Genomic DNA, 72,089 nt, shown 5'->3' with positions numbered 1-72,089 from the left:
GTTTGCTCCATGTGTGGTGCTGGGACCAGCTGTGTGGTCACCTCAGAAACCCACTAAACATTCCCAATGCCACCCTCAGTTTCTCACTAGTCTTAAAATAGAACCAGGACCTTTAAAACACATTTTTAGCAAGTCTCCCTGTGATCTTAATGCACACAAGAATTTGAGCACCACTAGAGGAAGAGTCCGGCATGAGGAGGAGAGGCTGGGCCACAGCAGGGTCTGGCCATAGGCACTGACTGGGCATAGTGCCCTCTCTCCTTGGCTTTGTTCCATTCTTTCTCAGATGGGAATATTCTGTATCTGGTTAGATCTAGCCTAGAAAAAGACACACACACACACACACACATACACACACACAGAGAGAGAGAGAGAGAGAGAGAGAGAGAGAGAGAGAGACTCACACGGAAAGGTAGTTGAGAATGGCTTAAAAAAATTCAAGACTTCAGGGGCACCTAGGTGGCTCAGTTGGTTAAGCGTCTGACTTTAGCTCAGGTCATGTTCTCAGGGTCCTGGGATGGAGCCCCACACTCAGCAGGGAGTCTGCTTCTTCCTCTGCCCCTCCCCCAGCTCGGGTTTTCTCGTTCTCTCTCTCTCTCTCTCAAATAAGTAAATAAAATCTGAAAAAAATAAATCATGACTTTGTAACTAAGAAGAGGTGTAGCACTTAGTCGTTACTCTTAATAATTGCACCATGCCAAGCATCAAGCCTGGTCTTGACCCTCTCTCTGGCTTGGATTTTCCACCATAGGTGGGAAATGAAAACTTTGATTGACCTGTGAACTAGGAGGATAGCTGCTCACACATGATCTGCACACCTTGTGGCAGGTTGATGAGAACTATTTAGCTTGACTTGATTTATCCAGTTCAACCTCTTAGGAATATTTCAGATTTCAGTAAACTCACAATGATGCTAAAGCAAAGATTATGTTTTACTGTGAGAAAGCCAGCTGGATTTCCGTGGTCCTCTGAGATAGAGTTCATTGTTTTAGTCATGTAGTGATTATGGTCACTGGTCATGATGCAGTGAATAACTAGTCATTAAAGTGTGCAAGTCCTAATGACAGGTACCTACCTGAGCAAGACGGAAGAGTACCATCAGTATTTGGTATCTGTGCCTTCCATTCCCGCTGGCCACAATCAGCTGTACGGAAAATTCTGGAAGGAGTAATACTGATACTAAAGGTCTTAAGGATCTTAAGAAGCCCAATGTATAGCCTTAGAAAATGTGGATGAGACTTGTAGTCACCTCCTGATTGTTTTCTGACCACACTAGATGTTACACAGAGGTCCACTTGAGTGAAGAGAAAAGTTTCATACAAAGAAAGAGTGGGGATCTACTTTGAGCATTCTTTTTTTTTTTTTTTTAAGATTTTATTTATTTATTTGACAGAGAGAAATCACAAGTAGGCAGAGAGGCAGGTAGAGAGAGAGGGGGAAGCAGGCTCCCTGCTGAGCAGAGAGCCTGATGTGGGGCTCGGTCCCAGGACCCCGAGATCATGACCTGAGCCAAAGGCAGAGGTTTAACCCACTGAGCCACCCAGGTGCCCCACACTTTGAGCTTTCTTATGGGTCGAATATCTGACAAGCCATTTTGCTGAAGTACACATAGGTCCTAAACAACAAATACACTTTTAAAAAATGGCTGAGTTTGCAAGAAAGTAAGGAAAATTCCCAAGAACCGAAAGAAACAGCTGTTAGTTGACATCCGGGCAGCAAGTGAACGTAGAAGCCTGACTCCCCCAGAACAAAGTGATACCAGAAATCCAGAGCGCTGGGATTTATAATTGCTAAGGAAAGGAAAGGATCAGATTTGTGTCCGTGAAAACAAAGGAAACAGAACTTGAAATGCTATATATGAAGTCATAACCTGTTGAAGGGGTTATATGACCTCCAGGAAATAGTGTGCAAGAGGAACATCCGACAGTCAGCAAAGAGCAGCTAAGAGGAAATTTGCCTGGGTTGTAGCACTGGGCTAAAAACAAACACATCATCTCTTGTGAGAATTTTTAACTCTATCCATTTGTGATTTGGGGCTTTTTATTTATACTCTGCATTGAATTTATACTACCCACAAGCCGGAAAATTGCAAACTGAAAAATAAGGTAGTCGGGGATTGGAATTGCTCCCTGGTGCCTGGCATACGCAAATACTAATCCTAGAGAAAGTCCCTCCTACTTGAGGCTTCAGAATTTCTATGTATTTGATTAAGACAAATAAAAATTCCCAGTGCAAAATTATCAAACACAAGAAAACCAAGCTCTAGTGAGAGAAAACCAGCAAACATGACAAACAATAGGTCTAAATCATAAGGAATTCAGAAAGTGGAATTATCTAATATTGACTATAAAATAGCTATTTAAAGAAATGAAAGATAAAAAATGCAAAAATGAATTATTAGCAAAGAGAATTCAATACCACATTAAAAAACTAATATTTGTGATGATATGAGATTTATTTTAGCAATGTTGGTTTAATATTAGGAAATTTAATAATTTTGTATGCCATACTAATAGTTGGGGGTGGATATATACTTTTTAAATAGCTTTATGGTAGGGCGCCTGGGTGGCTCAGTGGGTTAAGCCGCTGCCTTCGGCTCGGGTCGTGAGGATCGAGCCCCGCATCAGGCTCTCTGCTCGGCGGGGAGCCTGCTTCCCTTCCTCTCTCTCTGCCTGCCTCTCTGCCTACTTGTGATTTCTGTCTGTCAAATAAATAAATAAAATCTTTAAAAAAAATAGCTTTATGGTAATAAAATTAACCTACAATAAATAGTACATATTTAAACTGGATACTTGGGTAAGTTTTGACACATGCACCCCTATGAAACCAACACCACAGTCAAAATAATAAGACTATCCATCACTTCCAAAAGTTTCCTTGTGCTACTTTGTGATCCTTTCCTTTCTTCCTTTTCTTTCTCATGGTTCCTCCACAACTTCCTGTGACAACTTTCTATACCATAGGTTAGTTTGCTTGTTCTAGAATTTTATGTAAGTGGAATAATACAGTATATACTCTTATTTTGTCTGCCTTCCACTCGGCGTAATTATATCAAGATTCATCAGTGTTGGTGCATGTTATCAGTAATTCATTTCTTTTTATTGCTGAATGTTCCATTGGTTGGCTCATCTGAGAAAATCAGTGGTAGGTTCTCTTCCGTTGAGTGAGCTCTAGCAATTTTGCTGCTAAAGAGTAATGGAAGAGAGGGAAAGACCTCTCTTCGCCTCTTGAGATTTGGCTCAACAACCATAAGTCAGTGCGGATTCAGAAGCATCGATAATCCTTACGTTTGGATCATTCCACAGAAGTGAGTAAAGCTCTTACTAGAAGTGGGACTGTGGATCTAACTTATTTTAGTTTGTGACTTCAGGGAGGCAGAAAACCTGGCCAGTGGGCTGCGCTCCCTGGTGGTCACACTGGTGTGCATGTTGGGGAATTGAGTCATACTGAGGGGCTTTTCTTCTTGATTCATTTTGAAAAACTTGGTCAATTCATTCCGGCCAGGGTGGGATCCCTCTTCATCATGGGAGCAAAGAAAGAGAATAACTCAGCTCTTCAGTAAAGATTCTATTATATGGGGAGAGACAGGGGGAGGAAACTGCTTTGAAATAGGTAACAATAATTCACGACTACCAGCAAGTATGCTCGTCATCCCTTGCATTTTTTTAATATAAAAAGCTCAAGTAGGGGAAGAAGATCCAGGACAGGAAGCAAGAGAAGAGTTCAGGAGGACTTCCAGCTTATCAAAGATACAGAAACCTGTGGGGCCACAGCAATTTCCTCAGCTCTCTTTCCTGCTAGGGTGTAGCCAGCAACAGACAGAATTGTAGAGACAGGAGAGCAGGACTGGAGCAACTGCCGCAGGTTCTGAATAAAGAATATGGAATCAAGGGAGAGGGTTGAGCAGTTCAGAGATAAAATCCAGTGGTCATCCTGACCTGATAGTCCAGGAAACACTGAAGGAGGCAGGACAAACTCAGAGTGGGCACAGGGAAAAACCACAGGGGAGGGAAAGGAGACCAAAAACTAGCATATGACCATGTTAGAAAGGTAAGAATGACTGATAATGGAAAAAGTAAATAAAGGATTTTCAGACTTGCAAGATGTATTAGCCAAGGGCGTTTGCCATCTCTGCTCTTACAACGTACTCCCTTCTAACCCACACTCAAACTGTCCTCAAGCAGCTGTCACGGAGGCAAAGGGAAAGGACTCCTAGAGGAATGTAGTGACAGGAGGGAAATTTACTTTCTTAAGGGCACCTTCAGCATTCTTGACAAAGCAGGTCTGTGCATAAAGAAGTCTTTTGAATAGTGGCTCTTCTAGTCCCTTAAAAATTGTTTGATTTATATATAGAATTTCTGCTTCATAATCAATGTGATCTACCCAAAATAATAAATCTAATTCCCACATAGCTGTTGTCCCCACCCTGAGATCTGAAACGCAGATAAACATGACCCATGTTTGTAAGTGGTCACAACATTCATAGCAGCCAATGCTACTTGGGCTTGCTATGTGTCAGAGGCTGTTCTGAGTGCTTTCCAAACATTAATTTAATTCTCACAGCAGTCTTATGAGGCAAGCATTATTATTCCCATTTTTATAGAATAACCTGTTTGTGTATCACTGGGCTAACAATGCATTCATTAGACCAACAGTATGTATTTTTTAAGATCATGTAATGAGTATGCTAAGAGTATTTGGGAAAATTTTAAAACCTGTTCAACTAGTGATAGAAAATCAGTTATGCTTATAGTCACATTCATTCAATGAACTTTATTTCCTAGAGATTTTTAGGTGGTCGTATACCAACAAGAGGGTCTTAAACAAGGTGTCTATAATCTCTATCTTTGGAAAAGAAATAATTTCTCTTGATTATGAAAGAAATGTTTAATTATTGTAGACACAGCAGAAGGTTCTATGGTTTGTTTTTTTTTTAAATGTAACTTTCAATGACTTTTGGTTGCTCCATTTTGGTGATGGTTTAGATTGATTACCTAGGACAGTTTATATTCAAATAAGCGCCTTGTCCAAGAAAATGACATTGAGACTTGGATAGAATAAATAAATTACATTTTTGAATTAATTGTTATAAAAGATAAGTAATTTTTGGTGCATCTGGTTCTCGATTTTGGCTCTGGTCATGATCTCAGGGTCATGAGATTGAGCCCTGTATCAGGTTCTGTGCTAGACATGGAGCCTGCTTAAGGTTCTCTCTCTCTCTCCATCTCCCCCTCCTCTTGTGCTCTCTCTCTCTCTCAAAAAAAGTAATTCTAAAAATGAAACTGGTTCTAAACTGGTTTTGACCAGTTTGGTTTTGAAAAGTTTTGCATCTTTAACAATGGACATGCTATGAAAAGTTGTTATTTTATTAAATATTTTATTAAGGAGAAATTATATGTAAAGTGCATACATTCAGGCCCTTTTGATCAGTAAAATATCAAAGATGCTGATGACACTCATCTTCATGTAAACAGAACAACACAAAATGTCTAAAGGCAGTGTTTTCTTCCCCCACAGTGAATTTAGTTGATGATATGTCAAATGTATGTAGGAGATCGCCGAACCTCTTACTGCTCTGGGTGCATAAGAAGAGGGAGAAATAGGAGAGAGGACTTCTTTCGGAAGAACTAGAAGAAGGAAAGACTTTCATGCAGATAGGTAGAGAAAGCAGCTGAGTTAATAAAGGACATAGAAATGTCTTTCTGGCTAAAAGTATATCCTATTGGCCTAAATCGCGACCAGATAGTTGGAAATGTTAAAGCATTAAATCTCTATCTTCCATGACAATCCAGCCATATGTCCATGTTGCATTTTAGAACTAATCATTTTCCTAATGTCTTCCCACCCACTTCTCCTGAAAGAAGAAGTAGGGAGAGAGGAATAATAACACAGGAAAAGGGCTTAGTATTCTTGGAGGACATGCCAAAGCTGAAAGCACATGGGAGACACTGGGCCTTAACACTGTCAGGACCCCTTCTGAGCATAGACTACGTGGGGTCTCACTCTCCTCACATTGGAGGGAGTGATTACTGAATGCTTTCACAAGCACAGGATGCTGCAAAAAGCTGTTAGCAAGTTAGCTGGACACCACATTTGATCTTGCCTTTCCCACTCTTCCAGTTTGGCATTCTCCTGGCTCCTGAGAGCATCTTGCTGACTCCCACATTTCAAATGCCAACCTAAACCTCTCTTCTGGGCTACAGATCCGTATAATTAATCTGCCTGTTGAACATCTCCACTTGAATGTCTCCTGAGGCACTGGGATGTAGCAGTGAATAAAATAGGCAAAAACACCTGTCTTTGCGGAATTCACATTCTAGCCCATACTCAGTATGTCCCAAACCGAAGCCATATACCCTAAACCTATCCACACTATTCAGTTGCTCTGGCTAAAAACCACAGCTTACTAGCTTTACCTCTAAGGTATTTTTCCTCTTCGGTGCCAACACATTGATCCAAGAAATCTGTCCTTCTCCCTGAGCTTCTGTAAGAGTTTCCTCACTGGCTTCCCTTTATGTTTGTTTCCTCCTCCATTCTAAGCTAGAATGGTTACTTTATTTCATTTTCTAAGAGTGCTCCATTTATTTATTTGCTTATTTATTTATTTATTTATAGAAAGTGATCGTTTTAAATGGCACATCTGATCACAACAATCCCCTGCTTATTTTTTTTTCAAATACAGATCTAATAATATAGAGCCCGCCAGACCCAGCAGGGTCTTGCTTCTATTCTCTTCCCCAACTTTGTCCTCTTGACTCTGAGTTCCAGGCCCAGTCACTTTCAGTGCATTCTAACCTATGCCTATCTTTTTCACTCAAGTGACGGTCGTCCTCTTCCATTTGACTCAATTCATGCTCAAATATCAGGAAGAACATCATTTTTTTTTCTAGTCTACAATTCCTGCCACATCACCATGAGTCCCTTGAAGTATACATTTCTAGTGTTTTTTTTCCTTATACTTGCTATTAATGTAGTTAATTACCTGTGTGATGATCTGCTTACTGTCTGTTTCTACCACTAGACTGTAAGCTCCATTGAGGCAGGAACTGTATCCAGCTTTCTCACCACAGACTTTGCTGAGAGATCACAGTGGAAATGATAACCACTCAGTATGTGTTACATTGGTTAAATATAAGGAAAAGCTCTAACTCCTTCAATTAAGCCACTATTATAACACATTAATGAGAAATAAAATTTCGCCATGAAGGGTGTAATTATGGAAAAGGAAGGAGTACTAGTGGGCTATCTAGAAAAAATAATGTAACTAAAACTTTCATTGTTTAGGTGACAATAGTGAATTAATACAAATGTTACCGGGGAGAATTAATGTCGATAATGAATGAAAGTGATAGGAACAGAGAAAAACACTGTAGCAGCTCCAACCTGGAAAGACTGGTAGTGGAAATGTCATTAAGGATGGGAAGTAATCTTTCTATAGGAGGATCCAGCAAACCTCACAGTGATTGTTAATAGGATTTCCAGGGACCTGTCCTCCACGAAAGGACTTTGAAGCTATGACCTCCCTACACTCAGATACTCCTATGTGGTTGAATAAAGTTGTATAGAGAATAGCACAAAATGCTAAGCTGGAATGGGTGGGAAGCTTAGGAACTGGTAAATGGAGAAAGAAGAAAATACTGAATAGTGTGCATGCAGGTTGATTCCCATGATGACTTTTAAATATGGCTTAGAAGGGATAAATACTTAATGAACTGAAAACTGCAAGGTTGGGAGTGGCCTTGCACACTGAAAAATAGTAATTTTCAGCCACTCTGGAAAACGGTTTGGCAGTTTCTTAAAAAACTAAGTACGCAATTACCATATAGTCCAGCAGTTACACTGTTGTGTATTTATCTTAGAGAAATAAAAATTTCTCATATAAAAACTTATAAATGAATATCATGAACATCTTCTGCACATAACTCCTTTGGGTTTCAGATTTCAAAAGAACAGACTGGGCCAAAATTACTTGCTGTGCAGTAATAATGCCATAATGGGAATGTTATGTCTCAAGGTTTAGAATGTCCTAAATTATTCAGAAATTTTCTGAAATTTTTGTTTTTCAACCTCAAATGTTGTGGTATATCTTGTTTTGGGAAGAGAAAATGCATCTATTTCTCTGAGAGCTTGTTTTTTAAATAAAAGTAAACCAACATCTTATATTTCATATAAAAACTTATGAATGAATATCTATAACAGCTTTATTCATAATAGCCCAACAGTGGGAAAAAAACAAATATTCTTCATTGAGTGAGTGGTTAAACAAACTGTGGTACATTTGCCACTTAGAAATTAAAAGAATGGTTTATTGAGATACAGAACAACTTGGATGACTCCTCAGGGAATTACACTGAGTAAAATAAAAGCCAATCCCAACAGGTTACGTGCTATGTATATGATTCCTTTATATAACATTTTTAAAATCACCAAATTAAAAAAAATGGAGGACACTTTAGTGGTAGTTGTGGGGCAGACAGGAGATGAAGGCGGGGAGTGGGGGAGGAGGTACAGTAGCAGGGGGAGTAGAGTGTGGTTATAAAAAGGCAACATAGGAATCCTTGTCTTGATGAGAATACACTGTATCTTTATTTATCCATTCACTAGCCAGTGGACATTTAGATTATTTCCAGTCTTTGGCTACTATGAATAATATTGCTATGCATATTCATGCACAAGTCTTTATATGGGTATAAAGTTTCATTTTCTTGGGTGGATACTTTGGGGCAAAATTGCTATGTAATTGTAAGTTAACTATCATAGTAGTGTTTAACTTTTGAAGTAATTGCCACAATGTTTTCCAAATTGGCTGTGCCATTTTATATTCCCACCAACAATCTAAGGGGATTCCAGATTTTTCTCATTTGCTAATTGAGCATTTGCTAACACTTGGTATTTACAGTCTTTTTCTTTTTAGTCATTCTGATGGGTACAGAACGGTATCTCACTTTATTTTGCATTTTAATGACTAAAGATGTTCAGTATCCTCTCATGGACTTACTAGCCATTCATATATTTTAGTAGTGAAATATCTGTTTAAACCTTTTGCCCACTTTTAAACTGGGTTATTTTTATTCTTATAACTGAGCTTTAAGAGTTCTTTATATATATTGAATATAAACCCTTTATCAGATATAATTTGTAAATGTTTTCTACTAATCTGTGGCTTATCTTATTGTTAATGATACTTTTTGAAGAGCAAGTTTGAAATTTAAATTTAAAAATTTAAAGTCCAAATTACCAACTTTTTCTTTCATGGATCATGCTCTTAGTGTTATTTCTAAGAAATCTTTTCTAACTCAATATCACAAAGATTTTCTCCTATATTTTCTTCTAGAAGTTTTATATTTGTAGCTCACCTATTTAAGTCTATGATTCATTTTGGGTTTATTTTCTGTATGGTGTCAGCTAAGGGTCTAAGTTAACCTTTTTTGCCTATGAATATGCAGGTGTTTTAGCATCATTTGCTGAGAAGACTTTTCCTATTGAATTGCTTAGCACTTTGTCAAAAATCAGTTGACTATAAATGTTTAAGTTTCTTTCTCTTTTATTGTATTGACCTATATGTCTATTCTCATGTCAATATTATGTTATTTTGATCACTATAATTTTATACTAAGCTCTGAAATAAAGTGTAAGGCCTCCAACTTTTGTTCTTCAGAATTGTTTTCGTTATTCCTGGTTCTTTGCATTTCCATGGAAGTTTAGTATTGACCTGTCCATTCCTATGAAACAAAACAAAACAAAGCCTTGCCGAGTTTTTTTTTTTTTAATATATATATTTTTTAGGATTTATTTATTTGGCTGAGAGGGAGAGAGCGACCAAGAGAGAGCACAAGCAGGGGAAGCAGCAGGTAGAGGCAGAGGGAGAGGGAGAGGGAGAAGCAGTCTTCCCGCTGAGCAAGGAGCCCAATGTGGGGCTCTGTTCCAGGACTGAGATCATGACCTGAGCCAGAGGCAGATGTTTAACCTACTGAAGCACCCAGGTGCCCTTCTTGCTGAGTTTTTTATAGGGTTGACATTGATTTGACTCAACTCTGTAGATCAACTTGGGAAGAATTTCTATTTTAATAATTTTGAATCTTCCAATCTATAGACATGTTATGTGTCTCCATTTATTTAGGTCTTTTATTTCTTTAAGCAAAGGTCATGGGGTACAGGTATATGTCCTTTTTGCTGAATTTGTTCCTAAGTATTTTATTTTTAATGATACTGTGAATGCAATTGCTTGTTTTCAGATTGTTCACAGCTTGCACATAGAAATATAATTTATTTTTTGTGTCTTATATCCTGAAAACCTGCTACACAGATTAGTTTTAGTAGTTTTTTGTGTGTGTATAGATTCTTTAGGATTTTCTACATATAACACCATGTCATCTTCAAATAGAGTTTTATATCTTCCTTTCTAATCTGAATGACTTTAATTGTCCTCTTGCCTTGTTATGATGGCTAAACTTCTCGTACAATGTTGAATAGGAGCTATATGAGTGGATATCCTTCCTTTTTTTTCCAGATTCCAGGAAGAAAACATCTATTCTTCTTCTGTGAAGTGTTAAGTATACTTAATATGTATACTTAATATCTTATATATAAGTATATAACATATACTTAATATATAAGTATATATTAAGTATATGTTAGTGATATGGTTGTGCTTTTGGGTTTTGGGGGGCTTGTGGGGGTTTTTGTGGCATTTTTTTTGTTTTTGTTTTTGTTTTAATGATGTAAAGATTAACATTTTCAGCATTACATGTTATCTTGTAAAATTAGGAGGACCTCAAATGGCCTAACCACAAGTTCTCCTCCTCATTCTGTTGCCAAGGATTAAGGTCCACCAGCTAAACAGTCCTCCTTATCAAACAGACCAGGCGAAGTTCATGCTTATCTTATCTCTCAGTATAGGGTTTCAGTTCCCTGCCAGCCCACGAATTCATTCAAACAAGCCAATCACATTCTCCTGCAGGCACCATGGGGCACTTCATTCTTTTGATACTACAAAGCCTGATTGTTCATTCTGTTCCCCACTGCAACTACTGTGTGGCTCTTAATGGCATGTAGTATCCTCCTCCCCTGGACTGTGAGCATATGTGATTAATAAACTGTCATTGATCTCATCTTTCAAGTTCAGGTTTATGTGTTCAGTCACCCCCAAAACCTGGGGTAATAATCCCTCCTTGCCAATGGAGTGAAGGGGAGGCAATTAACAAATTTTGTAGACTTCCTCTATCAGGATGAGGAAGCAATTTTCTACTTCTACTTTAAGAGTTTTTGTCATGAATTGAAGCTGGATTTTGTTGAATGCTTTACTCAGTTTATTGAGATAATCAGGTGTTTTTGCATTTATTCTATTAATATGCTATATTACATTAGCTGGTCTTCATTTGTTAACCAAGTTTGCATTTCTGAGATAAATCCCACTTGGTCACGGTGTGTGATTTTTTTTTTTAATATGTTGCTAAATTTAATCTCTAGTATTTTGTTACGAATTTTTGTATCTGTTTATGCTGGTCTGTTTTTCTTCTTTCTTATGAAAGCTTTGTTATTGGTATCAAGGTACAACTAGCCTCTTTGAATGGGTTTGGAAAATTTCCCTCCTCGTTATTTTCCTGGTCATTACTGCTTTTCTTCTGTTTTGGGTTTAATTTGCTCTTTGTCTATTATTATTATGCCAGAAATTTACATTATTGATTTGATACTTCTTTTCACATATTAGTATTTAGACCTATATTCTTATTTTTAATTACTGTCTTAACTTCATCCCATACATTTGAAATGTGCTTTTTTCATTAAGCTTAAAATTTTTTCTAATTTGCCTTGTGATTTCTTCTTAGTCTCACAGATTAATTATAAACACGTTATTTAATTCCAAATATTTGGCAATTTCTCATTTATTTCTGCTCTTGATGTGTAATTGAACTTAATTGAGGTCAGAGGACACACTCAGATTGTTTTATGGTTTACCATATGGTCTGTCCTAGAGAATGTTCCCCATGTACATGAAATGACTTTCTCTGTTGGGTGGAAGGTGTGTGGCTTTATGCATCTTAACTTGTTATAATCTATATCAGGTTAAATGGATTGATAGTGTTCAATTTTTCTCCATTTTGATTTTTATGTCTAGTAATTCTATCCACTACTGACAATGGGACATTGAAATCTCTAATTATAGTTGTCTCTCTGTCCTTTGAATTTTGTAAGTTTTTATTTCTTCTGATTTGAAGCTCTTTTATTGGGAGTATAAATTAAAAATTGCTTTATTTTCATGATGTGTAGACTATTATTACTATAAAATATCTCTGTTTTTGGTAAGACTTCTTAAAGTTCATTTTGTCTTAATGTAGCCACTCAACTTCATTAATATCCTTTTATTTTCAACTATTTGTGTCTTGCCATATGTACTGTGTCTCTTAGAGACAGCATATAGCAGGGCAGTGCTGTTTAAACCCAGTCTGACAACTCCTTTTGATTAGAGTGTAATCACAGTAATGTAATTATTGATTTTGTTGGAAATATGTCTATTTTTTGCTATCTGCCTTCTAGTTTCATGCATTTCTTGTTTATATGTTTCTCCTTTATGACTGTCTATGCCAAATATCATATAGTGTATCATTTAAATACCTTTGCCAATTTTTTAAAGTACACTTATGGAGTTATTTTCTTGGTGGTTGTGCTAGAGATTATATAAGTTATAATTCATCACAATCTATGTCTGGTTAATATAGACTTTATTCTGGTAAAATAAAGTAATTCAGCTCCAATACAGCCTCTTTTCTTTTCTTGTTTTTTGTACTATTATTGTCATATAGATCACCTCAATTTAGTTTATAAACTCAGCAATACAGTGTTATAATTACTGCTTTACATAATCTCATCTCATATCTCTTAAGGTAATTAAAAGAAGGAAAGAAAAATATTTCTACTTTTTTTTTTTTTTTTTTTTTGGGGGGGGTAGTTACCTACGTATTTACCATTTCTGGTGTTCCTGGTTTCTTTTTGTAGATTCAGGTTACCATCCTCAGTCAGTCCTATCAGTATGAAGGACTTTCTTTAGTATTTCTTTTTAGGTAGATCTAAGTTCTATCACACTTTTCTGGCTACAGAATTCTTGGCTGTGGTAGTTTTTTCTCTCTAGTACTTTGAGTATATTCCTTTACTATCTTCTTCCCTCTACTGGCAAGGCAATCCTAAGCAAATTTGGCTTCCACTTTCTTTTTGAACTCAAAATCGGGTCCTTTCTAGCCTACATTTCTGGTCTTTATATCATCCTGTGCTGGGCTCTCTTGGCTTGTGTTTTCTGTTAGTCCTGAAAACTCCTGAGCTTAGGCAATTATGCCTCCCCACCATACACAGACTAATCTCTGGGAGAAAATAACTTTGTTACTTGTTCATAAAAGAAGTGCTGTTGCCATGGCTTGCCAGAAAAACTCCATGAGAAAATATAATCATTGACTCTTGGCATAATTACCTTCTCTTTAGAGAAATAGCCATCTTTCTACCAACCTTTTAAATTTTTGGTTTTTAAATAGTCGGATAGCAAATTATTAAAGAAATCAGACTTCTGGTTAGATTTAATTCTTAAGATGCTAGGACCACTGTCTTCATTTTATTTACTAAGCTATCAGATATAAAAATTAGCCCTAGGAGATGGGGCTTTTCTGACCCATACATGACTCATGCATTCATGGGTTTAACACAGCTCATTCGTACATTCAAAGAATGCAAATTACAATCTTTACAATAAGCATTTTTCCAAAAATTAAAAAGGGAGTAAAACTGTTTTATGTGCTTCCTTGTTAAAAGAAACATTACCTCTAACAAAAATTGGATATCATGAGAACATCTTTTTAATAACTCAGGAAGAGTATGTGACTGTCTTAGAAGACGTACTGTTTCATGTAAGTGAACATAATGAAAGACATGGCCGGAATCCATTCTATCCATTAAGATCTAGTCAGGAAACAGTCACACTAGCCATTTAACAGAGAGAATATAATACAAAAATTACCAATTAGGTGTGAAGTTAATTATGTGACCAAAAAGGCAAACAGAAAAAATAAGAAAGCTACTACAAGAAGCATCTTCCACATCTAGGACTGGGTAAACAAAGGGAAAAGGTGGATGGTATGAAAACTTAAAAGCTTGGTGAAGAAGCCACAGGGAACTGGAACTCAGATTTCTAAAGAGGGGTCTTCAGTCCACTGGTCCTGGGTATCTTTGAGAAAGCGTGCTTATAGGAAGTGTTGTTATGGTTGTGCAAGTGTATGTTATGGGAAGAAACTGCCATCTTGGGGCATGGAAATGTTGCTGGGTTGATGCTCCCAGGAACAGGAAACACACTGAAAGCAAGCAGTTTTTTCTTTCTGCTTCTGTCTAACACTCCCTCTGTCACCTGCCCATGCAAACACACTCTCCCACATCCCCCTCCACATTCCTGCCACCACAATATAACCATCATACATACACACCACAAACACATATACACATACCACATACACACACATATTATCAAACATAAAAACACACAACCATGTACACACACATCATCATATGCACAGATATCACCGCATACACACACATTACCACATACACATACTACATGCACACACCACATATACACAAACAGCAAATACACAACTACTACCAACACAGACACACTCACACACTGCAGTTGGCAGGGCCTAATAGGGAGCCAGCTGGCAAAGCAGAAATGTAGCTTGCAAAGTCTGCATTTTGACATCATGTAACACAGTAGAAAGTGTAGGTTTGGTGCTGAGAAACAAAAGCTTAGGAACTGACATTGTCATTTAATTCTCAATAAAATCTTTCCCCTACCTACCCACTATGTTTCCTATGTACTTGAGATCACTGGGATATTCTGATATAAAATAATCATATGTTATTGTGGTTTATGGTTTCCTGTAATTTTAACAAACGTTGAATCAAAGTTGACTCAAACTTTCTATTATTTGGAGGGATTAGGAGGAAAAAAGGGAAGGGGTTGCTTTTCATTTCCATAATGGACCTAATTTTATTGTTAACCACTTCAAATATGTTGGAGATACATGGAGTATAAATGGTAAATAAATAAAACTAAGCTGTGCCAACTACTAAAAGAGATTCCCAATCATTCCCTAAGTGTCCAATCTGGGGAGGGGAGTATAATTTTAATGGTGGACATTTCCAGGTAGATCGCAGGAGATGATGGAAGAAAGAAAAGACAGTGAGAGCAAATAGAGCATCATTTCTTGAATCTCACCTGCATTTCTCAGTCACCTGAGGACGATCCAGCCTAAATGTGTAGTGCCTTCCAATTTCTGGATGGAAAAACCACTTTGGAGATACAGAAAATGACTAAGGACATATGTATCTAAAGTAATAGAGCTAAGATTTGTTCAAATTAAAAGCAAGGTCAAAATAATTTTACTCTCTGAAAAACTTCAGAATACTGTTGAATAATTTTTGGTATATTAAAAGGAAGAATCTTTAATTACTTTTTCCCCTTTAACCAAGATTTTAAAAACTAACAGGCTCTTTGTTAATTTAGTTATGAAAGAATCTTTAAAATGCCTACAAAACTATATACTGATACATCTTGTTATGTCATGGTACTTAACATAAAACAGGATGTTTTTACCTATGCAAGGAAAGCTTGGTTACATACCTGCTTTTAAAAAAGCATAGAGCCCTCCTCCTAGTCATAAAAAAAAGTATGGTCTATAAATTCCAAAGGATCTTGAAATTGTTATTATATTTAAGATTTTTGAGGGATTAGAGAAATAGAGCTATCCTCCATATTTTACAAGAATGGTGTTTTTTTTTTTTTTCTTTGTTCTTTTAGGAATGGTGGTTTTCAACATAATACAATCTTGCAGAGGGAAGGGTAACTGGTATGGGTCCTTAAAAATTTTTCCTAGGTGACTTTGATATCTGCTCTCCCCACACACACCAGGTTTATAACCAGTGGAAGAAGGAAACATGGAGGTAGAGAATTGGACTATCAGAAAAGATGTTACCCCATACAAAAAGATTTTCCATCTGATGAGATTTGTGGGTTTTTTTTTATTATTTTGCATTATGAGCTGTCTTAAATAACAATGAACAGCACTAACAAAAAAAATCATTGATCATGGGGATTAAAATGGCTCATCAAGGCAGGCAGCTCAGTGTGACTGGAATCTGTCTCAGGGAATATTACAGTGCACAAAACAATAAGATAGGAATGAGGACACAATGTAATGAGGTAAGGACTAGTCCTACTGAGACAGGGCCAAGGGGCATGGAGATCAGAGTCTGTGGGGCTGCCCAAAGAGTGGGCAGAGGAGACAGAAGAACTGCCCAGAGCGGAGAGCTGCCCTGGGAAAGGGCAGTTCTCCGGGGACAGGGCCCTGAGTACAGACTCTTGTTTCTAATTTTTCTATAGTACAGCTAAAAAATTTCATCCTGCCAGGTCAGCAGCCCAGCTGAGGGCTTTTCCTTTTCCTGATGAGATTTGTGTTCTACTCCTGCAGTTTCAGACTCCTTTGACTTGGGAAAACAGTCTTTGAACAATCCCAATTTCCACATTATCTGATCATTACTGTCCCATATGTCTCCTGTATTATCTATGTTAGAAAAACTTAGTTATCAGAATAACTTTATGTTGCTCTGGTCTCAAGTTTTGCTATTTTTATTTTGCTTTTTCATTTCTTTATTTTGAGGTAAACTTTACTCCCCAAATGGGGCTCGGGCTCATGAGCCTGAGCTCGAGAGCCACATGCTCTGCATGTAGCCAGCCAGATGGCCTTGCAGGCTCAAGTCCTGAAGGTAAAGCTTTTCTTGAGGAAATCTATGAAAGGATGTAGAAATACATTAAACCCTTGGCACTTTTAGAATATCTGTGGTGTCCTCTGCCCTCATTTACAAAATGTCCATATCCTGTGTGTCTATTTGTTTGTTATTTATTTTAAAGATTTTATTTACTTGAGAGAGAGAGAGAGAGAACAGGAACAGAGGGGCAGAAGAAGAGGGAGAAGCAGACTCCCCGCTGAGCAGGGAGCCCACTGCAGGGCTCCATCCCAGGACCCCAGGATCATGACCTGAGCCAAAGGTAGAGGCTTTATCTATTGAGCCACCCAGGTGCCCCTCATGTGTTAATTTAAATGAAAATAAACCACTGTAGTCTGTAGGGTTGTTGGGAGAATTTTTAAAATGAGATCATAGAGCCCTGAGCAAGGATTTAAATGTCAGAAGCAGAAAGTCTACAGGGTAGTTTTTTAGGGAAGAATCCAGGAAAAGTCCAACAATCGAGTTAATGATTGACTCCATTTTGAACATTATTCAAGGCTTCCTGCATAAGCTAGGACTTCACCATGGGTTCTTCTCTGTCTTTAATAAAAGAAAACATTTTACACTCAATTCGAACACTTCAGTTGAAGAGAGACCGCTTAGGACCGTGGTTAGAATCAGGCTTCAGAGAGCAGAACCACCCAGGTTAGAGCCATCTTTTCCTACTGAGTGAGGCAGGCAGGCTCGACTATCTCCCTGCCTCATTCTCTCATCCCTAAAATATCAGTAATGATAATACCTCCTTCATAGGATTGTTGGAAGATTAAATGGGTTAACATATGTCATGGCTTTCAACAGAGGTTGGCTGTTAGGCAGTGTTACCTATTCTCTAGTGGTAAATTCAAAAATATCTTCCAAATTAATCTGGCTTCTGGAAATTTATTTTTAACTCAGTTCCGGTAACGGCAAAGCTAGCCTTAACAGTTTTGCCCTACGTGGAGAGTAAACTTAAAAAACCATATTTAAAACCTTATTTTCTACTTATTTTTTTAAAACATGACTTAAGAAACTATTCCAAGGAACTCTACAAACCTTAATGAATCACTAGTTTATGAAACTGTCATCTCCAGCATCCACTTTGAAAATTAATATATTTAGCTTATTTTAATCTGCTTTGTTTTCATGTGCAACAGTTTCCAAATCTGTTATCTTTCTATCAACAACAAATACCTAGTAATGCAGATGGCCTGACTGGGATTGTCAGAAAACTTGGCTGAAAGATGCCGTGGAAACACACTCAAAGAAAGCAATGGTATCTTCATTTTCCAAAAGTATCTTCATAATATGTTGCCATTTTTAAGGTCATTTCAAATCAAGTAGCAATTATAGCTGCAACATTTGACATTTCATAATTAGTAATTTGTATCACAAAACAACACTGGCTCATCAGCTTTTTGTTTCTTTGTGAATTACTCTTTGGGACGCTTTATATAGATAATACAGTGAGCCTCACAATGTAACTAGTTCATCTTATAAAGCTTAATTTAAGGTGTATATAACGGATGGTAGAAGCTCATAAATGATGAACATAGGCATTAAAAATCAATTGCTGATAGAATTTGGGCATAAAATTAATGAGGCAGTTCATGTTTTCTGGTTATTTTTCATCTACTGCATGGGATTTTCCATTAGAAGCAGAGTTTAAGGGCCAGCGTGTCATCCATTTATTTTTTTCTAGGGACAGTTTTTCTTTCTTCAACTTGTTCTCTTGTAATAGTCTTGGAACAAGCTATGGTTATTTCAGCATTATATTGTATATTAAAATACAGTGAACAAACCAGAATAGAAGGCATTAGAAATTAATTTTTTTAATTAGAAATTTTTTAAAAATGAGGAAAATAAAAGTGAATGGACCTAGAAATAAGTGACCTGTGGGAAAACTATCAAAGTCTTTCTTTTTTTTTTTTTTAAATCATTTAGGCAACAAAGTTCTCATTTTGTGGTAGATAATGCATTCCTCATTTCTGAAAGATGATAAAAATAGATTGAATACTTTTAAAAAGCAAGATGGTTGGACTATAACCATGCTGTGTAAAGAATCATAGCCAGCATCAGTTTCTTCCTGGGAAGTCATTAAAAGAGAATTGATTAGCAGGTTTGATATTCTTTGTCATAAATTAGATTTTATTTTGGACAAATCTTGGCTGGAAACGAATTTGCAAATTAAAATGTCTTCTGATGTAATTACATTGTCTTCTAGTATAAATCATTTCAGAAATGAAAAGTCTAGTTTTAATGAGAAATGAATGCATATTCTTAGTAGAATTAAATCGAGATCCAAATAGAAACTGAAATGTATATGCATTGTGGACCACAAAATGGAAAAATATAGGAGGCATGGCATCCCCAAAATGCTTATAATATGAGTAGCTGCACATATGACTGTAGGCTAAGTTTGGTACATTTGTTTTAAGGATCTATTTATTTGTAACTTAAGAAATCTCAGGAATTTGAATTTTTTAAAAATGGGGTTTGTTGCAAAACTTTTGTCCATCTGTTCTTGTAGGCAATTAAGAACTTAGGTTATATTTAAATAACATGACTACTGTGTGTTTACTAAGTGGTGGAAATTCTGTCATAGTGAGATGTGTTTGGAGGTTGGGATGAATCTGAACTGGTTTGAATCCTGTTTTATCATTTACTATCTGAGCAACCTTAGGCAAGCCTCATCTCTGAACTGGGGATTAAAAAAACTTAACTTGCAAGTTCATGGAGATGATAAAAAAGATGAGAGTGACTTGCTGGTGCTCTGGATTCCTGAAATACTCAAGAAGTAGTGATTTTTAAACTTTATGGGATCTTATTAAAAAGGATATCTTATGTCCTAAGACAAGCAAGCCGTTTGACTAAATTTATTACTCTCTTTTCTGTCATACTCCCATGTACTATCCTCAGAAGTCTTAGAACAGTAAATGTGGGTTTAAATCTACCTTCTTTTTATGTATCGTGCCTTTTTTATGTTCTGTTTTACTCCCTTTCTTGCTTTCTTTTGGAATCACTGCGTTTTTTTTTAAATTCCATTTCCCCCCCCCATCCATCTGAAAATGTTCCCTTATTTTATGGGAATAAATCTATGCCATTTTTTGCCCCAGAAATTACAAGTTAATTAGTATTTTAACCCTAGCACAGGAAAATCAACCAATATGCTATGATTTGTATATGTTCTTTTTTTCATTTTCTCTGTATTTTACACCCCATGAGACTTATTATTACTTGACATAGTCTGTGTTCATTTAACTTCACCCAGTTATATATGGCTGTCTTTAGAATTCTTCCTTTCTACAGTCTGCCTTCTAACTGGTGTCATTTTCTGTCCAAAGAATATAATTCCTTCCTTCCTGAAGATGTGCTGGTAGCAAATCCTGTCAGTTTTTGCCTGTAATGTCCTTACAATATCTTCATTCCTGAAGGATATCTTTGCTGGGTATAGATGGTGATTATTATTTTCTCTCCGCATATTGATTATATAATTTTTTGTCCTTTGATTTTTTTTTTTGTTGTTGCTGTTACTGAAATAGAGCTTATTAGTATACATTTTCTACTTCGAAGATACTTTAAAAAATGAACTGCTTTAGATTTCTCTTTGTTTTTTCTGCAATTTCATTATGAAAGTCTGGATGTAGATTTTTCTTTCTTTCTTTCTTTTTTTTTTTTTTTTAAATTTCAACCCGTTCAGAATCCACCACTAAAATAATTCCTTTTTACATCATAGCTAAAGTTATAAGATCATTCCTAGTTAGAACCCCCATCTGCAAAAATCCAGTTTGAACCACCATTTTCTACAATTTTAACACCAACTACACTCAAAACAATTTCTTGGCTTACAAAAGAAAGGAACATTGAAATTTTAAAATTTATTTTCCACCTCTCTTCTGGATGACAGAATGTGAATAGAACACTTGTTACTTTTTTTAGCTTTCTACTCCTACAGGCAGGAGGTTGAAAATTAAGGGTAAGTGACTGCCCAAGGATGCAAGAAAAGCAATTGAATGGTTTTATTGAACTCTTTTTGACTACAGAAAGTCTGTTGGCCTGAAAAACATTTTTTTTTAAATCTACTGTAACAAGTGTGACCCACCAAACTGTTGGCAAGTACGACACGGTGTTAAATGGTGGAATTCATGTGTTATCCAGAAGGGCCAGATGAAAAGACCTGAGGCAGAGTACTTCCCATGCTTCCAGGAGACTCCAAAGCAATTGTGGATCTTGTTGAAATTCTTACTTTAGAAGCCTTTTATCTCAGGCAGGACAAAGCTGTTATCCCTTGTCTATGGTAGGAATGTCTAATTTTAAGTGCCAGAAGAAACTCGGCTGTATCTCTTGATAAAATGGTCCTATTCATAACGGGCTTCAGTAACTGTGTGCAAGAGGAAGAATCGTTTCCTAAAGTCCGCCCAGGCATTCTTTTGAAACATTGTCTTCTTTCAAGAGATGGGGAGAATGGTTCCATGTGAGGAGGGTCTGCATACATTGGTGTGTTGGTGGTTTTATCCTTCATGGTTCTGTAATCCTCCACAAGGGGAACCCCAGGGACCCTGGATTGAAAAATGGCCTCAAGTTTCTTGTATATCTTATATATCCTTGGAGAAATCTCTGTGATTTGGTTGTTATCTAAAATATGCCTTTACCATATATGTTAATTGACAAACTCTTTCCAGATGTCATTTGACCTATAAGTGTAGTTAAAAGTGAACTTCTATATTTGGTGTATGGACAGTGTAAATAATCTTGCCTCAATCCTGGCTTTACTCTAGCATTTGCTTAATCTACCAGCAAAGCTGGGATATAAAAACAAAGTATTTTGAAGAAGTTTGATATTTAATTTAAATATTTTAAAATTTCCCTTGTGACTTTGACCCAGGATTTACTGAGAAGTTTGTTATTTTATAGTATTTGGGGATTTTTCTAGATGTCTTTTATGATTGATTTTTAATTCATATCTGTTATGGTCATAGAAAATATTTTGAGGACAGCCATTGTATTTTAATGAGACTTGTTTTTTGGCTCAGCATATGTTCCATCTTGGTGAAAATTCTGGGTGCACTTGAAAAGAATATATATTCTGCAGTTATTGAGTGCACTATTCTGAAAATATCACTAAGTCAAGTTTGTTAAAAGTGTTGTTCAGGGGCACCTGGGTGGCTCATTTGGTTAAGCATCCAACTCTTGGTTTTGGCTCAGGTCATTCTCTCAGAGTAGTGAGTCTGGCCCTTTGTTGGGCTTCATGCTCAGCACAGAGTCTGCTTGAGATTTCTCCTCCTCCACCTACTTCTCCCTCCTCCTTGTCTGTGCATGTTCTCTCTCTCTCTAAAAATAAAATAATAAAATAAAATAAAAATAATATAAACAAGTCTTTAAAAGTATTCAAATGTTCTATAATCTTACTGATTATCATCAAGTTATTCTGGCAATTACTGAAAGAGCAGTGTTTAAATCTCCCAATTTGATTGTAGATCTTTACTTTGTTTCTGTCAATTTATGCTTCCAGTATTTTGAATACCTCTGCTATTTGACACCTCTGTATTTGAACACTTCTGTTATTAGGTGCAAGCACATTTAAGCCCTTTGGATAGGTATGTCTTTTTGTCAGTTTGAAATATCTCTATTTCTGAAAATGTTCTTTGTTTTCAAATTTGCATTATCTGATACTAACATAGTCACACCAATCTTCTTATGATTAATATTTGCATCTTTCCCCCATCTTTTTCCTTGAAAACATTTGGTGTCTTTATATTTAACATATGTTTCTAGTAAACAGCATATTGTTAAATCTTGTTTTTCATCTAGTGAGGTGGTTCTCAACCAGGAGTGATTTTGTTCCCCAGGGCATATTTAGAACTATCTGGAGACAAGTTTGATTATTAAAACTGAAGGGAAATGGGTTATACTTCTGGTACCTAGTACTAGAAGCCAGGGATACTGTCTAACATCCTGTAATGCACAGTACAGTTTTCTACAACAAAGAATTACATCGTCCAAAATGTCAATAGTGCTGAGGTTGAGAAACTCTAATTTAGTTTGACAATCTCTGACTTTTAATTGAAGCAATTAGTCCACTTACATTTAATGTAATTATCAGTAAGGTTAACTTTAAATCTAATATCTTGGTATTTGTTTTCTATTGTCCTATTGGTTCTTTGTTTCTTCCTTCTCCTTTTCTACCTTCTTTTGAATTAATCAAGTTTGTTTTTAGCATTCTACCTCCTCTATTCATTTTATTATGCCTCTTTAATATAACTTGTCCTTTGAAATTTTTGTGTATGTATGCATTTACATCATTAGGGCATATAGTTTCCTAGTTTACTCAATGGCTTATAGTCTGCTACTATCACTGTTTATTTTCAAATCGTCTAAGTCTGGCCATTGGGAGTTGCTTTAAGCTGACATATGTGCCTTTTTTAACAGTTACCTCATGTTCTTTGAGCACTGATTGCTTTCTGAAGCTAATAGATATTCCAGACTTATTTTGTTTTTGCTGCTCCAGCAAAAGTTATAAGAAGTAATCAGTTATTTCTCCAAAGAACCCTGATTTCTTTTAGTGGAGAATAATATTAAGAAGTCACAACATGGGATCTAGGTCTATTCATTACTTTTGGGGCATTAGCAATCTCAAGCTCTCTTACAGGCAAAGCTAAAAATTATATGTATAAACACACACACATAAATGTTTAAACAACCTTATTTCTCTATTAATTTCTCTATCAATTACTTCCTCTTCCAACCCAACATCTTAGAGGTCATTCTAGATCTCTCCATTTTCATATTTGCAATTCCCTTTTGAACAGAAAATATGCTTCTATCATCCTTGATATATTTTTATATTTGATAAATCTCTCCCGTGTAACCAATCTTCCATTATCCTCTCTCCCTTATCCTTAGTGTGCCCTTCTTAGCACATACCAGATCACCCCTTTTTGTGGTTCTAACTCATTATGACATCCCATGCCATGGACTACACACTCCACCATGAGTGCCATCCAGGGATTTTTTTATTTCTAATATATTTATCAGTCCTAGCATATCTATTTTGTTCTGAAATTTCCTCTGTGCCCATTGTATCCATCCTTTCCTGTAAATTCTTCAACACACCTTAGTTTTTTAAAACATTCTTGTCTGCTAGTAATTCTTCAACACACCTTAGTTTTTTAAAACATTCTTGTCTGCTAGTAATCTACAGGGGTCTCTTGATTGCTTATTCTTTTTTAAAAATGTTTACCTTTTTTATTGTCTCTTTTATTATTTTAATTCCAGTAACATTACACAGTGTTGTATTAGTCTCAGGTGTACAATATAGTGATTCAACAATTCATCACTCAGTGCTCATCATGATGCTTGTACTCTTAATCACCTTCACCTGTTTCACCCATGCAACCACCAACCTACTCTGGTAACCATTTGTTCTCTGTTATTAAGAGTGTTTTTGTATTTGTCTTTTTTTTTCTTCATTTGTTTCTTAATTTCACGTGAGTAAAATCACACAGTATTTGTCTTTTTCTGACTTATTTCACTTAACATTATACCTTCTAGATCCATGCATGTTATTACAAATGATAAGATTTTATTTCTTTTATAGCTGAGTAATATTCATGCATAGACATACACACATATATATATAAATATCTATCGATCTATATGTGTATATATTATAGCTTTATCCATTTACCTATTGAGGGGCACTTGGACTGCTTCCATAATTCGACTATTATAAGTAATGCTGCAATAAACATTGGGGTGCATATATATTTTTAGAGTAGTGTTTTTGTATTCTTTGGGTAAATATCCAGTAGTGGAATTATACATCATATAGTAGTTCTTTTTTAATTTTCTAAGGAACCTCCTTACTGTTTTCCACAATGGCTGCACCAGTTTGCATTCCCACCAACAGTGCCTGAGGGTTCCTTTTTTCCTCCACATCCTCTCCAATATTTATTGTTTCTTGTGTTTTTTATTTTAGCCATTCTGACAGGTGTGAGGCAATATCTCATTGTGGTTTTGATTTGCATTTCCTTAATGATGAGTGATGTTGAGCTTCTTTTCATGAGTCTGTTGGCCATCTGTATGTCTTCTTTGGGGAAATGTCTATTCATGTCTTCTGCCTATTTTAAAATAAGATTATTTGTGGTTTTGGTCTTGAGTTGTATAAGCTCTTTATATATTTTGGATACTAACACTTTAACAGATACATCAGTTGCAAATATCGTCTCCCATTCAGTAGGCTGTCTTTTTGTTTTGTTGATCATTTCTTTTGCTGTGCAGAAACTTATTTTGATGTAGTTCCAATTGTCTATTTTTGCTTTTGTTTCCAACACCTTTTAAGACTTATCTAGAAAAATGTTATGGCCCTTGTCAGAGAAATGACTGCTTGTGTTATTTTCTAGGATTTTTATAGTCGCAGGCCTTACACTGAGATTTTTAATCCATTTGGAATTTATTTTTATGTATGGTGAAAAAAGTGGTCCAGTTTCATTCCTTTGCACGTAGCTTTCCAGTTTTCCCAACAACATTTGTTGAAGAGATTATCTTTTTCCCATTGCATATTCTTTCCTACTTTGTTGAAGATTAATTGACTATAATTATGGCTTTATTTCTGGGCTCTTTATCTGCTCCATTGATTTATATGTCTATTTCTGTGTCACTACCATACTGCTCTGATTACTACAGCTTTATAGTATATCTTGCTATCTGTGATTGTGATACTTCTAATTTTGTTCTTTTTAAAGATTGCTTTGACTATTTGAGGTCTTTTGTGGTTCCATAAAATTTTACAATTATTTGTTTTAGTTTTGTGAAAAAATGCTATTGGTATTTTGATAGGGATTGCATTAAATCTGTAGATTGCTTTGGGTAGTATGGACATGTAATCAGTATTTGTTCTCCCAATTCATGAGCATGGAATATCTTTCCATTTGTTTGTGTCATCTTCAATTTCTTTCACCCGTGTTTTATAGTTGTCAGATAGGTCTTTCACCTCTTTAGGTAAGTGTATTCCTAGGTATTCTTTTTGGTGTCATTATGAATGAGACTATTTTCTTAGCTTCTCTTTCTGCTACTTATTTGTGTATAGAAATGCAATCGATTTCTGTATATTGATTTTGTATCCTGTGGCCTTACTGAATTCATTTATCAGTTCTAGTAGTTTTTTTGGTGGAGTCAATATAGTATCATGCCATCTGCAAATGGTGAAAGTTTTAATTCTTCCTTACCAATTTGGATGCCCTTCATTCCTTTTTCTTGTCTGATTACTGTGGCTAATCCTTCCCGTTGACTGCTTACTCTTGATAATAGGTCCAATTCCTCCCCTCTTGATGACTGAGAATTTTTAAAAATGTGTTCTGTATTGTACATAAAAGAACAGTGGAGAGTGAAGTGTAAGTTTGTGTCTATTGAGGGAGTGCACGCCTTTCATTCTGTGATTAGGGTGAGGAACTTATCCTTCAGAATTCTCCACAAGTTGAATTGGGCTGGAGCTGGGCTGGAGCTTTAATTAGATTGAGTTCACCTTCACTTAGCCCTGTCCCTAATCTCCCATGCTGAATCTCTCAAGAAACTGAACAATTTGGTTATTTTAGTGTTTAAACTGGAATAAGAGTTGTTTCACTTTTAGATAGTTAAGATTCAAATGTGATTCCAACTCTGGCAATTGTGATTCACAAAGCTACCTAAATGCTCTCTCAGTCCTCTTCCACTGCCAGTTTCTTGGCAAAATTTCAGCGCAAGGAGGCATGCTTTTTGAGTCAATCTTCTAATGACCTTTGAGACCCATCTCACCAGACCACAATATCCTCAAAAGTTCAATCAGTTTCTTTTCTTCTGCAAAATCTTCTCATCTATGGCAGTTCCATTTCTAAGTCCCCAGCACTCAGACAGGCACGTGTCCCAGCTCTAGAAGCTGCTCTGTCTCTGCTCGCTTATGTAGAACTCATCTCTCTTTAGATTTATTGCACCTAGACTTGCTTGTATATACTACTCTGCAATAGCTCCAATAAATTGTATGCTTTTATCTGGAATTTTTCTCATGCTTCCACTGAACCAAAGTTCTTTTGTATTTCACATCCTGACCAGAAGTGGATGTCAATTTCACTGTTTTTATAAAAATGAAATTTATATTTGCTTCAAGTTCAAGATCGTGAACACATGCCTTTGTATCTCCTCCAGTTCCTATTAAATTACTAGTAAAGGAACAAGTACATGGTACCATCAAGATGTAGAGAAAGAGAGGAGCCTTCTCACCAGACCAGTGATTTCAGTACACATCCAGAAGGCAAAATGGATAGAAGAGTATTGAACTGGGGAGCCAGAGTGAAGCAAGCTGTAGCCTAGTAGCTTCACAGAAGATGCTTCTGGAGAACAACCTCTGACCAGTCCAGAGCAATCCCAGAAGGGCTCTAGCATCAAAGATTGCTGGGAAACTAAGGGAGGGGCTAAAAAGTGAGGGTGATATTAGTACAATTAATAATTGAAGGTCTTTATATTGGCAGTTGCTCCTCTTGGGTATGTTTATGAGCTTATAGCCAGGTGTTTGGCCCCTTGACAAAATATCCAAAATAGGTCAGAGAAAGACAAATACCATTATGACTCACTCATAAAAGTATATCCATCCTAAGAGGTGGTTGTGAGGACTTAATGAAATAATGTATACAGAAGTGCTTTGCACAGTTCCTAGAACATAAAAAAATTGATAGCCGTTGTCATTTTTATTGTGACTGATGTTTAGTTGCTTTATGTAGAAAGGAATCCAAAGATTAGGTGTTGGAAAAAGGAGTATGGTAGAAGATAAATAGGTGAGAATGGGTATCAATGTAGGTGGATATGGATTACAAATTAAAATCCTCACCCCATTTTCCTTACTAATACCTTCTTCTGGAGAAGAAGAAATCAATATATTTAATGGCACCCAACTGAAATTCCATATATACAGAAACAAAATTGTTTTGAGAAAATTCGTGCTATTTGCATTTCTAACCCAGAAGACAAAGGATTTCTTGGAAAAAAAAAAATCTCTATAGAGTGTCATTAATATCCAATATTATACCTAAAGAATCTTCAATGTCCTGGGGTTAGAAGGATAGAACAAAAGACCTGCTACAAAAATAAAATGTGCTATGATGAGTGCTGTGAAGTGTGTAAACCTGGCGATTCACAGACCTGTACCCCTGGGGATAAAAATATATGTTTATAAAAAATAAAATAAAAAAAAAATAAAACTGCTTTGAAGTCTTCTGACAAACTAAAAATTAATGTAAATCCTGCTTATCAATACACTGTTATGTCTTAATATAAAAATACTTTTGCTCTCCATGGAGTAAACATTGCTGGTCTCAGAAGATATACCATGCTCCTCTCTAATCCTTGGCACACTACTAAAAATCTTCAGTCTTTGGACACCTGAGTGGCTCACCTGGTTATGCATCTGCCTTCAGCCCAGGTCATGATCCCAGAGTCCTGGGATCAAGTTCCACATGACTCCTTGCTCTACAGGGAGCCTGCTTCTCCCCCTACTCATACACATTCTCTCTGTCTCTGACAAATAAATAGAATCTTTAAAACAGAAATCTTCAGTTTGGTATAGATCAATATTTACAGGTACAGACCAAACAGTAACAACAAAAATTGACTAAAACTCTCTACTTATTCTAATTAAGACTTAAAAATGCTGTGAGGTCATCACACAAGGTGACTGGTCAATTTTATATTTTAATCAATCAAAATGGTTTTTATGTATAAATATTTAAAAACTTAGTGACTAACCTATGGATTTCAATTTTGAATCAGCTTTGGTCAATATAGAATAATAGCAGCAACTGTACTTCCTAATACACATAAATAGAAATTACTGTCAATGAGACAATTTCTCAAAACAACTACTACTTAAACGTCATTGTTTCATACTTTATGTATTACAACTAGAAGGTAGGGAAGATACCCCAAAAGTGAGATAGTCATAGTTTCCCTGGCTTTGAACCTAGCCTGAACATGTTTGTTACAGGTCAATTTTTTCTGACTTTACAGTCTAGTTGTTACAGATGAGCACAGCCAACTTTCTTCTTTGTTCATCACTTCCTTTTAATAAATTCCATTTGTGATTAAGTCTCCAATTTGTCTATGTGTTTCTAATGGGAAATCAATGAAAGATTCAATCTTTATTACATCAGAGTCCTGATGAAAATGAACTCAGCCAACAAAAAGCTATCTTTTTGCGACATGAGCTATGTTTTCATTCAAACCTGTTTTTCCTTCTTTAATCCTGACACTACTTTTTAAAAATGTGAAATGTTTGGGGCACCTGGCTGGCTCAGCCAATAGAGAGTATGGGACTGTGGATCTTGGGGTTGTGAGTTTGAGCCCTATGTTTGGGTGTGGAGTTTACTTAATAAGAAAAATATATTTTTAAAAAAATGTGAGATGTTTTCCTTTCACTGATTCTATAATAGTCTTTAGTAATTATTAATTTAATGAGGCTCTTGAAATAATAGCCACTTAAAATTATAAGAAAATGAAATAATTTACAATCAAGTTATTCCAGTTTCTCCTTAGGATTCTAAATTCACTCAGTCAAAAATATTCTTTTAATACCTATTATGGGGCAAGGCACATTTGTGGGTAATTGTATTATGTTTTCAATAGAGGACATGTTCAAAGATACTGATAGATCCAAATCCTTTGAGCATTCACTATGAAATATACCAAGCAACATTCTTAAAATCAAACCATTTTCTTCTGGCATACATAATGTGAGCTATCCTCTGAGGAAAGGTAATGTAGAACATTATTTTGAAGGAGACTAAACTCTAAATGGGAAAGAATACATATAAAAAGGTAGTACCCAAAACAGCAAATATATTTAGGCCAAAATTTACAAACAAAATGTACAGTTACAAATAGATTCTAATGAAGATTTTACTGGAAAAAAAAAAGCCCACCCATAAATGCATTAAATATAAATGCATTTTAATTAGCAATGCAATTTTTAATAGACTTATGAAAACACTGTTCATAAAAATGGTCTTCTGTACAATTCTGTATTTATTAAGAAGAGCAAGATAGAAAGCTATGCAAAGATAAATCCAAATATCCCAGGGAAGAAGAGTTTAGTCAGAGCAAACTAAAACAAAAGTTTTTAGTGAAATAATGGCATAACTGAAAAATTATAGGAAGAGAAAGAACTTGACTCCCTTAATTCATCACAGAACAGTATGTAGTTTTTTAAGAGATGTTTTTAGGGTGTAGTGCTTTTCTGGTTTCAGCAAGGTATCATGTAAGAAAACAAATTAAATCAACATTATATTAAAAAACATCTCCATTTTAAACTATTTTTTGTGGGCTGATAAAGTTTTGCCCTGAAGTAATTCCTATCATTCCCAGTAACTCCTTCATAAACATATGGTATATAAAATGAAAGACGTAAGAAAATTATCCTTACTAATTGCCAGATCTAGTTTTTAATCTTTTAAGTTAGAGTAACCAATCAATTTATCCTTCCTATAATATTTTTTCTCCATATTATATTCTGTCAGTTAATGTTTTAAAATGGCAGCTTTAACTTAGGATGCCACCTCTTAACTGTCATTTTATAGTTTTTTGTTTGGGAGGAGAACTCAAAAAGTGGGTACTCTCTGTGGTTAATAAATTGGCTCGAGTCACATTTTTAGCTCAGAACTTTTTTGGTCATAGAAAATGTGTATCAGAACACTAGTTTTGTGGCCGTAAAGTCTGCTACCTTTTGAATCTGATTTTTAGTACCATCTTAATATTATGTTATAAAGAACGCAGATTATACCTTTATATTTGGCTTTCTCAGAGTAAAGATATATGCTTTATTTAAAGCTAATTTGCTCAATATTAGCTTTTAAATTTAAAAGATTTTACTTAATGCTAATTTAACTTTTTTGTAGCTATAAGCTCATAATTTTACCACTTGGCTTTTCTGCTACACTAATTCTGAACAGTAATGAAACATTACACTATTTCATTTGGATAATGTTGATATAAATATGTAACCAAATATTGGAAAATTTCAAATCAACTTGTTACAAACCATGAACTCTAATAAATGGGCATTTATTATGACTATCACTTTTAATATATTAAAATTATTCAGTAACTGTTTTTTGCACATTAAATGAAAAATTAATTTTTAAAATTTTATTCAAAGCATTAGGAAAATCATATTCAAAACACAGAAATAATCAGACTGTAACAATGCTGCATAGATAGTGGTTCACAAGTTCCCTGACACTAAGTGACTTCTACCTAACAAAAACTTCAATTTTTGAGTCACCAGGTAGAAAATGGTAGAGGCATTATTTTCTCTCTGAGGCTGGAAAAATGGCTTCAATGGTGAGAAGTCACACTTTCAACAACAAAGATTAGATTATCCCCTAATTTAATTCTACTCCCCTCTTGTTACTTCTCAGATAAGAAAATTTAGAATGAAAGGATTACTGGAAGGGAATGGGAGGTAAATTACCTCTTAGGGGATACCCTGGTCAGTGCCTGCTTTAATCAGACAAAACACTGAATTAAGTTTTAAAAATTACAACCACACCATTATGCATAACTAAAATTGCCAATATGAATACTTTTTTTTAACATAATACAGTACATGTATACAAGAAAAAAAACGACCTGTTTCTAATCCTTTGACCTTCAGTAGAAAAAAATGTCATCACTAATGAGAGATCTGAAAGATAATTTTCATGGCAGAGCATTAATTCCATAGAAATCAAAATCATTTCTGAATAGTGAAAATGGCCTGAATCAATGAGAAACTGATAAATTTTTTAAGAGTTTACTTTTTGAAAGAGAAGACAATTTATATGGGAGGAATTTGTAGCTGGAAACATTGTTCATTAAAACAGTTACCTGAGAAAGACTCTTAAAATTGCCAGTGCTTTCAGAACCCCTCCCTCCACCCCAACAATGCAGGAAGGAGCGATTTGTAGGCTTCTAGCTTCTTACTGTTACCTACATGAAGAAAGTTTTGAACTCAACAGTTGTTTGAGCTTTACTACTACACTGATTAAAAGGCCACAACCAAGACATCTGAATGGTAGACTATAAGTGCATTTTTGCATTCATTTCAGGCTTCTCCCTTTAATCCTTTTTTTAAGAAAGAGTTTGTAATTGTTCAAATGGTCTTGGACTCAAACCTACTGTTCACACACACAAAAAAAACTTTTGTAAGCAAATTGGAAGTTTTCTTATAATAGTAAACAAACTGTCTGGTCTACGTTCTCTAATCCATGCCTAGAAAATAAGGCATTATTAATTCTTCATTGGCCACTGCAGAGCATAGACAAGTGTTTTCTTTCTAATCAGAGGCATATACAAACATTCCTCAAAGTGCATTGTTATTTTTAGCCTCTGTTATGCATTTACACAGCATGAGCCATTTATGACTCCTTACATACTTGTAGGATAAAATGCTTATTCCCAACATCTCACAAACACCATAATTACTTGAGAAAAGACAAAATGAGAGCAGCTACAGAAGTAGCAAGGTTTTTTTTTTCCACAAATAAAAAAACCATATACAAGAAATGGCAAGTTAGTGATAACTGGTAGTATGAACTCTCAATAATATTCCACTTTGGGTTCCAAATTAAGATTTGACAAGTTTGAAGCCTTGTCCTGTGTCCAGCACAGTAGGAAGAAACCAACTCATTTTTAATCTTTTCAAACACCTGAAACAACTTTTGCAGATCCAAAAAAGGTTCAGACCACACAACCAATTTGCCAAATGCACCAGTGGATACGTAATACGAGGAAAGTGCAACATCCAGTGCTTGGCCACGTCACTGCCCGTTGGCAGATGCAGGGTGTAGTCACTCCACCGCTTTGACACAGCGTAGACGGCCTTCACAGTGCGGCCCTTCTCAGTCCAGCAGATGTTATTACAGGGGTTGCAGTTATATTCCACCCAGTCTTTTGTAAAGTCACCCAGCTGTGGTGGGTCAGCTTCTTCAATATCTATGGTCTTTGTCATCTCTGCTCCTTGCACTGCAATGTACTGATCATTGATTTTTCTCACTTCTTTCACCCACGGAGTTGAATTCTCACTGTCTAATACGATAATAAGGCGAGAACAGAAGGAGGCATTCTTTTCTCTCCACCATTCTAAAAGTGTGTCAAGGCGCAGTATGTCTCCACCTGTGAACAAAAGAAAATTCAATAGAGTAATAATTTTTCTGAAGCCTCCTCTTAAGTATAGTTTAAGTTCCTGGCATTAAATATGTAGGCCAAAAAAAATAGATAGAGCCTTCCTTTCAAAGTATCTTGTCAGAAGAGTTTTTAAAAACAGATTTTCAGGGTGCCTGGGTGGCTCAGTGGGTTAAGCCTCTGCCTTCGGCTCAGGTCATGATCTCAGGGTCCTGGGATCGAGTCCCGCATCGGGCTCTCTGCTCGGCAGGGAGCCTGCTTCCTCCTCTCTCTCTCTGCCTGCCTCTCTGCCTACTTGTGATCTCTCTCTGTCAAATAAATAAATAAAATCTTTAAAAAAAAAAAAAACAGACTTTCAACTTCGGGTAAAAAAAAAATCCTTGTTACATTGAAAAAGGAATAGGTTATAATAAATTAAGAAAATTATATTTATGAAGTTAAATTTAGTGAAAAAAATGAAAAGTCAATATTCTATATCACAGGCAGCAAATTATGGCTCAGGGGCCAATCCAGCATGTCACCTGTGTTTGTGCGGCCTGAGAGCTAAGAACTGATTTACATTTTTACATGGTTAAAAATCAAAAGAACAGAAGTTTGCAACATGTGAAAATACAAGAAACTTAAATTTCTTCTTCTTATTTCCATAAATAACATTTATGTGCATTCTGTCTATGGATGCTTTTGTTCTATAGTGCCTGCGCTGACTAGTTACAATAGGGACCCTATGACTACTAAGCCAAAAATACCTTGCCCTTTAGAGAAAAAGTTTGTTGGTCTTTTGAAAACCACTGATCACTGATAAATTAATGTTACCTTGCCTTATACATAGACACCTACCGAAGGAAAAAGAAACTCTTCCTACCTGTATCAAGAATGAGTTTATAGTGGATTTTTTAAAGATTTTATTTATTTGACACACACAGAGAGAGAGAGAGCACAAGTAGGCAGAGCAGCAGGCAGAGGGAGAGGGAGAAGCAGGCTCTCCACTGAGCAGGGAGCCCGATGGGGAGCTCGATCCCAAGACCCTGCAATCATGACCTGAGCCAAAGGCAGCCACCTAACTGACTGAGCCACCCAGGCACCCCTAAATGTATTTTATTACCTGAAAAACAACACAGGATTAAAAAAAATACATACCCAGAAAAGTCTAAAGCAAATTTATCTTAAAGCTAGTAGGTTTTATATCTAGTTCATTATAATAGGTCTTTTTGTATTAATTTTGATTTTTAAATATATGGCATTAAAATACTATCTTGACTATTTAATTTTTGGCATCCTCTTAAATTCTGTGACCCAAGCAAGTGCTATCCTTACTCATCCTACTCTTGGCTGTGTTTCAATGGTACATTAATATTCATAGAATCATTCCAATTCTAGGGAATTTATCCTAAGGAAAGGGCAGAAATGGGGACAAAAATTACATATAAAGATCTTCTTCCCACTGCTATCTATGATAGTGTAAAATCTGAAACAACCAGGAGGAATGGAAATTATGAGAGAATTATAATAAAATGGTATTTTTAAAAAAATTCTATTGACAAGAAAATGTCTATAATACTAGGAGAAAAAGCATGGTATGGAAGTGTATCTACAAAAACAGTAGTGGTTATTGTTGGGTGTTTGGATTTCAGGTAGTTTTTGTTACACCTTCCTATATTTTCGACCATTTTTACACTGAGCATATGTTACTTTAATGATCAGAACAAAGTCTTAACATGGTATAATCTCCATGTTAAGATGGAGATTACGGCACAAGCTCCAACAATTTCAGGTACACATCTCTACCTAGAGCAATCATTCTCTTTGCTAAACTATCAAAATGACACTGGAGAGAGAGAGAGAGAGAATCCTTTAGTATTTGGATTCTATTAGTAATGGGACCTCTGAAGCCAGGGCATAATAACACATTCTTTATGAACAATTAATATTCTTTTATTCATCAGCCTACTATATCTTGGGCTTTTGACAATGAAAAAGCTATTTTATGAATTGTTCTTATACTCATGCTTATCATTTCAGAGGCACTATCTCAATACATGGTTTCTGTGTATTACTAATGTGTTGCTTCACAGAGAGCTCCAGAAGATACCTTTCGTTGTATAGTAAAATGTTAACTTTTCATTATTGCCAGTTCTATTCAATTTCTCATAGAGATCAGAGACTGACGGAGATTACAAGAGCTATTATACAAAATCCATCTGCCACAAAACATCATTGTCTAACTTGCCTTCTACAACTATTTCAATAAATATCCTAAAAGCACATTCTAAACTAATTCTCTTACATACATGCTCTTTAGATATCAATAAGAGACTTAAAGGAGCATTAAAGCCTTTTCAACTGACTATTTCTCTTCTCCTGTTTTGTTTTGCTCTGCTTTCTCCTATGAATAGGTTCTATGTTGCATTTGGCTTTTGGCCCAGATGCAAAGTACTTACATTTATCTCAGCTAACAGCCATCTGATGCAGTTAAAGTAATTGAGACTGCTTTTTAAAGGCTTTATCTGTGATAAACTGCTTTATAGATTATCTACATTTTTTTCATTTAATTCTCTGTCATTAATAATTGTTGTTTACTCTGAAACAAAGAGGCAAAAATAACTGATTCCATCTTATGAAACTCCATAAATTAAGGAGACTACTATATATTATAAGAAATACTGTGAGTAAAGGTATGTGATATAAGGGCAAATAGAGATTCTCTTTCTCACAGTGGTACTTAGTTCTGGACCTGCTCTTACTTGCTAACTCCCATGTAAAATCCAGACATGATGTTTCCTATTTTACAGGTTTTTAGAAAGATGTAATTCTCAGAGCTCAAAGCTCTCTGTCACGTGGACTGGGGTGAATTAAAGCATTTTCCTTTGAGCAGGAGGGTTCAGTACTATCATCTGCCTTTGAGGGTTATGTCTCTAGCAGCCCAAGGCAGGAACTGAGTGAAAGGAAGGCTCAGCCTCTATCCCCAGTTCAACCTGGTTACCTCCAAGGGGGCTTGGTGCCTCAAGCTGAGAGAGTATAGCATTGCTGAATTATGGGATGAACCTGCCCTTCTTGGAGAAGGCAGGGCCACGTGCTTTCTTTATTGTGTTCTACTTTTTACCATAAAGTCTCCAAAAAGAAAGTTACACATAGAAGAACAAATCTTCTTGGCTAAGAAAGGAATTCTGTAATGGTCAACTCATTGGTGATATATTCAAAAAATATTATAAAGATACCATTCCAGAATGTAATTGCTAGATATTAACCTAAAATATAGCCACACTTTATAGAGTTTTTAAGTCTTCATAAATTATTGCTAACTCATAGTGAGTGAAAATTTAAGAACACTGATAGATATATGTTACTTGGTGTCTATTATTTTTCCTAGGAAAAGAAAAAGTTCATATAAATAGTAGGAAACTATACATCTAGAATTTACTTCCAAAGCCATCTTTTAAAAGATACTTGAAATAAATTTTTAAAAGATTTAAGTGGAAAAATACAAAGTTTCTGAAAAATGTTTACATTAATAAATCCTTCATGTTAACTTATAACAAGCTTACTTTTAAAATTATTTTCTTAAAATACTTACAAATAACCAGGGATATACGCATGACCACCAAAATTATGTCTTTTTCCATTTGATTTGGGAAGAGTTCAGTATTATAAGCAATACAGTAAATTTTCAATAATCAATCCCAGGCTTTAGGTCTGAAATGCTATTACTGTCAGGATTTTTGAATTGACTAAACCTTTTTTTCTGTGCTCTAAGGTCAAGTACACAGACTGGTATACTTTACCTAGAATTAAAATAGCCATCAAGGGTTTCGGAGAGGAGTCAAGATGGCGGAGAAGTAGCAGGCTGAGACTACTTTAGGTAGCGGGAGATCAGCTAAACAGCTTATCTAAAGATTGCAAACACCTACAAATCCAACGGGAGATCGAAGAGAAGAACAACAGCAACTCTAAAAACAGAAAATCAACCACTTTCTGAAAGGTAGGACTGGCGGAGAAGTGAATCCAAAGCGACGGGAAGATAGACCGTGGGGGGAGGGGCCGGCTCCCGGCAAGCAGCGGAGCAACCGAGCACAAAATCAGGACTTTTAAAAGTCTGTTCCGCTGAGGGACATCGCTCCAGAGGCTTAACCGGGGTGAAGCCCAGGCGGGGTCAGCTCGGCCTCAGGTCCCGCAGGATCACAGAAGGATCGGGGGTGTCTGAGTGTCGCAGAGCTTACAGGTATTAGAACGGGGAAGCCAGCTACAGAGACAGAGCGGAGGAGTGAGCTCTCAGCTCGGGGTTACCTTGAACCGGTTGCAGGCTTGGTCAGCTCGGAGCGCGGCCGGAGGCCAGGGTGACGGGAGTAATTGGGCGCTGTTCTCTGAGGGCGCACTGAGGAGTGGGGCTCCGGGCTCTCGGCTCCTCCGGGCCAGAGACCGGGAGGCCGCCATCTTCATTCCCACCCTCCGGAACTCTACGGAAAGCGCTCAGGGAACAAAAGCTCCCGAAAGCAAACCCGAGCGGATTACTCAGACTGGCCCCGGGTAAGGGCGGTGCAACTCCGCCTGGGGCAAAGACACTTGAGAATCACTACAACAGGCCCCTCCCCCAGAAGATCAACAAGAATCCCAGCCAGGACCAAGTTCACCTACCAAGGACTGCAGTTTCAATACCAAGGAGAGCAGCGGAATTCCAGAGGAGGAGAAAGCAAAGCACGGAACTCATGGCTTTCTCCCCATGATTCTTTAGCCTTGCAGTTAATTTAATTTTTTTTTTCTTTTTCAATTTTCTTTTCTCTTCTTCTGCTAAATTTTTTTAACTTTTACCGTTTTCTTTTCTAACGTTTTTTAAATAGTTTAATATATATATATATATTTTTTTTTCCTTTTTATATTTTTTCTTTATCGGTTTTCTTTTTTTAATTGATTTTTTTTTTTTCTTTCTGAACCTCTTTTTATCCCCTTTCTCCCTCCTCACGATTTGGGATCTCTTCTGATTTGGCTAAAGCATATTTTCCTGGGGTTGTTGCCACCCTTTTAGTATTTTACTTGCTCCTTCATATACTCTTCTCTGGACAAAATGACAAGGCGGAAAAATTCACCACAAAAAAAAGAACAAGAGGCAGTACCAAAGGCTAGGGATCTAATCAATACAGACATTGGTAATATGTCAGATCTAGAGTTCAGAATGACGATTCTCAAGGTTCTAGCCGGGCTCGAAAAAGGCATGGAAGATATTAAAGCAACCCTCTCGGGAGATATAAAACCCCTCTCTGGAGAAATAAAAGAACTAAAATCTAACCAAGTTGAAATCAAAAAAGCTATTAATGAGGTGCAATCAAAAATGGAGGCTCTCACTGCTAGGATAAATGAGGCAGAAGAAAGAATTAGCGATATAGAAGACCAAATGACAGAGAATAAAGAAGCTGAGCAAAAGAGGGACAAACAGCTACTGGACCACGAGGGGAGAATTTGAGAGATAAGTGACACCATAAGACGAAACAACATTAGAATAATTGGGATTCCAGAAGAAGAGGAAACAGAGAGGGGAGCAGAAGGTATATTGGAGAGAATTATTGGAGAGAATTTCCCCAATATGGCAAAGGGAACAAGCATCAAAATCCAGGAGGTTCAGAGAACCCCCCTCAAAATCAATAAGAATAGGTCCACACCCCGTCACCTAATAGTAAAATTTACAAGTCTTAGTGACAAAGAGAAGATCCTGAAAGCAGCCCGGGAAAAGAAGTCTGTAACGTACAATGGTAAAAATATTAGATTGGCAGCAGACTTATCCACAGAGACCTGGCAGGCCAGAAAGAGCTGGCATGATATATTCAGAGTACTAAACGAGAAAAACATGCAGCCAAGAATACTATATCCAGCTAGGCTATCATTGAAAATAGAAGGAGAGATTAAAAGCTTCCAGGACAAACAAAAACTGAAAGAATTTGCAAACACCAAACCAGCTCTACAGGAAATATTGAAAGGGGTCCTCTAAGCAAAGAGAGACCCTAAAAGTAGTAGATCAGAAAGGAACAGAGACAATATACAATAACAGTCACCTTACAGGCAATACAATGGCACTAAATTCATATCTCTCAATAGTTACCCTGAATGTTAATGGGCTAAATGCCCCAATCAAAAGACACAGGGTATCAGAATGGATAAAAAAACAAAACCCATCTATATGTTGCCTACAAGAAACTCATCTTAAACCTGAAGACACCTCCAGATTTAAAGTGAGGGGGTGGAAAAGAATTTACCATGCTAATGGACATCAGAAGAAAGCAGGAGTGGCAATCCTTATATCAGATCAATTAGATTTTAAGCCAAAGACTATAATAAGAGATGAGGAAGGACACTATATCATACTCAAAGGAACTGTCCAACAAGAAGATCTAACAATTTTAAATATCTATGCCCCTAACGTGGGAGCAGCCAACTATATAAACCAATTAATAACAAAATCAAAGAAACACATCGACAATAATACAATAATAGTAGGGGACTTTAACACTCCCCTCACTGAAATGGACAGATCATCCAAGCAAAAGATCAACAAGGAAATAAAGGCCTTAAATGACACACTGGACCAGATGGACATCACAGATATATTCAGAACATTTCATCCCAAAGCAACAGAATACACATTCTTCTCTAGTGCACATGGAACATTCTCCAGAATAGATCACATTCTTGGTCCTAAATCAGGTCTCAACCGGTATCAAAAGATTGGGATCATACCCTGCATATTTTCAGACCACAATGCTCTGAAGCTAGAACTCAATCACAAGAGGAAATTTGGAAAGAACCCAAATACAGGGAGACTAAACAGCATCCTTCTAAAGAATGAATGGGTCAACCAGGAAATTAAAGAAGAATTGAAAAAATTCATGGAAACAAATGATAATGAAAACACAACGGTTCAGAATCTGTGGGACACAACAAAGGCAGTCCTGAGAGGAAAATATATAGCAGTACAAGCCTTTCTCAAGAAACAAGAAAGGTCTCAGGTACACAACCTAACCCTACACCTAAAGGAGCTGGAGAAAGAACAAGAAAGAAACCCTAAACCCAGCAGGAGAAGAGAAATCATAAAGATCAGAGCAGAAATCAATGAAATAGAAACCAAAAAAACAATAGAACAAATCAACAAAACTAGGAGCTGGTTCTTTGAAAGAATTAACAAGATCGATAAACCCCTGGCCAGACTTATCAAAAAGAAAAGAGAAAGGACCCAAATAAATAAAATCATGAATGAAAGAGGAGAGATCACAACGAACACCAAAGAAATACAGACAATTATAAGAACATACTATGAGCAACTCTACGCCAACAAATTTGACAATCTGGAAGAAATGGATGCATTCCTAGAGACATATAAACTACCACAACTGAACCAGGAAGAAATAGAAAGCCTGAACAGACCCATAACCAGTAAGGAGATTGAAACAGTCATCAAAAATCTCCAAACAAACAAAAGCCCAGGGCAAGACGGCTTCCCGGGGGAATTCTACCAAACATTTAAAGAAGAACTAATTCCTATTCTCCTGAAACTGTTCCAAAAAATAGAAATGGAAGGAAAACTTCCAAACTCATTTTATGAGGCCAGCATCACCTTGATCCCAAAACCAGACAAGGATCCCATCAAAAAAGAGAACTACAGACCAATATCCTTGATGAACACAGATGCAAAAATTCTCGCCAAAATACTAGCCAATAGGATTCAACAGTACATTAAAAGGATTATTCACCACGACCAAGTGGGATTTATTCCAGGGCTGCAAGGTTGGTTCAACATCCGCAAATCAATCAATGTGATACAACACATTAATAAAAGAAAGAACAAGAACCATATGATACTCTCCATAGATGCTGAAAAAGCATTTGACAAAGTACAGCATCCCTTCCTGATCAAAACTCTTCAAAGTGTAGGGATAGAGGGCACATACCTCAATATTATCAAAGCCATCTATGACAAACCCACCGCAAATATCATTCTCAATGGAGAAAAACTGAAAGCTTTTCTGCTAAGGTCAGGAACACGGCAGGGATGTCCGTTATCACCACTGCTATTCAACATAGTACTAGAAGTCCTAGCCTCAGCAATCAGACAACAAAAGGAAATTAAAGGCATCCAAATCGGCAAAGAAGAAGTCAAACTATCACTCTTTGCAGATGATATGATACTATATATGGAAAACCCAAAAGACTCCACTCCAAAACTGCTAGAACTTGTACAGGAATTCAGTAAAGTGTCAGGATATAAAATCAATGCACAGAAATCAGTTGCATTTCTCTACACCAACAACAAGACAGAAGAAAGAGAAATTAAGGAGTCAATCCCATTTACAATTGCACCCAAAACTATAAGATACCTAGGAATAAACCTAACCAAAGAGACTAAGAATCTATACTCAGAAAACTATAAAGTACTCATGAAAGAAATTGAGGAAGACACAAAGAAATGGAAAAATGTTCCATGCTCCTGGATTGGAAGAATAAATATTGTGAAAATGTCTAGGCTACCTAAAGCTATATACACATTTAATGCAATTCCTATCAAAGTACCATCCATTTTTTTCAAAGAAAAGGAACAAATAATCCTAAATTTTATATGGAACTAGAAAAGACCTCGAATAGCCAAAGGAATATTGAAAAAGAAAGCCAAAGTTGGTGGCATCACAATTCCAGACTTTAAGCTCTATTACAAAGCTGTCATCATCAAGACGGCATGGTACTGGCACAAAAACAAATAGATCAATGGAACAGAATAGAGAGCCCAGAAATAGACCCTCAACTCTATGGTCAACTCATCTTCGACAAAGCAGGAAAGAATGTCCAATGGAAGAAAGACAGCCTCTTCAATAAATGGTGTTGGGAAAATTGGACAGCCACATGCAGAAAAATGAAATTGGATCATTTCCTTACACCACACACGAAAATAGACTCAAAATGGATGAAGGATCTCAATGTGAGAAAGGAATCCATCAAAATTCTTGAGGAGAACACAGGCAGCAACCTCTTCGACCTCAGCCGCAGCAACATCTTCCTAGGAACATCGCCAAAGGCAAGGGAAGCAAGGGCAAAAATGAACTATTGGGATTTTATCAAGATCAAAAGCTTTTGCACAGCAAAGGAAACAGTTAACAAAACCAAAAGACAACTGACAGAATGGGAGAAGATATTTGCAAATGACATATCGGATAAAGGGCTAGTGTCCAAAATCTATAAAGAACTTAGCAAACTCAACACCCAAAGAACAAATAATCCAATCAAGAAATGGACAGAGGACATGAACAGATATTTCTGCAAAGAAGACATCCAGATGGCCAACAGACACATGGAAAAGTGCTCCATATCACTCGGCATCAGGGAAATACAAATCAAAACCACAATGAGATACCACCTCACACCAGTCAGAATGGCTAAAATTAACAAGTCAGGAAATGACAGATGCTGGTGAGGATGCGGAGAAAGGGGAACCCTCCTACACTGCTGGTGGGAATGCAAGCTGGTGCAACCACTCTGGAAAACAGCATGGAGGTTCCTCAAAATGTTGAAAATAGAACTACCCTATGACCCAGCAATTGCACTGCTGGGTATTTACCCTAAAGACAAACGTAGTGATCCGAAGGGGCACGTGCACCTGAATGTTTATAGCAGCAATGTCTACAATAGCCAAACTATGGAAAGAACCTAGATGTCCATCAACAGATGAATGGATAAAGAAGATGTGGTATATATACACAATGGAATACTATGCAGCCATCAAAAGAAATGAAATCTTGCCATTTGCAACGACATGGATGGAACTAGAGGGTATCATGCTTAGCGAAATAAGTCAATCGGAGAAAGACAACTATCATATGATCTCCCTGATATGAGGGAGAGGAGATGCAACATGGTGGGTTAAGGGGGTAGGAGAAGAGTAAATGAAACAAGATGGGATTGGGAGGGAGACAAACCATAAGTGACTCTTAATCTCACAAAACAAACTGAGGGTTGATGGGGGGAGGGGGGTTGGGGGGGTGGGGTTATGGACATTGGGGAGGGTATGTGCTATGGTGAGTGCTGTGAAGTGTGTAAAGCTGGCGATTCACAGACCTGTACCCCTGGGGATAAAAATATATTATATGTTTATAAAAAAATAAAATTAAAAAAAAATAGTCACAAAAAAAACAACAACTTAAAATTTAAAAAAAAAAAAAAAAGTTAACTGTTTCTATTCGCATTCAAAGAACAATCCAAACATGTAATTATAAAACTAATCCCATTTACACTAGCATCAAAAAGAATAAAATATTTAGAAATAAAGCTAACAAAAGACATGCAATAAAAAAAAAATAGCCATAAAGGCTTAAAAAGTTTTCTACATTGTATTATTAACAAGTTACAGGTCAAGTAAAAGATTTTACAAACTATATTCAAGTAATTTTGATGTTGCCTACCTTCTTCAAAAGTATTTAGGAAATGGGTGAACAAAAATATCTACTAAACCAGAACATGCAATTTTCTCTACCTTAATGGTTTTAACCTTGACAGCACATGGTACAATGGGGGAAAAATACACTTTAAGGGGTTAGGCAGATCTGGATTTGAATTATGGTTCCATCACTTACCAGTTGTATGACCACAGATATGTAACAACTTTAGGTTTTCATTTTATTCTTTGAAAAATGAAGATGATAGAGGTGATAGTACTTACCTGAAAGTTTAAGTGAACATTAAATTTAATGTATATAGAGTACCAAGCATAGTAACTGCTTCAAATATGCCCGATAAATATTTGCTTTTACTCCTAGACAGCCATTAATTTATTCACATAACCAAAAATTACAACGTATTTTTATGATAAAACCCTCATTTCAAATCTAGCATGTGATTAGGGAACCCATGATGGTTTAAAATCATCTCGACTTTAACCTTTAATCATCCCCACTTAGCGTTCTTTATGTTGGGAGCTCTACCTCTGTCCTTCCAGAATGCTTCTGCTTATATTTGTCCTTGATCTGAGTATCTATTTCTACTTATGTCTATTTTATTATTTGTAAGTATTCTTAGTGTAAAACATCTATAATAGTTAAAGAAAAAGCAGGATAGAATTAAGTTCTAAAAGAACTATTTCTAACATAAAATAAAATTACCTTTTTTTTCATGATTCATTCAATGTTTTTTTTTGGGGGGGAACCATTTTATTTATTTATTTGACAGAGAGAGACACAGCAAGAGAGGGAACACAAGCAGGGGGAGTGGGAGAGGGAGAAGCAGGCTTCCTGCCAAGCAGGGAACCTGATGTAGGGCTGGATCCCAGGGTCCTGGGATCATGACCTGAGCCGAAGGCAGATGTTTAAGGACTAAGATACCCAGGCGCCCTCATTCAATGATTTCTTCCATCTGTACTTAAGGAACCCTACTAGGGATCTGCCAGGCTCTGTTCTAGGCACTAAGCAAATAATTAATAAAACAAAGCCCATGACTTACGTGGTCTCTATTCTAGTTGGGAAGCCCAATGAGCAAATTTACATCTAAAATAGATCTCATTTTACAGTTAGCAAGAAGATTTAATATTACCCCCTCATTTTACAGAGGAGAGAACTGAAACTGAGAGAAGTTAGGTAACTTGACAAAAATAACACTGTTATGACAAAATCAGACAAGAAGGTCTTGTCCTGACCTAAGCACTACTCCCACCATATCACCTCACTTGCTGTTTAAACTCCTTATAAGCTTTCTAACATGAACTGTACATGTGCTGAACTACTGAAATCAGCACTCATAACATTTAAAGACTTAGAAGTACTGGTCAAATTAATTAGCTTCTGAAAAATGAAACTAAATTTAATAATTCTGAAAATATATTAAAGGGAAACTGATAATTTCTTAGACTAAGCAGATTTTTTCTTCCAATCAATATAAGACGTAATTCTCAAAACCTTTAGAGATTACTAATATTATGCTAAACAGGTATGCCAGAGAAAACAAAAACAAAACAGAATCACCTGTATACTTGGTAAACTGTGAAGCAGAAAATTAAGAATTTTGGAAATTTGGAATTAAGAAATTTGGAAATAATGTTGCAGTGTGAAGGGTAGCTTTGCATAAATAGGTCTATCTTTATAATAGTGAAATTGCCAGAGGTACACTTACCTGCAAGAGCCCACTCTCCTGTGCCATGGGTGTGCCCACTGTAATACAAAACATACGTATCATGTCTAGGTCCATCCACAGTCCGAAGTTCAAGGAAAGCTTTCAGTTTGGAATGTAGAGTATCAAAAGACAGTCCACTTGTGGAATAGTCACATCCATAGGTCTCAATCATATGATATGCAAAAAATCTTTGGATAGCATTGAGCATGCCAGTAGACCTCAAATTTAACTCCTGCACATGTTCTGGTGGAAGAAGTGTTGGCTGGCCATCAGGACTGAAGGAAAAAAAATTATTTTGGTGTTTAAAGAGCGTACATTCTATGTCACATTCTTACTCTTCATTTGTAATTAAGCATCATAACAGCTGCTGCTAACTAAATAGCAGCATTTTTTTAAAACCCTCTTTTCTACAGTACTAAAAATTAAGCTTGAACATCAGAGCCTAATTACTAAAAGTTACATTTCTATATAACTTTTCTCTAACCAATAAAATAGTCACCAAACTGAAAGCTGGGAAAAGATCTTCAAATGTAGATAAGACTGTTCTTTGTTCTGTATTCGTATTCTTTTACCAAATGACAGATATTGAATAAGACTTTCTAAAAGCAAGAGCATACTGATTTTACCCTGCATTTCAAAAACACCCAGGTGGGAACTATAATGAAAGAACTTTCTTTCCTTGACAAAAAACTTTAGGGAAGCAGTATGCTTTATATTTCTATATTGAAAAAGACAGACTTTATAAGGTTGCATTCAAGTTCTACTAAGGAACACAAATGACAGAAGAAATTGTTGGTAAATGACATTTTGAAACAGTTATTAAAATTTAGGCCCAATGCCTTATACTGCTGAACAACTGAAGACAGATCTGATCCTAGAACAAACATAAAATGGTACTGTAGTAAAGATGAAATACCATGTCTTCAAGCTAGCAGAATCAAAATACCAATATTCAAGAAGAAAAAAAAAAAAATCATCACTCCTATTCAGAAAACGAAGTTCTTTCAGTAGTTTTGAAAACCTTACATTTTGCTTCATATATTATCAGTATTATTTTTTTTAAGTTTTATCAGTACTATTCTAATGACACTAGTTTTCATTAACATAGTAAGACACTTTGTGCTGTATATGTAACATTTAGCAGTCACAAACAGTAAAAGAATAAGCAACGCATTAACAAAAATTAGTGCAAATTACTATTTCCACATATTCTCCCGGCTAAACTGTCACATCTTACTTTATGTGACCCTTTTAATTAAATCTATTCCTTTTACGTCTCATAAGAATTTGCAACTTTTTATAAAGCCTTTAACATGAAGGAAAATATTTACTACAAATACTCTGTTTTTGGTTTTTATGACAACTATTTGAAATAAATTTTTTATTTCAAAGTCTTCCCTCTCCCCCACCCCAAAAATCACAAAGGAAATTATGAATACTTGGTAATCAAAATTCATTAACAGCAAATAACTATTTTTTTCTATTTCAAAGGTACTTACTATAAAAATTTTTTAATGTGGCAATATTTACAGATTCAAAAAGATTTGCCACACATTTAAGGACAAAAATTATTTTGGAATAAAACTACAATGAAACAAATATATGTTTAACTTCATTCCCAATTTTTTTGTAACATTTTCCAGTGAGCAGAGTATTTTTACATTCATATTCTCATTAGCTCTTCATAATAGGTTCCTCTGAGATGGGAAGAATAGGTATTATCATTTGCATTTTTTGAGGTGGGGAGGGGCAAAGGCAGAGGGAAAGAGAGGATCTTAAGCAGGCTCCACGCCCAGCGTAGAGCCCAACTTGGGGCTTGATCTCACCACCCTGAGATGATGATGTGAGCTGAAATCCAGAGTTGGATGCTTAGCCAACTGAGCCACCGAGACATCCCTGTCATTGGCATTTTAGGTAAAAACACTGAAGTTCAGAGAAGTTATGATTTGCTGAGCATTAACACAGAACTAGCATTTAGGATTCTCAGGTTCAGTATACATTCTATTAAATTTCAGCAGGTTGTTTCATAGGACATTTTCTTAAACAAGATAACCTTTTCTAAGGAAAGGATAGGACCTTTTTCTAAAGAAAGGGTAGGACCTTTCCTTGGAAGTATCATTCATTTTTTCTGATTTTTTTTTAACTAAGTATAAGCTAATCACATTTATCAAGAAAATATTTAAATTGAATCCTGAGGATTACATCATTATGCAGAGCTAATAAAAGTTTTTAAACATTTGGGGTAAATGAAAAAAACTGCAAGAGCATTATATTTTGAAAATACTATACTTCTGAAAAAATGAGCAATCACATTTTATATTCAAATTCATACAAATATTAGGAAAATATTAAGAGTCAAGTAGTCACTACTAATTATGCTAGATTACTGTACCTGCAGAAGTTGGTGGGAATCACAATAGCATATCCAACGGATGTTCCTCCTAAACAGTTACCCAATTCATGGAAGAGACCATGAGCCATGGATTCCAGTGGTAAAACTATCAGAAACATGCTCAAGAAGATTCCATTTGTTGGCTAAAAGAAGTTCAAAACAGCATATTTATACAACATGTGTGACTGCACTTATGTGTGTGCATATATACATTTACGTACGTATATTTGCCCCACTTCCAAAAAAGATAAAAAGAACAATAACCTAAAAACAATTACAGGTTGAATCAGAGCAAGTATATAAGGTTGATCAATGAAACCTAAATTAATCTGCAAGTTTCTTGGAAGTTGTGGCAAAACAAATACAGCACATCCTATTTTTTTTAATTTGCCTGGTAACATCCTACCCAAACTAAAAAAACAAAACAAAACCCTCTTGGTATAACACTAAAGGCCAGAAAACAAATCCTTTCCTGGTTCCTTTAGAACCAACATATTCTAAATCACTTTTCAAATAACATACTCATTTATTTTATCAGAAAAGTTACTTTAGAAAGGGCTCATTTTCCTGTGAAAAGTCCAAAATTAAAGAAAATAAAATCTTATAGAAAATTTAAGATTCTAAAGCTATCAAAATGAATCCCAGTCTTAAACTTTTAATAAAGTTTTCCTTTGAAAAGCTCTAGACTCTGTAAATTCAAAGTTGTAAAAAAAAAAATGTGTATGTGTGTGTATATATGTTCTATATACATAAAGGGCATTTAAGCATCCTAAAAGCAGAAGAGAAAAAGGGAGGCAAAAAAGCCACAAAAAAACAAAAAACAACCCAGAAAAAATAAAGGACCCATTTAAGTGAAAAGAAAGTGGATGATAATCACTCAGTCCTGATCTATAGCTTCACAATACCAGTAGTGTTCCCCATTCTTTGTGTTGCTACTGCACATACTATATGGTTATATGCTTGCTTCTGTTCATGAACATGCATTTCTCTAATTCCTTCAGAATTTTAATAAAAAATGGGTGATTCCCATAACGGAAAAATGGATATAATGCCCTATTTTGGGTATACTGTTTGCTATCAATTGCATAAAATATAGTACATGCTCAATTTAGAAACATTAGAAAATATAATTGAGATAAGTGATTAAAATCATTGCATGTACTGTCCTCCACACATGCTTTCTGAAATACCTGACTTCACATAATATATACATGTTTTTTAATCACAGTAGGATAATGTTCTGTACACTAATATACTGTAAGCCTATTAGTATAATGCTAATCATTTGTAAGGAATGGCAATCCTGGGGCACCTGGGTGCCTCAGTTGTTGGGTGTCTGCCCTTTGGCTTGGGTCATGGTCTCGGGATCCTGGGATCATTGGGCCCTGCGTAGGACTCCTTGCTCGGTGGGAGGCCTGTTTCTCCCTTTCCCACACCCCCTGCTTGTGTTCCCTCTCTCGCTGCGTCTCTGTCAAAAAGAAAAAAAAAAAGAGAATGGCATTCCTATCATATGTATAAAATTTTAATTAGCTGATTCCCTATTATTGCTATTTAGATTCCATTTACTTTTCTATTTTAATAAAACCAGAATAAGTATGGAGTTCTCTTATAATTTTTAAATCCCTTTGATAATCTGAGTTTCATCTATGGTGAAGTATTAAATACTTTACTAATTTTTCCATGGGGCTGCCTTTTTATTATTACAGCTTTGTTTTGCTCTCCGTATATTTGACTTTTGTGGGTTATATGATGAATGCTTCCCCCCTTTAATGTTTTTTTTTGCTTAGTATGTTGGTTTTTTTTTTTTTAAGATTTTATTCATTTATTTACTTGAGAGAGAGTGTACATGCACAGGGTGTAAAGGCAGAGGGGGAGGGAGAAGGACAAGCAGATTCTAAGCAAAGCACAGAGCCCAACTACAGGCTTGATCTCACAACCCTGAGATCAAGACCTGCGCAGAATCTAAGTCTGACATTTTAACCGAGCCACCCAAGAACCCCTTGTTTAGCATGTTTTTAATTGTAATGTCACTCTGTGTAAGTTAAAGAAATCTTCCTCTACCCAAAGGTCAAGAAAGATTATTTTACATTACCCTTGAAAGGCTTTATTGTTTTGCTCTTCACATTTTTAGGTCTATAATCCAAATGTAATTGATATTTGTTTATGGTCCAATTCCATTTTTTCAATTTGTACAATTACCAATCACTGAAAATCTCAACAATTCCACATTACTATACAGTGCCGTCTCTGCCATAAATCAAGTATTATGGGATTTGTTCTTATACTTTATTCTGTTCCATTAGTCTGCCTCTCCTTTCAAATATTTCCTTTGGCCTTTATTTCCTCCTTTCTTCTGGGACTCCAATAAAATAGAGTTCTCACTGTATCCTCTTTGAGTCTTAGTCTTTTGTATTTTCCGTTTTTCTTTTGTGCTCCTTCTTGTGTAGTTTCTTCTGAAATGTATCTTCCAATTTACTAATGCTCACTTCAACTTTATCTATTAGTCTTGCACACTGAATTTCAGGTATTTTATTTTCTGATTCTAAAACTTATTCTTTTTCAAACCTGCCTTGTTACTATTTTATAGTTTTCATCTTCCTACTATTATATACTACCTTTGCTTTTATCATTTTCAACTGGGTAAATCTGGTTTATCAAGACTTTCTGTTCATCTCTTGCTTGTTGGTCCTGCTGCTTATTGCTCTTGATGCTGTGTGTGTGTGTGTGTGTACCTGGTTATATTTATGATCTGAACACTGTATACAAAAATACATGTGTGTGTATATATATGTGCGTTCATATATATGTGTGTATATATATGTGTGTGCGTATATATGTATGTATACGTGTATATATATATATATATATGTATATATATATATATATATAAAATTATCCTAGGCCTGAAATGAGTCCTATAATTATATAACTACATATATATACTCACAGGACCCATTTCAAGCCTAGGATAATGACACCTTTCTCCAAATGGATTTTTGTTCGTTTCTTCCAAAGAGCTGGGGGCATTAGAACTCAGTATCTTAAGCCAGGTTTGACCACTTAATCCGGGTCACATCACTCAAAGGAAACAATGTCAGAATGCAAATTCATGACAGCGCTGTAACAGACACGGTTCCACCCTTTTCCTTCAGTGTGTCATCTTAAAATGGGAGGTAATTAACTTACCAAAGACCCCACCTCTGAAGTTCTGGGCTTTGATTTTTGCTCTTGATGGCACTAGAGGTGCAGCTCAGCTTTAAACCTTTCTTCTTCAGTTTTAAACATGTTCACAGGGAACACTGTTGAGTATTACTATCCCCGAAAGTATAATATGTATTTTCATTTACTCAAGTCTTCTTTCAAAATCCTCAGTGCAGTTTTAAATTTCTTTGTAAAAATATCGTAAGTTTCTTTTAAACCTTTTTCATTTTATGTTTGTTGTTCTATGAATGGAGTGATTTCCATTACATTTTCTGATTATGCACGTCTAGGACATTGACTTTTGTATATTTACATGTTGTTTTTTGCCACCTAAATGTATTAAAAATATATACTCCCACTATACATCATTTATTTCTTCTTATATTACCTACATCCTACAATTCCAAGAAAATTTACATAGTTTTTATAGTGACTAGATTAATGGTAACTATCCACAAATCAATCTTTTATGACAGAGTTTACAAGGTTAAAGATGCGGCATAATTCTCACACAACTGTTAGGACAGCATTTTCAATTGATTTCCCAGTTAACTCTTAGGTTTGCCAGGTAATCATCTTACCTACAAATACTAATAATTTCATTACTTTCTTTTTCTTCTATACCTTCTATTGCATATGTTGCTCCAAGATAACAAAAAACCTTTTGTTTTAGGGGTTTAATTCATCAAAGGATTACTTCTACATTATGTCAGCCATTCATACAAAAGAATTACTAAATAACATGACCAATATGACAACTTGATTATTTCTACCTTTAACTTTATATAACTAGTACTTTTCTGATCAAGATAGCAATGAAAGAAACTAAATAATTCACCATGTTATAATTTATAGAGAGAGTCACAAAAACCTTCAGGGCCATAAAAGTGGTATGTGAAGCAGCTGTGATAAACAGTGGTAAGGATTGTAAAGGAAAGTGCACTGTTGCCTAAAAGCATACATTTTTTTAAGGCATTTAAAAAAACTAAAGTGTAATTGACACACAGTTATATTAGTTTCAGGTGTACAACACAGTGATTCAGTAATTCCATACATTACTCAGTGCTCACCCGCGTAAGTGTAGTCACCCTACAACATTATCATGATATTATTTATATTCCCTATGCTCTATTTTCATCTCTGTGACTTGTTTATTTTAAAACTGGAAGTTTGTCCCTCTTAATCCTGTACATCCCTTTTGCCTATCATCCTACCCACCTCCCCTGTGGCAACCACCAGTCTGTTCTCTATATTTAAGAATTTGCTAGTTTTGTTTGTTTTGTTTAGATTCCACATATAAGTGAAATCATGCAGTATTTGCCTTTGGCTCACTTATTAAAGGCACATATTTTTAAAAAATAGTTCTGCCTACATAAAGCTGCTCTACTCAATCTTACAGGCATGTTTATTTATTCTGCTATAGAGATATAATTACAAAACAGAATTACAAAAAAAACAGCACCTTCTTAAAAAAAAAAAAAAAAAAAAAGTCCCTGCGCCTTATTCCAAAAATCAGGATACTTTCTAGAAGAATGAGAAGTTCAGTTTTATACACAGCCTTTCTGTACTAAGAGTTTCTAGGAAATTTCATGACATAGATACATAAAGATTTTTCTAAACAAGGAATTTGATATTCTGGAGTGAGGAACTAAATTTTGACATGTAAATTGTAATAGAATGTTGTACCATGAAAAAAATGTTAACTTTTCATTTTGTTTAATCAAACCATTTTCCTTTATTTAAGACTATTCATTAACCTGCTATCTTCCCATCTTTCCTATGTCTTAAAGAGAATGGAAATTCCCATTTCTGAAAGTGGCCCAGACATACTTAAATTTGGCCCTAATTATCAAATTATGTCAAGGGTATAGACTAGCCTTTCTTTAAATATTCATATGTATACAATATCAGTGGTTATTATTGACTTCTGTATTACCTTAAAGAATTTTATAAACCAACTAAGTTTTTTACTGTGAAATTATATCATAGTTTTACCATTAGAAAAAACATTGCATTAATGCAGTTCACTGATAAATTATAAACTATTTAATGATAAACTTCAATTGCAAATCAGTCTGTACATGACTCAAGTAGGAAGCCTTATTAAATAATTTAAAAATCTAATTAAAATGTTAACTGATAGTGGTGTTATTCAATACTCTCATGTCAGTTGTACAACACTGATAGTAATATTTAATAGGACTAAATAAGCAGATATTCAGAAGGTTACTGATAATTCATATACAACAGATGATCTGTTATTTTTATGATCTTAGATGAAAACCGATAATTTTATGTTGTCATTAATTTTTAAGTCAAATTTAACAGAAAACATTAAATATTTGTATTATTTTGAGTAAGCAAGCTTAAACAGTTTTGAGTATACTCTCAAGATAACACACATAAATAAAAGTGAGCAGTTTGGCAACACAAAGAATTAGCAATCTTAACTGAACAGATGGTAAATATGTCCAGGGGGAGAAAAAATAAATTTAGGATGTTTTATCCACGTGGCACTTTCAGAAAGCTTCAATTTTACTGGCATGCAAACATTTACAGCTTTAACCTGAAAGTCATTTGTGACTTTGATGTACTCCTTATATTTTAAACAACTCCCTGTAATAAATACGATCAATTTACCTAAACAAAACTATTAAGTATAGTTACGTTTCTTCCTCCATTTCTCCAAATCACACTAAGCTCACTATCAAACTATAGGACATGATGCAAATTTCAAAGCAGGCAGAATCTGAACATAGTATCAGACCAATAAACAACTCTAAGTAATATCCTTTGTAGAAAAGTAGTTACTAGCTATTTTCTGTTCAGCTGGGCTTTTGAATCAGGGTCAAAACATTCAACACTTTCATATCATAAAATTTCTCAGGTAATGGGAACAAAATCTCTATGTAATATACAGATATGAATGTTGGAATTTCATTTTAAAAAATCTGGCATTTACATAAGAGATAAAATTATTGTTTAGAAGTATTTTTGCAGCGTCATCTTAAGTAAACCAGTCTGAGAGATAGTACACATGGAAGTCTAAAGAAAATAAAGTCCAACTAAGAAACAGAATATATAAATGTATTATTAGAAAGCAATATATAAATGAAGGTAACATGCTCTTTAATATAAGAAGCCCATATTTAAGAAACAATCGGCAACCTCCAAAAATTTGTTCAGTAGAGGAAATTTTAAGAACATTAGAAAGCACCTCACAGTTTTAAAGCCAAGTGATTTCTTTATACAGAGGCAACAGGGTCTAGTGCAAAGGACGTAAGCTTTGGAGTTAGACTTTAGTTCAAACCTAGCTCAGCCATTTACCATCTGTGAGTACATAAGCAAATTAATTTACCTTTTGAGTCACTATCTATAAAGGGGGACTACTATTTATTTTGTGAGCTTGTAGTATAGATTAGAAATATGTGAACATGGCTAGCACAATAAATGGTAGCTGTAATTTGCAGTGAAGCATTTTTAAATTGAAGTCATTATGAGTAAGACAACAAAAAGCTAAATGACTATTACCATATAGGAGATACTGATGTAGAGTTAAAGCTCTAGTAAATGTATTAGGAATCTTTTTTGAGTAATCTCAAAATACAGATAGCAAAAACAGACATTTTTTAGATGACAATCCTGATAAAGGTAAAACAACAGTGGTATGGGAATCAAACACAGGAAGTCCACTGAATTTTACTTTTCCTGTGGGCAGAATAAAGAGGTTACATTAAATAATCTCTATGCTCATTTCCAACTCTAAAAATACATGGAACTAAGTAAAGTGGTTAAGCGCTGTGAAGGCAGATTGCCTGGATTCTTACCAGCTCTGCAGCCTTGAGCAAGCTTCCTAATCTCTCACGTGTATTTCTTATCTATGAAATGGGAATAATAATGGTACCCATCTCAGAGTGTCATGAGGATTAAGTAAACACAGAAAGTACACAGAATGATGTAGAGCACATAGACAACCATTAATAAACGGTAAATCTTATTAAATGGAAAAAAATTCTCAGGGCGCCTGGGTGGCTCAGTGGGGTAAAGCCTCTGCCTTCAGCTCAGGTCATGATCCCAGGGTCCTGGGATCGAGCCCCACATCGGGCTCTCTGCTCAGCAGTGGGGAGCCTACTTCCTCCTCCTCTCTCTCTGCCTGCTTGTGATCTCTGTCAAATAAATAAATAAAATCTTAAAAAAAAAAAAATTCTTTGTGGTCATTGAAATTTTTAAAAGCTGGAAAATCATCTGGAGAAAAAAGAAAAACCTTGTTTTTACTTAAAGAAAAACAAAATTAGGACCATTGTTGGTTTTTTTAGGGGGAAAGAAAGTACTCCTGTTTCATAGTATTCTGGCAGAAATGAAAAAACATCAAATTTAAAAGAATGCCCTTGGGACGCCTGGGTGGCTCAGTTGGTTAAGCGGCTGCCTTCGGCTCAGGTCATGATCCCAGCGTCCTGGGATTGAGTCCCACATCAGGCTCCTTGCTCAGCGGGGAGCTTGCTTCTCCCTCTGCCTCTGCCTACCACTCTGTCTGCCTGTGCTCATGCTCGCTCTCTCTCTCTCTCTCTCTAATAAATAAATAAAATCTTAAAAAAAAAAAAAAAGAAATGAGGCTACAAAATGTCAGTAAAGGTCTCTTTAAAAAAAAAAGAATGCCCTTAAGCTAAAAAAAAAAAAAAAAATTAGTGTCCCCCCCACCTCTCATCTAGACCAAAATAGCTCAAAACTTTAGAAAGAAAAATGAAACAAAACAAAAAATTATGAAACATGTGCACTTCTAGTTTTGGCAGCAGGTTTGAAAACTCCCTGTTCCCCATGCCAAGTGAAGTAATATGGCTGATGCTGCCATCTTGCCAGAAATGAAACTGCTGCATCTGTGGATTTCATCTCTTTATTGGATGTGAGGCTGATCTTGTTCCATCTGTCCCACCCAGTGATTGCCATTGCTTTTCCCTATAGAGAAATCAACGGTGCTTATAGTTTTTCTGGTATGGGTCAAAAGGCTTCCTCAAAAAGTTATATCGTACTCCCATGGAAACTGCAAATAGCAATGGTTGGCAAGGAAAGGCATATAAAATCTCACGTGAATGATGTCATAGAGAATCTCTAAACCAAAGAGTGAGCCATGGGGTATATACTTCCTTGGGTATCTGGATATATTCTTTTATTCTTTATTTATTTATTTATTTGACAGAGATCACAAGTAGGCAGAGAGGCAGGCAGAGAGAGAGAGAGAGAGAGAGAGAGAGAAGCAGGTTCCCTGCTGAGCAGAGAGCCTGATGTGGGGCTCGATCCCAGGACCCTGGAATCATGACCTGAGCCGAAGGCAGAGGCTTTAACCCACTGACCCACCCAGGCGCCCCTATATTCTTTTATTCTTATATGAATAATCAATTATCACAATTTCTGAAAAACTTATAGCTGAGTAATAATACTAATACCAAATGCTGTGGTACTCAGTGTATCTCATTGACTTATTTTTTAAAAAAACAAGGATAAAAGAGGAAAGCAAATAGTACATTCAATGAACATAATACAAATTGCAGGAAACAACAGCTGCAATGTTCCATTTTAAAGTTAGAATGAGATTATGAATAGAACACAACAAGTTAATGGTAAATTCCAGATTTTTAATGTAAATGATTTAGAATGATACTACTGACTCATTCTGAGAATGTTATTAAACTCAGTAAAACTATGGAAAAACAAAGAACAAAGCTATCCATATGGAATTAGTTAGGATTCTATTCAAATGCAGTCAAAGATTTCTTAGGTAGGACATCAAAAGATTCATAAAAGAAAAAAATTGATAAAGTGGACTGTGGCAAAATTTAGAACTTCGGCTCTTCAAAAAACACGCTAAGAGAGAAGATAAGCCACACACTGGGAGGAAATATTTCCAAGTCCTATATCTGATAAAGGACTCGTATCTAGAGTATATAAAGAATTCTCAGAACTGACTATAAAGAAAGAACAAAATCCACATTTTTAAAAATTGCCAAGAGATCTGAACAAGTACTTCACCGGAGAAGACCTACCATAGCAAGTAAGCACAGGAAAAGATAAACATCAGTAGTTACTGGGGTGATAGAAAATAAGACCACAATGAATTAGCACTAGACACCTATCGGAATGGTTGAAAAAACAAAAACAAGTAGACAATGTCAAGCACTGGTTATTATGTGGAGCAAAAGGAACTCCTAGACACTGCTGGCCTGAATGCAAAATGGTACAGCCACTCTGAAAACAGTGTGGTAGTTTCTTAAAAGTTAAAAATGATTCATCTTTATCACATGACCCAGCAATCCCACACCAAGTAAAATAAAAATTTATCTTAACAAAACACCCCGTCTATGAATGCTTCTAGCAACTTTTATAATTACCAAAAACTAATTTCAGCATCCCTCATCTGAGAAATGATTAAACTGTGAGATACCCATAAAATGGAACACTGCTCTGCAATACAAAGGAATAAACATATACACAACATAGATGAATCTATATAAATTACGCTAAGTGAAAGAAGCCAGATCCCAACAACTATAAAATGTACAACTTGTATATGACATTCTGCAAAAGAAAAGTGGCTAGGGACAGAAAACAGATGAGTGGTTGCCAGCTACCGGAATTAGATTACAAAGGAGCAGGAGGGAATGCGGGAGAGTAATGCAACTGCTCTGTATTTTGACTGCGGTAGTGGTAGTCACACAACTATTTGTGTTGGTCAGAACTGCAAAATTACTCACAAAAAAGCATGACTATTACTAAATGCAAATTTTTCCTTAATAAAAAAAATTTATATATTATTAAGCTAAGTAAAACTAACAAAACCCAAAACTAACATGCAAATAAGCTTAAAATAAGAAAAAGTAGCTAAGCCCATTTTTGGAAATTAAAGTCCAAGCTACGATTGTGCTCAAGACAGATTAATCCCATGCTTTTGTTTGATTTCACTCCTCTAGTAGTAAAATAACAGTACATTGGACTGCTTAAAAATACTTTAAAAAAGTAAACCTACTATAAAAAATTTTGTTCATTCCAAATGCCTGCTAGGTCATTAACTCAATGAAATCCATCATCCTACATTCCCAACTGCTCTCTTTAGTCTTTCAGCATTTTTTTTTTTAATATTTTTAGACTACCATGTCAGAACATTATTCAACTCTACATTTCATCAACTTATTCCAAGTTCTCTTTATATTATACTTCACAACAAGATATTAGGGGAAAATGCTGTGCTAAGGGTAAGACTATCACCTTAGTCAAGGTCCTTTTTTTTGCTCCTAGCTAGCTACACTTGATTTCAGGCTATCTCTACTTTCACTGATCCTATCTTTGGCTGAATCATGAGCTCAAAAGGTTTAAGTCTCTTTGTCTTTTTTTTTTTTTTTTTTTTTTTAAATAGGGCTTAGGACTTACTTGTATTAACAATGATGTTATGCCAAAAATAGTCCTGGCCTTACAAAACTCTTAATTTTTTGCCTTTCACTATCTAAATTTCTGATGTTTTCATCAGCCAAAAGGGTTGGGACTTTCTGTAAATCTAATGGAATATTTCCTAAATTATGTTTCACAGAGAGGTTAACAGGTGCAGTGGGAGGAGGTGGTTAATGAGGAATATGGTCAAGGATTTCCTGGTTAAGTTTGGAAATGTTTCTTTCTTTGACACTTTTTCTCTGAGGACACTCATTAACATCTCACAGAACACCTGGCAGAGCACAGTTTGAGAAATCTTTAGAGTTTAATTAAATTAAGTTGAAAAAATTTAACAGCATCAAAGACACAATGCCTACACCATAGGCAGCAGTTACCAAAAGCAACTAACAATACAGACACAACTCAGGTAAGATGCATGTTAGTCCTTTTTTTTTTTTTTTTAAATGTGTTTAAAGATTTTATTTATTTATTTATTGCCAGAGAGAGAGCACAAACAGAGGAAATGACAGGCAGAGGGAGAGAAAGAAGCAGGCTCCCGTGGAGCAGAGAGCCGGATGTGGGACTCGATCCCAGGACCCTGGGACCATGACCTGAGCCGAAAGCAGAGGCTTAACCCTCTGAGCCACCCAGGTGCCCCAGATGCATGTTAGTCTTAAAAGCTAAATTAGTACCTTGTTACTCAATGGGTATACTTTTGACCAGGAGTTTCTGTATCACCTTTAACTGTTCAAGCTGTCTCCCAAAATCAATTTCAATCTTCAGAAATTTAACAACATCCCCCGCATGATTTCAATGCACATTAAAGGTTGAGAAGCACTGGCCTACAACAGGAGTTGGCAAACTTTCTGTAAAGAGCCAGAGAGTTACTATTTTAGGTTTTGTGAGCCATGAGGTCTCTATTGTACTCAGCGAGGGTGTTTATTATGATTAAAAAAGGTCTATATGTTAAGAAGGTATAGTAATTAAAGATGTAGATACACACCTGGAACAGAACCGCAAAATACATGAAATAAGAAAATGACACAACTGAAAAGACAAACTCACAATTTAGCCACTTACGATGAAGATTTTTAATATTCCTCTCTAAGTCCTAACGGAAATAGACAGAAAATCAGCAAGGATATAGATTTAGGAAGAAAACCCACCAGCTTGACCTAGCTGGTATTTATAAAATACTCTACCCAATAACAGTAGAATGCTCATTCTTTTCAAGTGAACATGGTATATTCTCCAGAATAAAACATGCCAGGCCCCAAAACAAGTCTTAATAAAAGAACTAAATCATACAAACTATGTTCTCCAATTACATGTAATTAAATTAGAAATCAATAACAAGGAAATGTGGGAAATCCCTCAAATATCCCATTGTCAGACAACCAATTTAAATAACCTAAAGGTCAAAGAAGAAATTTCAAGGGTAATTAGAAAATATCTTGTGAGACAGCACACTCTTAGTATAAGGTCAGACATACCTACCGATCAACAGAACAAAAAAGAAAGCTCAGAAATAAAGCCTTATATTTCACTGACTTTGGACAAAGGTATCAAGGCAATTCAACAGGGGAGAGGATAGTCTTTTCCCGAAACAGTTAGAAAGTTGTATTTTAAAATAATTAGATCCTTACATCATACCATAGACAAAAATTTTTTCAAATCAGATCATATACCTAAATGTAAAAGCTGAAATAATAAAACCACTAGAAGAAAACTACTATAGAAGAAAAATCTTTGTGACCTAGGGTTAAGCAAAGACTTCTTAGATATACTAAAAACACAGTACATAAAGAATAAGTTAATAAATTGGTCTTCATGAAATTAAAAACCTGTACTCTTCAAACTGTGTCATTAAGAAAAAAGGTCTGGAAATAATTTAGTACTATGCAGATAATGTATGTAGGTAATAACAAAGGATGAGCAAGCCTAATCTTTAAAAAAAAAAAAAAAAAAAGCATAACTCACAGACTGGGAGAAAACATTTCCCAATCATCTGACCAATGCCCTGTATCCAGAATATAAAAAGAACCCTTAAAGTTCAATCATAAGAAGAGAAGTAACTCAATTTAACAATGGGTAAAAGATTTAGGTATTTCAAAAACAAAGGTAAGTGAATGACTAATACACATTAAATGATGCTCAACATCATTAGTCATTAGAGACATACAAATTAAAACTACAATGAGATAGCACTCCACACCCAAATTGAGAGGCATTCTCAAATACATTAACATTAAAATAAGAATAGAACGGAAGGAGAGAAGTTGGAAACGGATTCTCTTATTTTTGCTAACCTAGTCTTTGGAAAGCTTTTGTGTACTTGCAATGGTGCACACACCATATTTGAAGACCACTGGTATAAGAAAATAAGAAAGATATGGTGGCTTAGACAATAACTGGTTCACAGGATTTGATGATCTGGAAAGGTGTCAAGCATGAATGAGGCTGATGCAGGGGCAGGATTGGTTAGGGCTGGAAAAGGACCTAACAGGAAAAGGTGAAGGAAAGAAACAGAACTCTTTTAAGAGTTTCTGACGTCATCCTCCATCATCATCATCTGGATTCTGACAGTCCCCAGAACTAGCAAGTAAAGTGAGGAAGATAGCCTCAGGCAACACCCACAATGTTTTTTATCATTTACTCGACTCCCACACAGGCTCCCTGCCCTAGCCCACACGGACAAAGAGGCACCATGCCCAGGCAAGTCTCCACATTTCCCTTCAAACACTCACATCTAAAAATCACTGTGTAGCAAGTAACTGAACCAAAGCAGAAAACTATATCAAGCACAGGGGACCGTACATTTTCCCCTACACCTTAATATCTGATGTACTCAAATTACATTTCTCACGCTGTAATAATTGTTTACATGCCTGCCTCTTCTCTATTCCATTAGAGATTGTGACTTAAGACAGACATTTCTTATTCATCTTGCAATCTTCAGCAGCCAGTACAATATATGACATATCCTGTAGTCAATGAAAGTTTAAATAGAAGACTAGGCTTGTTAATATTATAAGTTCCAACCATGCAATTTAAATATCTTTGTCTACAAAAGAACTTCTAAATTTCTTTAACATATCATGGGCAGCAAATGTACTATAAAACTCAATTTTTCTTTCTTATGAGAGCCACTCATCTAATAAAGAACCTGATACATTATATATCTAATCACCTTTGACATAAATGGGAAGTAGCTATATAAAAGAAATGTGTTGTAGTGAAAGACCACTGGACTAGACAGAAGCTGGGTAACCTGGTTAGGGCTAGTCCCAGAGACTCTAAATGTTGTCTTCTGAGGCATTCAAGTTTCCTACCATGTAGGATTAATGTGCAATCTTTAAGCACCCTTCAAATGTTAATATTTAAGGATCTTTAATCTCTCATTGTTTAACTAATAAACAATTAGAAGGCAGGAGCATTTCACTTGCTGAGTATTCCTAACATTTTGGTACCTCTTTGCTAGAGATAAAACTAAATTATACTGTCAATATTCATTCAGTACTTCAAATCCATGAACAAAAACAAGCATCAGAAAAGAGTCTCCTTTTGAAATTGCGAACGTCACTTTTTGATTCTAATAATTTAACTCTTGAAGCAAGCATTTAATCACACATCATAGGCACTGACATAATAAACAAACAATATGCTTACCTGCCAGGAAACTGCTCCTAAAATCGCCGTTGCAAGAAGACTAAAAAAAACTAACTGCTCTGAAATTAAGCAAAAGTGACGCATCCCTTTGGATGCCATGATTCTATCAAGGCTATTGTTATCTACCCTGTGGGTGAAATATACTTTATGGCAGTCATTTAATTTGGTATGGAATCCCCAAAGAGTTAAGAGAAAAATAATATGGCAAATCATCCAGAAAATTCCAAAAATGGAAAAGCCTGGAATTACAAAATACCAGAGATGAGTGTCTCTGAGTTTAAATGCTGAAAGAATAAAAAAGGTAAGCTCAATCATTCCTGTGAAAACCACCGAAAGTCTTCTGCATATTCTTCCACGGTACAAAAAGGGTTTCCACCTTTCAGTCACTGAAAGTCCACTAAAATAAATGTCAAGGAAAGGGTCAGTTATCAGGCAGATAAAAAAACATGCAAAAGCAACTGGATTTTTGGGAGTTTCCAATGAGGAGAAAAACAGCAAGACTGCAAAAATAACTAAGTTTGGAATAGCTAAGAAAGACTTCATTCTCAGGTCAATAATCAGCATGGCCAAAGCTACAACAAGTAAAATGACACTCAGAGACTTCTCCACCAACATAGTTGTGCTGGCAATAGCAAATCCAACAAGTTCCAGAAATTCAACTGCGGTTAGTAAAGTGGGCCGATGACGGACATATCCAGAAATTCTCTCCACCAAAGCACATAATATCCTTAATACTATGGAAGTTAGAAGCAAATATTTGGTTGATTCTTCTTTCACATCATTTTTAAAGGATGAATTGTCAAGAAAACATAGGAGGCCAAGCAAGAATCCAAACCAAAGATTGGAGAGACTTAAACTTGCTGCTTCCATTGAAAAATAATAATAGAGTATGCTGGCAATTCCAAGAACGAAAAGACCAAGAATAAAAATTACCAAAATTAAGGAATTTGCTGTTTTTTCCCATCTTACATAAAGACCTAAGCATATAGCAACCAGTAAATTGATTCTGGCTAAATAGCCAAGATAACGCACTGAAGAATGCATATTCACTTCTCTGTTGACTTCTTCCAGTCTTGTCATTGCTAAATACAGACAATGACTAAAGCAGTAACGCAGTGATTTACACATGTAATCTGGCAATTTGGGTTTTCTCCCCGTGGTAGAAAAATTAGCTGCTTGATTTTCATCCAGCAAATCCAACGTATCCGTAACTCCTATTTCAGCATTTCCTCTGGTGGAATTTTTGTTTACAGTGGTCTAAAAAGAAGAAAAAATAGGTCAGTGTTAATTTTATATAATTTATCTGTTATCTCTCTCTTCTTTGTACAAAATAATAAATAAGTCAGAAATAAAGTTTCTTCTGAAACTCAGTTTTAAATTTGACTTGCACATATTTTAATGATAATTGTTTCTGGTTTAAAAACTCAGTTTATCCAAATAAAAATGACAGCATCTTCTACTTAACATATGCTAAGAAGTATGACTAAATCACCATCAGTGAAACTGTTTTTCCAAAGACTAAGCCATTCTTACTTCAGTGGTTGGTTTTTCAACTACTATGTGCAAATCTGAGATTCTCAACCTGGCTTAGATTGTAGAAGATGGATTTGGCACCGTCAAAAACTACTCAGTAGCTAACCGAATGATTTATGTCTAATTTGAAAAGCACTAAGTATCCAGTAATAGCAACTGTTCCTACCTGCCTAAAATCCTCTCCATCTTTTTACAAGGCAGCTCTAACAGGCTATAAAATCTTAGTCTTTACATTGTTTAACTAATAAACTTACCAGAAGTAAAGCTTAACTGTATTAAAGTACATCCCTAAAGTTAACCCATAATTTTCCCTGTACTTTTAGCACTACTAAATTACTTGGATTATCAAACCTTCTTTCTAGATCTAAATACTATCTCTGTGGCAAACCACTTCCTGAACTTTCTAGTCAAAATTGTAAAGTGAGAATGCTAACCAATATTTACTGTAAATTAAACTTTATACTTTTACTTTTAAAAAGTTAACAATTATTCGCTAAAGAACCCAAATAATTATTTTAATCTTTGACTGCCCCCACAAATTGCACTTAAAACATGACAGTGGTCAAAAAGTGCTTTACCTATATACCAGATAATTCTTCAAAGTTGCTGGTATACTGTTTCAGAACTGATCCATTCAACAGCTCACAGTCACACTAAATATCCATAGAGAATTCAACCAGACAAAAATTCAAAAAATGACTTGTTTGTAATCAGCTTATTATAGTTTCTTAATAGTAGGACACATGAGGGGTGCCTGGGTGGCTCAGTCCATTAGCGTCTGCCTTCAGCTCAGGTCATGATCCTCTGGTCCTGGGATCGAGCCCGCACTGGGCTCCTTGCTCTGCGGGGAGCCCACTTCTCACTCTCCTTCTCCCTCTGCCGGTAGACCCCCCTGCTTATGTGCCTTCTCTTTCTGACAAATAAAATCTTGAAAAAAAAAAATAGTAGGACACTAAAAGAAAGACCTGACAGAAATATGATAACCTGGAATTAACCCTTAATTAACCATTTGGTTAGAGAAGAATTTTACTGAGTGACAATCTTACAGCCTCTGGGATGTTCCAAATACTATTACTAATTCTACTTCAACAAGGATTTTTTTTTTACAAATAAGCCTACTTAATTAAGTATTCTGATTTTCCTCAATTACATTTTCACCCAATCATTTCTTAAGATACCATACACTGCTAAAGAAAATATCTGCTTTGGTACATTTTGGCTTTATCTGTTTTGCTTATATGTTAGACATTGATAAAATCTAGAGGGCTTTGCATTTTTTTTTTTAACATCACTCCTGTAATACAATCATTCAACAAATACGCTGGAATATAGATCACCAAAGGGTTGTTGGTACAGTCTGGGCTTAGACAACTGAATACTGCTAAAGAAAAAAAATAGTCACACACCAGGCTCAATGGATGCCACTCAGTTCATGAGACATCGTTCTGTTTCTTTGGTCACCACTCTCCACTCTTTTTTGGCTATCCAACCTCTTCCTTATTCTCAAATCTCTGACACCCACTTCCCACTCACTACACTCCCACCAGATGACTGCCTCCAACAGAGTTGTCAGAAGAGAGCTTACCTGAGTTTCCAACACCACAAACCCACCTCTACTGACATCTCCTCATACAGGGGAAGAAGGGTATCCCTTCCCTATCCAAGACTCAATCTTTCAGCCATACTGGATATCTTTTCCTCTCTACCCCTTCAGAACTTCACAATCTCCTCGCTCTTCAAACTCCCACTCTTTCTTATCCATTAGCACTTAAATACTTACAAAGCTCTTTTTAAAAATACAAAAAAAAAAAAAAACCAACCCAGAAAAACCAATCTTCATGCACCCCCATATTCTCTTCCAAGTTCAGTCGTCTATCCTCTTTTGACAGCTACTATTTGATTGCTTCACCTCCCACACCACTCAACAATGGTTCCCACCATATGACAAACTACTCTGCCAAATTCTAAAACGACCTATAAGCTCCTAAAAACAATGCATCCTTTTTACTTATTATCCTGCACTTTCTTCAAGCAACCTTTGACACTGTAGACTCCTCTCGATTTCTGAAACCTAACTTTCCTTTAGCTTTCAAAGACCAACATTCAGATTTTCTTTCTAATTTAGTGACTTCTCCTCCTCTGTCTTCTTGCAGACTCTTGATTCTCAATCCATTTCTTGGATGTTCAATCCCAGGCCTAGGCTTTTCTCTCATTGTACACTTTCTATGAGCAATCTCATCTATTTCCACGTCTTCAATTATTCTCTCTCCTTAATGATATACATATATGAATCTACCTGATAGATATAAAAGCACCAGCTCTCTTAGAGGTAAAATGCTAGAAAAATGGTAAACAAGGGTGCCTTGGTGGCTCAGTCAGTTAAGTGGCTACTTCAGCTCAGGTCATGATCTCGGGGTCCTGGGATTGAGCCCCACATCCGACTCCTTGATCAGTGGGAATCTGCTTCTCCTTCTACTCTCACTGTGCTCGTGCTCTTTCTTGCAAACAAATAATTTAAAAAAAGGTAAACATATAAGTTATACCCAAAACATCCATATCATAGAATATATGTTACCACACTGTCAAAATCAACATGTAGAATATTTCTAAATGGCTAATTTACAAGTCTTTCCACATTCTGAACTTCTTCCAAGGACAAACTGGCTGAATCAGAGAGTAGAACAACAAAGCATCACAGTCTTTTCAACTGGTCGGCCATTACTTGATTCAATGAGAAATTACTTGCCTGAGAGAGAAAAATGGAACACAGAAGAGTCAATCAGCATAGGGGAACTCCCAGAGTCTGTTTTATATAACCCGCATACTACTCTAACCCTCCTCTCCTTCACCACCTATATTGAGTCCTCACCAAGTCCTGTCCACTCGTCTTCCTATACATATCTTAAATGTTTCTATTTCCATCCCCAAAGTCAAAATCCCAATTTTGGCCACCATCATGTCATGCTTGAATGTCTCCCTATATCTACCACTGCCCTCTCCAAGAAGTGTCCCTTGTAAAATAAAAAAATTTGTTAGTTCACTCTGTTATATAAAAACCCTCCAATGTTTTCCCATCATCTTAAGCAATAAAGCCTAAACTCCTTAAAACGCCTTATAAGGCCTTTTGGATATGAATAACTTTCCTACTGCATCTTTTTTCCTCTTAAACTTTGTATTCCAACAGTACTGACCTTTCAGTTCTGAAGTGTATCACTGCTATCCCCTTTGCAGGTACACTTCTTCCCTCTTCCTAGATCCATCCCAGTCCTCATACCTGGCTCACTCCTACTCTTCAGGTCTCACTAAAATCATTTTCTTGGTGAGATTACCCCTGACTCATTTATATGATCCCTGCACTTCTTCTATAATAAGAAAATGCTGATTCTCCTTTGTTTAAGGTCTACATTCCCTACTACATCAATAAGGTCTCTGAAAGTTGGGCTTTAATACTGTGTACTCATGTCTTAGCAGAAAATTTGGCACCAAGTAGGTATTCAACAAGCACCTGTGAAAGAAACAGACTAATACAGAAATAATTATATTTAATAACAATGCCAGTTATTGGATGCTTATTAATATAAGAGAATAAAGTGTAATATCCCACAGCTCATAAGTAACAGAACTAAGGAAGAGTCCATGAATGTTTGGCCTCTTTCTCTTTTCGCCTACTTCAGCCTTCACTTAATTCATCCAAATTCCTCCAAACCAGTTAGTTCTCTTCCGTGACCTACCTCTAGGGAATGGCTCACTAGAGCCACTACACACTGTATCACCTGCATCAGCTTTGGACTCAGAAACTATTTCCGTCCCATCTAGGAGAGGCGTCAAAAACTGAAAGAACCATACTGAGCACCCAAGGTCGGGGAATTCCCGTGCTTTGATTCTATGAACTCATGTTAACTCTGGGCCCATTACAAATGAGGACAATGTCAACTTAAATATTCAATCTCTTAGTACTGGGGCAACAACAGCAATTCTTCCAGAAAGAGCCTGCCTGTTCTCTACCACCCCTCTACTTTGGAAGAAGGCAACCATAACTGGGGGCCCAACTGCCTGGGGAACCACGGGGGAAAGGGAGCACCCCACCTTCCATCCTCAAACCCCACCATCAACTACTCCCGGGTCAGGTATCACAACGTCTCCCCCGGGTGACCGGCTGTGCGGAGCTAGGCTCTCGAAATATGCAGAGCCCTGGGCAGCGTCTGTGCTCAGGTCTTGCCACCCCGCTGTTCACCCCGACCCCCCTACCTGACTCGGCCGCCGCCACCAACGCTCTCTCAACCCCGAGTCGGCTCTGAGGCCAATACAGTAAAGGGAGGGCCCTTGGGGGCTGAGCATGCGACTCGGAGCTGGGAGGTGGCACGCCAGGAGGGGGTCGAGGGCCGGAGGCCACAGGCACTAACACAGGCCAGCCTCGTTGGAAACTTTCTCTGTTACCGGTTCGACCGCGGCCGCCATGTTCCTGCCGCCGAATCCACGACGGTACGGAACGCCGCCGGGGTCAAACCGCGCAGCGCGCTTCCTCCCTGAGGCCCGGCCCCCTCCCCGCCCAAACTGTCCGTGCCGCCGCGGTTGCGGCAGGTGTGCCTGGCGTTGCGATAGCACACACGCACCCCCTACCTAGGGTGCCGACTCAGTCCAGTTTCCTTCGCCTTCTGGGACTTAGGATCGGCGGGCCAACAGGGAGCGGGAGGACCACCAAGGATCACGTAGACCGTGACCATGAAGCCTTTAGGCCGCGGCCGGGAGCTGGACCGAAACTGGGCCAGGACAGGCGGGACGGTCCGCACGTGGGCTGTAAATACCGCAGGAGGCGTTGCTGTTCTTTCGTACCTATAGCATAATGCGTAGCTTTGTGTCCGCCTGACTAGCTGAAGCCCAAGCTCCTTAGGCTCGCCTTTAAAGCCCTTCTCGCCTCCTTTTCTAATTAAGACTCCTTTTAAAAATCACCGCCTGGGTCTTCACCGACACAGCACTGAGCTCCCCAAGCCTGGCTTGTTCCTTTCCCCTTCTTCCACCTCCCCACCAACCTTCTTCTTCTTCTTCTTTCTAATTTTTAATTTTTAAAATTAACATGTAATGTATTATTGGCTTTAGGGGTACAGGTCTGTGATTAATCCGTCGCCCAGGCCTGATTCTCATTTGTACTCGAACTCACTGAATAAATGTAGGGGAGGCAGTGCTTCACAACAGCAGAGTCCGGTGGATTTGGAGTTTGGAGCCTGGTTCCTCCTCTTTTCTATGTGCAACCGGTGTTTGTCTGTTAAAAAAAAAAAAAAAAAAGTAACTAAACCTTTCTTGCAAAGATATTGTGTAAATAGTATTTTTTTTCTGGCAGAAGGTAGGCCTTCAAAAACTATGAATTCCTTTCCCCTTTCTAAGAAGCCGTCCCTTTCTGCCTGCCTTCTATCCCTCCCATCATTTTCTGCTCCTTGTAGCTCTTAGGTCAGTTAATCTCTCTGAACCCCAGTTTTCTCATGTGTTAATGGGATACCAATAACACCCACCTCACAGGGTTGTTGTAGGGATTAAATGAGATCATGTATGTAAACAAATACCTTAAAACCTTTAGATGTTTTATCCACTTTAGGACAAAGCTCAAAATCCTTTAACAGGTATGGACAAGTTCTATAGCCTGGCCCTTTTTTACCTCCAGCTTGACTCCCACAACACTCCCCCAGTTGTCTGCACCCTAGTCTGCTTTCATTTCCTCAAATGCCAGGACATGTCCAGTTTTGCTCGAGATTAAATCGGCCTGGTGAACTACAATAGTTGTTACTTAAACATGTGTTAAATAAAATGATAGAACACAATAGACCTCCAACAATCACTAGTTCTCTCCCATTTATTTTGTTAGTATCATCTATACTTTTATATCAACTATACTTTATTCCTATCTTTGCCCTGAATTTCTTCATTTTCATTTAATAGATGTTAGGGGGTTGGGGTAGGAGCAGATCAATAGTGATAAAGAACTCTCAGACTCAGATTCCTCCTATGTAAATAAGAAGTGTGAGACTCTGTCCAGACACCTGCCTTGACTCTAAAAGCAGTCACTAGCCAATTCCCAAATTTGTAACTCTCTTTGCAGAACACCTGTCACATTTCCAACTACCTACTAGATGTTTCTACTTGAGTACATTGCCATCACTTCTAATTCAATTTCCTTTTAATTAATAACTTATTCATTTATTTTATTTATACATACATAATTTGTGGGTTGGCTGGTTGGTTTTGCATTCCCACCACCTGAACCGCCGTTCTGTGTTTGGAGAATTCCCCACCTTAGGAGTCTAGTGGCTGAATCTGAAATGTCACGTTCTTGTTCTACCAGTCATGTACACCAGCTGGGAGCTGTCGACTCAAAAAAGCCAACACAGAAAGCCATGCTTCCTGAGGAACTGCAGAAGCGTAGCGAGGTAGGCTCCTGGGACAACAGAGTGGTTTTAGCAGCGGGCCCCCAGCATCCAGGGTTAGTGGTGTCAGTGACTTAAGACGCCCGCACGTGCCTACAGCAACTTTAAAGCATCTCCCATCAGTTCAGCGTGTGTTGTTACTGGTTGTACTCTCTGACCACGCAGGTCCAAGCTCCGTTTCCAGCCATCCTCTGAGCTACCCAGTATCCTCCAATAAATTTGTTTTTGGCTGAAATCAGCCACACCTGTTTCCTGTTCCTTAGCACGAAGGTGTCTCATTAAAACAGTGCTTTTTCATCTTCCTCAAACATGATCCATGGCCTTGTGACCTTGAAACTATCTTTGATGCTTGATATCTTGTCAGTATACTTCAGAATACTTCAGTGAGATGCGTGTGTGTTTGAGAGTTAACTTTCATCTGCACACTCCAGGGTAGATAATTAGCATTTGAAAGACTAATCAGGAATCTTCACTATAAAGTTGGATGCAGAAATGCTTCCACGATCACTGTTAATCTGCACTAGAGGTATGTTAATTAACATAAAAGATGATAAATAATTTTTCATTGTGGAAATAACAGGTGTTCAAGATATGTGGCTGGCTAGAATGTTGTACAGGCACTTCTGTTCTTGCCTAAATGGAGTACGTGTAAGAAGCTTCTGAATGTGGCCTACTGACAGCTTCAGAATGGCTCCCCGAATCTAGAATGCTGTTTAATACTGTGGCACCAAATATTTTTTGTGTAGTGTTGTTTGTTTGTTTTTTTTTTTTTTTGTGCCTGCTTGTTGATAAATATTCATCTGTGTAGTTGCGTGAAGTCTGAGACTTGTTTTCACGCTAGGACCCCACCTAGTAGTCAAGGGAGAGGGGAGCTCTCATCCATCGTTAGTTGCTGAAGGCTGCCAGTATCGACTACAAGAACCTGACAATTGTGAAGGCCGAGTATTGTTCGTCTTCATTCACTCTACTTCTTGCATTTATCATTTCTTTTCAAATTCCACTGTCACTACCCTAGTTGAGGTCCTAACCCCTGAATTACTTCAGTAACTTCTGCGGTTTGTCCTTTCGATGCCAGCCTCACCCCCGTCTAATCCATCACCGTAACTGATACTCTCAGAGCACCATTCTATGTCACTTCTTAGATTAAAGCCAATGACTTCTGCAGGCTACAGGATAAAGTCCAAACCCCTTCTCCTGGCACCTGAGGCCCTCCAGAGATGAACTAAACACCCCTCTGCCTGGTAACGTTTATCCTGAAATTAGAAGAATTAGGGCCAGTTCCTGACATCTGGCACATCCTCAGCCAGACACCTGGCTCTAAAGCAGCCGCTTCGGAACGGCCTCAGTGACAGGAGAGCTCCAGCTGCAGTTACCGATGGCAGTGTCCTGATCCTAATGGCAGGAACAGCCATTCTTCAACCCTCAGTTCCATGCAGGCACGGTGTGTGCGCTCCAGGCCCATATCTCACCCAGAGGAATTATGTCAGACTAGGAACACCTGTGGAAATACCTTTTTTTTTCTTAAATCAAGGGAGGAGGGGAGGCAGAACCTGTGGCAGGATAAATGGATGATGATATCTGCTTCAGTCCTCTCTGGCAGGGAGTCACAGAGGAGTCCTACATTATTTCTTTCCATCTTCTTTCTTGTTTTTCCTCCTACTTCTTTCCAATCTTCAGAGCTGAACCAACTCAGGATCTCCATACATGATATGCTGGGTCTACTCCCTTGTTATTTCTGTGTAAAACTTTGAGATTACAAAGTGCTTTCACCTATGTCCCATCATTCAATCTCTGTAAAAGCTGATGATGTAATATCATCATCATCATTTTACAGGTTAAATAACCAAGGTCCAGAGAAATTACACTGTCCTGAGCAGTGGCTTAAACCTCAGTCTTTCCGCTTCAAGTCATCAGAGTGCAACTTTCTAAATATCATTTCCCTCTGGGGGGAACACAGGTGTTTCTGTCTCATTATTGCTATAAATAGTAAGCAGGAAAATGTTACAGTGTTCAGTCCTGGCATACTCCTTAGAATCCTCTGGAAGATTCTCAACCTACACCCATACCCAGGCCCAGTGCAGATCAATTAAACCAGTCTCCTCTGGAGTGAGTCCCAGGTAGATGGTGTGTTTTATTAAAGATTCTTCCTGCCCTGCTGAGTGCCTCCCCACCTCCCCAGTGATTCTAATGTAAAGCAAGTTTTGAGAACCACTGGGTTATTGCTATCAGTGCAGTGGTTCTACAAGTGTGGTTCCCTAGACCAGAGGTATCAGCATCATCTGGAAACTAGTTAGAAATGCAAATTATCAGCCCCACCCTCCAGATCTACTGAATCAGAAACTCTAAGGGTAGAGCCC

At 36.6% G+C, this 72,089-nt stretch overlaps 1 protein-coding gene across 1 annotated transcript; it reads right to left on the bottom strand.

Annotated features, from left to right (window-relative positions):
• Window positions 1-30,610: 30,610 nt before the first annotated feature.
• Window positions 30,611-67,736, bottom strand: LOC111152025 (transmembrane protein 168). The gene is made up of 5 exons (XM_022510298.1): window positions 67,565-67,736; window positions 61,784-63,040; window positions 47,498-47,640; window positions 45,106-45,380; window positions 30,611-32,970 (listed from the first exon to the last, which is right to left on the bottom strand). Exons 1-5 carry the CDS (start codon window positions 67,652-67,654, stop codon window positions 32,423-32,425), a joined length of 2,313 nt encoding a protein of 770 aa, XP_022366006.1. The 5' UTR covers window positions 67,655-67,736; the 3' UTR covers window positions 30,611-32,422.
• Between the last annotated feature and the right edge of the window lie 4,353 nt (window positions 67,737-72,089).

The sequence above is a fragment of the Enhydra lutris genome, unplaced genomic scaffold, assembly GCF_002288905.1.
Source record: "Enhydra lutris kenyoni isolate GAN:26980312 unplaced genomic scaffold, ASM228890v2 scaffoldscaffold27, whole genome shotgun sequence".
NCBI lineage: Eukaryota > Metazoa > Chordata > Mammalia > Carnivora > Mustelidae > Enhydra > Enhydra lutris.
The sequence above is the reverse complement of the archived record's forward strand: the minus strand, read 5'-3'. Positions and strand labels throughout refer to the sequence as shown.

Excerpts from the sequence above, each read along its gene's own strand:
- LOC111152025 (XM_022510298.1), bottom strand. The coding sequence starts at position 67,654 with ATGCTCAGCCCCCAAGGGCCCTCCCTTTACTGTATTGGCCTCAGAGCC. Across the intron at positions 63,041-67,564 it reads GGTGGCGGCGGCCGAGTCAG|ACCACTGTAAACAAAAATTC; the intron begins GTAGGGGGGTCG and ends TCTTCTTTTTAG. Across the intron at positions 47,641-61,783 it reads TAGGAGCAGTTTCCTGGCAG|CCAACAAATGGAATCTTCTT; the intron begins GTAAGCATATTG and ends AACTTCTTTTAG.